We start from the raw sequence: 72089 nt of genomic DNA, 5'->3' as shown, positions 1-72089 counted from the left end.
CTTTCCTGCATGCTTCTCTCAATTCCTACCAAATGATATTGCATCCGCCGATGATTCCAACCTAATCAACACAAGGGCTTCAGACTTCAGACTGTGTCCAGAGATGTCAGGCATGGAATGCCAATCCTTCACCCTCATTACTTGGGTGAGACCTTTCCTTTCATAGTATTTTCAAATTCCACTCCAGGAGGTTCACTCCCTAAAAAATCCCAAAACCTAGATATAGAGGAGGTCCCATAAGATAGAGCCTATGTTCACATGTATCCATAAATTAGGGCAAAATATATACTTGAAAGCAAAAATATACAATAGTTTGTAGTGAGTCAGTATCAAGTTCATAATGAAATAGTGTCTAAGTAGACTTAGAAACACTAGTTTCTCATCTACTTACTATTACAGTTCTCTCACTCACACCAAAGCTAACCTCATCAAAGCAAGGACTACGAAAGCTGAATAAGGGCAAGAGACTGGCATACTTTAACGATGACTCCTTAGTCACTATCAGGTCACCCCATCAGCTGGGGCCTGTTCGGGGAGTCCTGTGATTCCCAAACAGACATGATGGGCCTAGACTTCGAATAAATCCCTCTCTCCATGGTTACTGACATTCCTATCAGTCACAACACAATAATAGACCCCTTTGTGGGCCCCCATAGGACCTTGCCCTCAACTTGGATCAATAATGGTAGAGAATGTTCCATCCTCCAAAGGGAGGATGGACAACATACTCTATGTTACACCTGAGGAGGACGGGTTCTGATATTGGGGAAGTTTGGAACGTTCCTACTCATGACCACAGAATGTGAGCTCAGATCTACAGGGATGCAGAGGTCACACAGGCTACCCTGATCACATCAAATCGATGGGGTTTACACTCAACAATATTTATACACCTTTCCCATATTTGGGAGCTATTCTCTTCCCTGATCCAGCTTTCTGGTCCTTCTGCCAGCCATGACACCACCTCTCCAGAGAATAATTAGGATCCACCTGCATATCAGACTGCAAGCTCAGTCAAAAAGAAAAAAAACACTAGTATAGCCACAGGCCCTTTGGAATATAACTAAAATATGCCTACTAGCTATCTACAAAATCGAGGGGCCCCCAACTCTTTATCTGCTCTATACCAGACTTTAGGTCCATGACTGGTCAACTATTTGTTTGGCTTTGTATGTTAACTCTCTTTTTAACCACTAGGTTCCAGATGCTAGCATGATGCCAACCAGACTTCCCTGGACAGACAACCCCACCATGTGCCTTGGAGCTCTGTTTCCCCAGAGACCTTCCCCACTAGGGAAAGAGAAAGACAGGCTGGGAGTATGGATTGACCTATCAACACCCATGTTCAGTGGGGAAACAATTACAGAAGCCAGACCTTCCACCTTCTGTATCCCACAATGACCTTGTGTCCATACTCCCAGAGCTTTAAAGAATAGGAAAGCTATCAAGGGAGGGGATGGGATACAGAATTCTTGTGGTGGGAATTTTGTGAAGTTGTTCCCCCCTTTTTCTATGGTTTAGTCAATGTTTCTGTTTTTAAATAAAGAAATAAAAAAACAAACAAAATAAAAAATTATCTTCATTTATTTACTGGGTAGAGAGAGATAGCCAGATATCGAGAGATAAGGGCGTGACAGATAGGGACCTGCAAAATAAAATAATAACACTAGTATAGCCACAAGCCCATTTTAATATAACTAAAAGAAGCCTACTTGCAAAGGACTCCCCCTGCAGGCAGGGGCTGGGGGCTCAAACCTGGATCCTTGAGAATTATAACATGTGTGCTCAACCAGGTACACCACTACCCGGCCCCTCTAGCATCCTAATTAGAACTGAAATAAAATATTTTTCCCCAAGACTTTAGAGAGTAATGGTTCTCAGTTTATAGAGTATATTGAGGAAATGATACAAGATATAGGGTAAGATTTGTACATAAGCAAATCAATCTAAAACAAAAAAAAGAAAGAAAAACTGCATCCAGGGAGGTGGCAACACACAGTAGTAAATTAATTTCAGGACTTAACAAACATAAGGTCCCAAGTTAGATCTTTGGCACCATATTGTCAGTCATGCTTTGATGTTTCTCTCTCTCTCTCTCTCTCTCTCCCTCTCTCCCTCTCTCTCTCATTAATAAATAAATAAATATTTTTATTTTTTATATTTATTTATTTTCTCTTTTTTGCTTTTATTGTTTTCTTTTTATTGTAGTAGTAGTTATTATTGTTGTTATTGATGTTGTCATTGTTGGATAGGACAGAGAGAAATGGAGAGAAGAGGGGAAGACAAAGAGAGGAAGAGAAAGAGAGACACCTGCAGACCTGCTTCACCACCCAACTCCCAATAAATAAATCTTTATAAGAAACATCATTTGGGATATTCTATTAAGCTGGTAAAATTAAATGTATTTATACGAGCAGGAAATGTAACCATTATTTGAAGTTCTGTGTCTGAGTTTGTGTAATCAGAGTGCATCAGTATAAAGGGCAACTCTGATCTACACAGAATCCAAGATGAAGTAGAGGTCTGCAGTGGAGCTGTCTAGTTTCTAATGATGACATGTTGTAGATTACAACGTCCCTAACCCGAGAATAGAACCTATCAGTAATTTCCCAGATGTGCGTGAATGCAGAGTTCTTTAATTGAGGAAAATATGAAAAATCTTGCTTGTAGTTGCAAGGTGCTCAGTGAGTAGAGTGCTAGACTAGCTTGTAAGGATTCTGGTTGGATACTCAACATTGTATATGCAAAGTGATGTTCTAGTTCTCTCTTACTTCTCACTAAAAAATTAGAAACATTACTAAAAAAATATCTCATTTCTTTTTTAAAACTATTTTTATTGGGCGGAACTAATGGTGTACAGTATATTAAATTGATGGTACATGTGTAAAATTTCTCAGTTTTCTGCAAAACACTTTCACCCTAAGCCTAGGTCTTCCTCCACAATCATGCACCAAATCTGAAGCCCCCACAGCCCCCCAACACACACACACACACACACACACATGACCTTTTCTTTGGTGCAAAATGTCTCATTTCTAAGCTAAATGCTGAAGACTCAAGCGCTGGATTTGACTTATGAAAGTAATGTAGGAATTCTACAACAAATTTATAACTCATATGAAATAAGTTACACAAAAGAAAACTGGGTAAAAAGAAGTTTAGTAATATCGAATATAAAGATAGCACTAAGATTGGTGGAAGAAACAGAGATAATTATCTTGCCAAGTGGAAAAAAAATCATGCCAGGTGTGGGGATTTAAATGTTTCCAAAAACGTAAAGTTTTTTTCTTGGGAAATCAGGCACACTTAACCCTCCCACTGGCTCAGCAGAAGCAAATGGCTGCAGACCCAGGATTGAGGTCCAATAGAAATTATACCCAAGAGAATTAAGATTATAGGGAACAAAGGTCCTGTCCAGATAAACTAAAGCAAAGACTAATTGTAAAATGTCCAGGAAATCCAAATAGACAAACAAAAATGTTTATGGCCAGAAGACATATAAAAAAGTCATAGTAGGGAAATGTAAATCAAAAACAAAACAAGATACAACCTTACATTTTATAGAGTGGCTGATATACATAATATTCTTTTTAAAAAGTGTCAAGAGGAATTATACCAAAGGAAATGCTTGAGTGTTGTTTTGAGAATGTACATTTGTGCTGCTACTATAGAAAGAAGTATGGAGAATTCTCAAACATAATTAAGAAGAGGTATACCACATAATCCAGTCACTATACTAGAGAGACAACATCAGAGAGGTACCCTCTGTACATAACTGTAAGGACTCTGAATGAAAGGGAAAGCAATGTGTCAGTAGTAATTTAACACCAAGAGCACTAGACATTTACATAAGCATATATTTTACTTATATTTAATATTTATGAAATATTAATTTATGCATTAAATATGCAAATTATTAAGTTGCACTATATACTCAGTGACTAAAATTAAATATGAGGGATTAAAATAAGATAAATGCTTTTTCTCCCTCTTGCATTGAAGTCTAGCATAACCAAATGTGGGATAGCAAGATAGTATCACTATACCAGGGAACCAAGCTCCTTCTAATTTCTCTATGTTGATGATTTTGCCATTCTGGATATGGTGCAAAACGCATCATAAAAAAATCACTAATTTTTTAGTATAAAAAGAAAATGTATGATTATTATGATTCTCCTATGAGGATATGACCAGGCAGTTGTATGCAACTTCTTCCCCAGTCCTCACAGAGGGTATATAATCTAAGAATTTACCTGTAACTGAAAAGGTAGTTGAGGCATAAAGTCATTATTTGGAATTGTGTGTGCCAAGTTAAAACTAGGATTTATATTGTTATATGAAAAGAAGGTAATAAACATTAAGAAATAATCAACTGTATCTGGTTTAATCATATTCAAGACATTTTATTTTACTATGCTTTAGTCACTATTATTTCCACCAAGATTATTCCAATAGATTCAGAGTAAACATTTGACAAATTTCAGCACAACTTGAAGATCAAAACATTTAAAACATAAGGATTGATGAAAAAGTCCTCAAACTGGTTGAGTCTATCTACAGCAGATCCTTAGCCAGCATCATACTCAACGGCAAAAAGCTACAAGCATTTTCTCTTCAATTGGTACAAGATAGGACTATGCACGATTGACATTACTATTCAGCATTCAAGTGAGAATCTTAGCCATAGAAATTAGACTAGAAGAAGAAATGAATATTGAAAGAGAAGTACAGCAGTGATTATTTGTAAATGATATGACACACATGAAAGAATCCAGTAGAACACTCCTGGATATTGTTAGGAATATAGTAAAGTGGCAGGATACAAAATTGATACACAAAGGTAGTATTCTATGGGAATAGCAAATTAGGAGGATAAGAAATACAGAATTCAATCCCTTTTAAAATAACAGCAAAAATAACTAGTATTCACCAATACATTTAACAAATGAAGTGAAAGATCTGTAAACTAAAAATTATGAGGCACTACTACATGAAACTGAAAAAAAACAACCCTGAGAAATAGAAAGATATTGGGCCAGGTTGTAGTACACCTGGTTAAGGACAGGTTACAATGCACAAAGACCCAGCTTCAAACCCCTTGTCCCCACCCACAAGGAGGAAGCTTGACAACTGGCAAAACAATGATCTTTCCTTGTTTATTCCCCTTTCCCTCTCAATTTCTCTTTGAAAAATAAAAATAAATAAATAAATAAAGATATCCCATGTTCATGAATTTGAACAGTTAATATGTTTAGAATGACTAACCTCCCAAAGTCACATAACACATTTAATACAATACCTATCAAGGTTTCACCAAATTTCTTCAAGGTAATAGAACAAAAGCTACAAAAGTTAACCTAGAACCAGAATATACCGGGGGTCGTGCGGTAGCACAGTGAGTTAAGTGCACAAGGAGCAAAGCACAAGGACTGGTGACTGGCATTAAGGATCCCAGTTCAAGCTCCCAGCTCCCCACCTGCAGGGGGTTGCTTCGCAAGTTGTGAAGCAGGTCTGTAGGTGTCTGTCTTTCTTTCCCCCACTTTGTCTTCCTCTCCTCTCTTGATTTCTCTGTCCTATCCAATAACAATAATAATAATAATAACAATGATAAACAACAAGGACAACAAAAGGGAAAAAATAGCCTCCAGGAGCAGTGGATTCATACTGCAGGCACCAAGCCTCATCAATAACCCTGGAGGCAAAAGAAAAACACCAGATATGGAGACATCATACTTCAAATTATATTGCAAGGTTATTATAATCAAAACTACCTGGTGTTGGGACAAGAACAGACACACTGAGCAGTGGAATAGAATTGAGAGCCCAGAAGGAAGTGCCCCCCCCCCAACACACACACCAACTGGCAATTAATTTTTAACAAGGGAACCCAAAGCAGTTAAGTGGAAAAAGAAGAATCTTTTCAATAAATGGTGTTGGAAAAATTGGGCTTAAATGTGCAGAAGTATTAAACTGTACTACTACCACATACAATCATAAACAAAAGTCAGTCCAAATAGATCAAAGACTTGGATGTTAGACCAGAAACAATCAAATAAATAGAAAACTATCATTGGCAAAACACTCCACAATGCTTGCTCCAGAAACTTTTTTTTTTGCCTCCAGGGCTATTGCTGGAGCTCAGTGCCTGCACCACAAGTCCTGCTCCCAGAAACTATTTTTTCCCTTTTTTGTTGCCCTTGTTATTTTATCTTTGTTGTGGTTATTATTGTTGTTGTTGTTGTTGATGCCATTGTTGTTGGATAGGACAGAGAGAAATGGAGAAAGGAGAGGAAGACAGAGAGGGAAAGAGAAAGACAGATACCTGCAGACCACTTGTGAAGCAACCCCTTGCAGATGGGGAGCCAGTGGCTCAAACCGGGATCCTTTGGTCCTTGTGCTTCGTGACATATGCACTTAACCCACTGCAATTCCACCAGACCCCCTCCAGAAACATTTTTGAAGAATCAGGTCAGGGGCCAGGCAGTCACACACCTGGTTAAGCACACAGCAGTGTACACGAACCCAGGTTCAATCCCCTGATGCCCATCTACAGAGAAAAAGCTTTATGGGTCATGAAGTAGGGCTGCACGTGTCTTTCTGTCTCTTTCCCTCTCTGTCTTCCCCTGCCCTCTTAATTTTTCTGTCTCTATCTAATAAATAAACATTTAAAAAGGGTCGAATAGTAAGAAAAATAAAAATGTAAAAATAAACCAGTGGATCTACATCAAAATGAAAAGCTTCTCCACAGAAAAGGAGACCATCACTGAAATAGAAAGACCCCCTACAGAATGAGAGATCTTTTTAAAATCAATTTATTTATTGTATAGAGACAGAGATAAATTGAGAAGAAATGGAGAAGATGGAGAGGGACAGAGACAGAGAGACACCTGCAGCCCTGCTTTACCCCCTGTGAAGCTTCCTCCTGAAGGTGAGGACCAGGGACTTGAACCTGGGTCCCCGGACACTGTAATGTGTGTGCTTAACCAGTGTGCCACCATACAGCCCTGAATGGGAGATCTTTACACAGCCATATATCCAAGGGCTAATATCTAACTTACCAATTTACCAAGAAGTTATCAATCTTAGCAAAAAAATAAATAAATAAATAAATACGAAGAATTCCATTAAAAATGGGGAGAGAACGAGAGAACATGAACAGAATCCTCACCAAAGAAAACATTCAAATGGCTGATAGCATGGAGAAAAAAAGCCCAAAGTCACTAATTATCAAAGAAATGCAAATAAAGACATTAATGAGACACGACCTTATATTTATGTAAATTCATACATACATCAGAAAGGACAGAAAAGACTAGTGCTGACAAGGATGTGGGGAGAAGTGAACAGTTTTACCTTGCTGGTTGGACTGTAAATTGGTTCAACCCCTGTGAAACACAATCTGGAGGTTCTTCAGAACAGAAATGGAGTTAACCTATGAGCTAGCAATACCTTTTATACGGAATCCATTTCTCTGTATTCATTTAAGGATGGCTATCAGATGAATATATGCCAAAAATCTTAAAGAAGTAATTTATTTGGATTTATTAGTCACAGCAGAAGCTATGATGATCTGTAACATGCTGGACATTTAAAATCAATGTATCTCCCCCACACCTATGGACATTTAATCTTTGATAAGGGGGCCCAAAGCATTAAATGGAAGAAGGAGGCTCTCTTCAATAAACGGTGCTGGGAAAACTGAGTTGAAACATGCAGAAGAAAAAAATTGAACCACCTTATCTCACCAGAAACAAAAATCAACTCCAAATGGATCAAGGACCTGGATGTTAGACCGGAAACTATCAAATACCTAGAGGAAAACATTGGTGGAACACTTTCCCACCTAAACCTCAAGGACATCTTTGGTGATACAAACCCAATTGCAAGCAGGACTAAAACAGAAACAAACCAATGGGACTACATCAAATTGAAAAGCTTATGCATATCCAAGGAAACTACCACACAAACAAAGAGACTCCTCACAGAATGGGAGAAGATCTTCACATGCCAGACATCAGATAAGAGACTAATAACCAAAATATACAAAGAGCTCAACAAACTTAGCAACAAAAAAGCAAATGACCCCATTCAAAAATGGGCAGAGGATATGAATAAAACATTCACTTCAGAGGAGATCCAAAAGGCTAACAAACATATGAAAAACTGCTCCAGGTTGCTAATTGTCAGAGAAATGCAAATTAAGACAACATTTAGATACCACCTCACTCCTGTTAGAATGGCATACATCAAAAATGACAGCAGCAACAAATGCTGGAGAGGTTGTGGGGACAGAGGAACCCTTCTGCACTGCTTGTGGGAATGTAAATTGGTCCAGCCTCTGTGGAGAGCAGTCTGGAGAATTCTCAAAAGGCTAGACATGGACCTTCCATATGACCCAACAATTCCTCTCCTGGGGATATACCCCAAGGCCTCCATAACACCCAATCAAAAAGATATATGCACACCTATGTTCATAGCAGCACAGTTCATAACAGCTAAAACCTGGAAGCAACCCAGTGCCCAACAACAGATGAGTGACTGAGAAAGCTGTGGTATATATACACAATGGAATACTATGCAGCTATCAAGAACAATGAACCCACCTTCTCTGACCCATCTTGGATGCAGCTAGAAGAAATTATATTAAGTGAGTGAGCTAAGTCAGAAAGATAAAGATGAGTATGGGATGATCCTACTCATCAACAGAATTTGAGAAAGAATAACAGAAAGGGAAACTAAAAGCAAGATCTGACTAAATTGAGAGTAGGACACCAAAGTAAAAACCCTTGTGGTGAGGGAGAGGGTGGACATTCGGCTTCCAGGAGTGACAAGGGGGCGGGGATGGGTGGGTGGGATGGGACACAGTCTTTTGGTGGTTATAATAATGTTTATGTACACTCCTATTAAACTGTAGTCATATAAGTCACTATTTAGTTAATATGAGAGGGGGAAAATTGATTGTATGTCTCAAACTTTTTAAAACAAAGACTGAGTCTTTTTAATACATAGGCTGAGTCTTTGATATGTTGACTCTCTCAAAAGCCTAGACCAGGTAGAACAGAAGCAACCAGTGGCACAGCTATATACAAGATGATGGGTATTATACAGCAAACCCTAACAAAGGGACCTTTCAAAGTTAACCCAATTACCAAATAATGTGATGATAACAATAACTATCCATTGTCTTCTTGAACCCTAAGACAGTAGGAACCTCACATTTCCACTGTAGAGCCTATATTTCCCCCAGTCCTGGAACCTGAGGGTGGGGCCCACTTTCCTGCATGCTTCTCTCAATTCATATAAAATAATATTGCAACCACTGATCACAACCTAATGAAGGCAAGGAGTGCCACCCCAACATTCTTCATTCACTTCACACTGTGTCCAGAGACATCAGGTATGGAATGACAACCCTTCAGCTTAATCACTCAGGTGAGACCTTTCCTGTCATAGTATTATCTAATTCCATTCTAGGTAGTTCACTTCCTAACAAAGTCCCAAAACCTAGATATAGACCAGGTCCCCTGAGATAGAGCATATGTTCACACGTGCCCATAAACTAGGGCAAAATATATACCTGAAAGCAGAAGTACACAATAGTCTTGAGTATTGAGTACCCCCCAACACTTCATCTGCACTATTCCAACCTTTAGGGCCATGACTGGTCAACAATTTATTTGGCTTTGTATGCTAACTCTATTTTCAGCCACCAGGTTCCAGATGCTAGCATGATGACGACTTCCCTGGACAGAGGACCCCACCAATGTGTCCTGAAGCTCTGCTACCCCAGAGACCCACCCTACTAGGGAAAGAGAGAGGCAGACTGGGAGTATGGATCAACCAGTTAATGCCCATGTTCAGCAGGGAAGCAATTACAGAAGCCAAACCTTCCACCTTCTGCAACCCACAATGACCTTGGGTCCACACTCCCAGAGAGATAGAGAATGGGAAAGTTATCAGGGGAGGGGATGGGATATAGAGATCTGGTGGTGGGAATTGTGTGGAGTTGTACCCCTCCTATCGTACAGTTTTGTTAATGTCTCCTTTTTTAAATAAATAAATAAATTGAAAAAATAAAATTAATGTATCTCTACTTTGGTGGAATATACCAAACCCAATCCAAGTTCTGCTTTGACATCAAAACTATAAAAGCATTGGTATTAAGTGAAAAGGCCATTTAATTTAGAATAATAAAAAATGGGATTTGAATCATGGTTCCACTAATTTCTCAAAGTTTACAGTGGAATTAAATGGCTTAGTGGATATAGAAAGATATTGTGGACCAAAAAAGGAAATTCTACGTTTTTTCACACTGTTGAAAATGTCTACTTTCACTCTAACTGGACTCCAACTGAATTCATAAGTCAACAATGGTTTTTTTGTTTGTTTTGTGTTAGTCTGAAGAAAATCAGGTTGATAAACAAGATGTCTGGGGAACTCCACAGTCCCAGCGCACACCTATCAAGCTTGAGTTTCTAGGAGTGGCAGAAGATAAACTGTGTCCTCCTGTCTGTAGGAATACTTTTAGGATAAGAGATTCAAATAACCTATGGTCCTTACAGTTTTGGAAGCACAGATAATGCTGACTAAAACAGCTCTGAAAAATTAAGATGTTACTATAAATATGAGCATTTCTCCTTTATCTAAGTCTGTTAGAATCCAACTTCTCCTTTTGATACATTTTAAATAATGTTTATCTAGTTATTAATAAGAGAGAGGAGGAGGAGGAGAGAGAGAGAGAGAGAGAGAGAGAGAGAGAGAGAGAGAGAGAGAGAGAGAGAGAGGACCACAGTATCACCCTGGCATATGGCAATTCTGGGAAGAAAACTTGGGAATCACGTTTGAGAATCCAGTGCTCCACTCACTGTACCGCCTATCATGCCAACTTCTCTTAGTTAACTAAAAATTGTTAAAAAGTAACTAGATGTCTTCTCTTAAAAAGCAATTATGTGTTTTTTTATGTGATTGCAATTTACCTATGTAACCTCAGGCCAAAATTCCAGCTAGTCACTATAAAATGCAGTTTGTTCAAAGGAACAAACACACTCATGAAAGCACCAGAAGGGGGCAGCCAGAAGGAAAGGCAAAATCTCTCAAGAATCTTAGCTGAAGATAACGTTCCTTGCACTGGGGTCTGCTTAAGTAATTACCCACACATTCAGGGCACTTAACATAGTAACACAGTTGTGATAACAAACAGAATGAAAACAGTGTATATACAGGCTGTCAGAAGGAGGCAGATGCCTTTTCATCTACTTCCTTCCACTGCAATACAATGGGCATAATACTAGGAAAAAAACTTGTAAATAAATTATCTCCACCCTTGAGTAGCTCACAACCAGTTGGCTATGCAAATATACAAACAAAGAAATATTGTCCAATTAACTTGTAGAACATAACAATAAAATATTGTGTTAGGTCCTTGAAGAATGCTTATGAATTCCCCAAGCAGATAAGGAAGATAATGGAAGACACAGGTAATATTAGATGGCAATATCATGAGGAAATTCTCAGAGGCATGAAAGTGCATGATACATCCCAAGAAGACTAATTAATTAGAATTAGGAGCAGCAAGGGAAGAATGGATAGAAGAAGTAGGAAATGGGTGAGCAAAAGGAAAGCTCCAGAAGAAGTGGCTGGGAAAAGTTTCACATTAAATATTGAATCAAGGGCCATCATTCTACACTAAAAGAAAATAGGTATATTTTGTGTGAAATTAAGAACCAGCAAAAGTTTGAAGACAGCGTAGTGTGGTGAAGTTAGATTTACATGTCAATCTAAGCCACCAAAGGTAATATGAAAAATACACTGGGAAGAAATTAGTGTATAATAGCAAGAATTCTAGTCAATACTTCATCATCAAAATCATGTCCAGAGAAGTTAACAAATACTGAAAGATAAATGGCAACAACAAATATGGGGTCTTCTGAGTCCCAAATATCATAAATTATTTTCCTTCTTAATTTTTACAAAGCATATAAAACAACTGACATGATTAATTTTAAGAAGAATATCTAATATTAAAATTTTAAGAAAAGAAATAAAGACAATTATAGGGTTATAAGACAATAAGTATTTTAACATCAGAAATTTCCTCAGGAATTAATAAACCATCACCAGCTATTAAGTATGGTTTGTTTATTGGTTTAAAACCTATGACTAATTTACTATACACACACACACACACACACACACAGCTACAGCCACATGCGGAATTAGCAACATCTCTAAAAACAACCAACTCTGATAAGCAAATAGAGTCATTTACTATAGGTTCAACTCCAAATTGACCCCACCTTAGCTCTCTATATGACTCTTTCTTCTCTTCCAATTGGGAGAAGGGAAAAACAGTAAATGAGCCATAATTTTTGGCAATGCATATTTAAAATAAGGTCTGCCAAGTTCAAAACTAAAAATGCAGCAGCTGTTTGCACGAAGCATGGGCCAACAAATTTCTGTGTGACTGACAGTATGCTTTTGCTTCTGTCCTCATAATCCCTGACCAAGATATTCATTTCAGCAGCTGTCAGCTAAATCTTGAGAGAGGGAGGTTTCTTTTGTTTGTTTTCTCTAACTATAGAGAATGAGGTGCAGAAAAGAGGAGTGAGTCTGCATATTTAATAATGAGTGTGCCTCTAAAGAGGATATCTGTATTTCCCACCAGGAGAAAGTATACATGGGGATGAAAAAGTAACCATTCTCCCAGTGCAGGTGAGACAATTAGATGTAGCATATAACCAAAATATTTAGATTACTGTTTATTTTGCTGAAGAGAACTTACAAGGTTTGACCACAGCTGTGGCCCGGGTCAAAACAATTCTGTTTCTTAAGCAAGTACCTCCATGTCATGAGGGCAACAGCAGTAAGAGTAATAACAATGAGGACTGAACATTGAAGGCAGCATCTTTTCCCATATCAGTCTGCAGCTGTGACGGGACCAACGCCAAAGGCATCTGTGGAAGCAGTCCAACAGGGGCATTGGCATTGCCTGGCAAGGGGGCAGTCAACAGATGGAAAAACAATGCCGAAGGCTGAAAAAATAAAGAAATTCCACAGTGGTGACTGCAGTTAACAGCATGTAGGGATACAGCAATAATTAAAAAAACTAAAGCTTGGGGAAGTTCAAGGGCAAATAAATAATCTTTTTTATCTTCCACATTCAACCACAAATCAAATAGAGAAAGGAATGCTAGACAGAGGAAGATAAAATTAAAAAGCACTTATTACTGATAAAGATCACTGCAGAATGTGGCACAAGATCTGCAGAGAAGATCTCATTTGAGCTTGTTTGGATGCTAACCTAAATTAAACACTGGCATAGGTGGACAAGGGCAAGAAAATGGCAGATTTGATGGAAAGAATACTTGCATTTTATACACTGTATGCAAACTGGATATAATTAGCTGGACACATTTAGTATTTAGGATGTCCTTAATATAACATTATCCAGTTTTACATTAGAGAGTGGTGAAAAACAGGTTCTCCCACAGAGGCCCACAAGAGGGCTTACGATGATGTTCTCAATGCAAGTGACCAGTGATAGTGGAGAGAGGGATCTCTAAGAGGTCTAGGTCCATCTTATCTATGTGGGAATCCCAGAATTTCTTGAGTAGAGCCCCAAATGATGGGGTCACCTGGTAGTGACCAAAAGAGCCATCGTTAAAGTGTGCTAGTTCTTGCCCTTATCCAGCTTTTGTAGTTCTTACTTTATCTGACAAGGTTAGACTTAAGAGTGATTGAGGGATGTGAAATAGGGGGTAGGAGAGGAAGGTATCCAGGCCTAAGTAGAAAATATGTGATTAAGTACTTTATAGTGTTTTTTTTTTTTTTTAGTCACTGTAGACTACTATACAATTTTACTTTAAGGTATGTATTTTCCCCTAACTTATGAATACATGTGCACATGTGCCCTATCTCATGGGCCCTGGTCTATATCTAGGCTCTGTTAACATTGTTAGGAAGTGTAACACCTAAAATGGAGCTAGGGAGTTCTGTGAGCTAGGAAAGGTCTTACCATAGCACTGGAGCTGAAGGGTTGACTACGTCTCTGGACACAGTTTAAAGTGAAACATGTTGAGGTGGCACTGGTTGCATTGATTTGGTTGAGGTCAGCAGATGCAGTATCAAATGGTATAGATCAAGAAAAGCATGAAGGAAAATGAGCAAAACCCCAGATGTCGCAATCTTGGAGAAATATGGATTTTAAAGAATAAGGAAGAGTCCTTGCTGTCTTAGAGTTTAAGAAGGCAAAAAATATATTATAACCAAGTTATTTGAAAACTTGGTTTACTCTGAAAATACCATGGTTAGGATTTACTGTACCATACAAGACCTTATCATGATTTATGCCATTTAATGTTATTTGTAAATAACTATATCTTAGATACTGACAGGACCAGTTGCTTCTGATCTAAGATTATAGGTGATTTTATATTTAAAAAATAAGTTATTATTAGAAATGCTTTAAGAATTTAAGCCCAGTGTCCAAATTCAATGTTTAAAAATTTGAAACATAAAGTGCTTAAAGGAATATATATTCAGTGCTGAAATCTATACATTTAAAGATCTTGAGATGATCTATTTTTCTTCTCTCATATTGATTAGTGATTTATAAAATTGCAATGGTAGGGAGTGCCCCACCCTTTGAAGGGTGGTTGGGTCAATATACTCTGCCACTGGAGGAAGACTGGTCCTTAAATGAGTGCAGCCTAGAATGTTCCATGGACTGCGAGTTCAGACTGACAGGGATGCAGAGTTTATATAGGCTCCTGTACTAAATCTGAATAGCTATGGCACTAGGTCACACCAACAGGATTTACATTTAAGGACATTTATATATATTCCTGACATATAGAAGCTATTCTATGCCCCAAATGAGCTTTCTAGTCCTATTCCCAACTCTGACACCATCTTCCCAGACAATACTCTTAGTCCACCTGCATATTAGCTGTCAGGCTTAGGCAAATATTATTAAAGTTATAGGCCCCTTGGAATACACCTTAAATAGACTTCCTAGCTTCTTCCCATACGAAGACCCCTGATTCCATCTGCTCTATTTTTACTTTTAGGCGCCTGTGCATTAAACAATTTGCCTAAAAATATATTTATCCTACGTTATATCTTACTACTTTCAGCCACCAGGTTGCAGATGCTACCATGATGCCATCCTGGGCAGACTACCTCACCTATGTGTCCTGGAACCTCAATTCTCCAGAGCTCTATCCCATTAGGGAAAGATAGAAACAGGCTGGGAGTATGGATCAACTTGCCAACATCCATGTCCAGCAAATAAGCAATTATAGAAGCCAGACCTTCTACCTTCAGCCCCTCATAAAGAATATTGGTCCATATTCCCAGAAATATAAAGAATAGGGAACCTTCCCATGGAGGAGATGGGATACAAAATTCTGGTGGCAGGAACTGTACCCCTCTTACCCTACAATCTTGTCAATCATTATTAAATCACCATTGAAAAAAAAAATGTTCTCTCACAAGCCACTATAAGCTTTTCTAGAAGAATGCAGTATCAATTCTACCTCATTTACAAGATGTGAATGGAGAGAAATTAACCTTTTATTTCAGTTTGCAAGCATTCTGATTTCCTGTGCACTATCTAAATTAATGATCACTCCACCTTTATAGGTAGGGATTGTTTTTAAATCTCACTTCAAGTAAAAGTACAAACACTCTCAGTATTGGATATTTTCCCCATGATTACCTTGATCCACACAGCTAAAATAGCCCCACACAATCCATGGTTACAAAGAACCAAAGTGTGGAGTTCGTGCTTCAAATATCTATGCTTTTTGAACTCCCACAAGACAAAACTGAGTTCCTTAGTACTCCATGAGGAAAGCAAAGAAAATGGCAGGGACTTTGGTGCTCTGATGCACTTTTTCAAATACAAAGAGGGTAACAGAAAAAGAGAGGTAAAGAAACCACAGAACTGAAGCTTTATCCAACGTAGTAGGAGCTGAGCTATTCTTTTTTCATAGCCTTAATGGGATAGAATTGACACACATGCACACACACACACACACACACACACACACACACACTAATTTCACCATATATGACCTGATGAGTTATAACACCTGCAATACCATCACTGCTATCATCAGTGTCATAACCATACCCATCACCTCCAAGGTTCCTTCTGTCCCTTTGCTTGCTTATTTGTCTATTTTATTTATTTAGTTAGTTAGTTAGTTATCACTACTCCAGGTGAATTTTTCAGACAGTTAAGGGAGGGATAGAGGGAGGGAGGGAGGAATGGAGGAAGAGAGGGACAGAGGGAGAGAGACAGAGAGAAAGCGGGAGGGAGACAGAGAGAGAGAGAGAGAGAAGACACTAGCAGGAAAGCTTCCTCTAATGCAGTGGGCACCAGACTTAAAGCTGGATCACACACATTACAAATTAACTATTTTGAGCTACCCAATGAGGTATTTTGTGACCCCTTTCTTTACTTTTTTATGTGTATAGCAAGAATATTTAATATGTGATGAACCCACTTAAAATTTTAAATGAACAACACACTTTCTATTGCTTCAAATCTTAGCTTTTATCAACAATGCTTCAATAAGCAGGAGAATGTAAAAACATGGTCAAGACCAGTTCCTGTGGACACCTGACCAGAAAATGCACTGTTGACTAATAATGGCAGTTTATTTATATTTTTTAAAGAAACTACCAAGTGTTTAAAAGTTTTCAAATTTCTCCAAAACTACATAAGTTTTTTATACTTAGTTTTTTGTCTCTTTTAACTATGCAGCCATACTGATAGGTATTAAATGACAGTACATAAGCTCTTCTATGTAAAATACATATACCCCCCCAAATGTGTTTCAGTTCATATTATGCACTTGAAACTATTTATAGAAAAAGTTTGTGGGTATTAATTTTGGTTGTGGCCAATTCAAATAAGCCTATCACTGCCATACTTTAGTGTATATCCAAAGATTGCTGGTAAGATGCCTAGTGGTCTGTTTCAGGCAAAAGCGTAATCTTTTTTTTTTTTTTTCCTCCAGGGTTATTGCTGGGCTCGGTGCCTGCACCATGAATCCACCGCTCCTGGAGGCCATTTTTCCCCCTTTTGTGGCCCTTGTTGTTGTAGCCTCGTTGTGGTTATTATTATTGCCATTGTTGATGTTGTTCGTTATTGGATAGGACAGAGAGAAATGGAGAGAGGAGGGGAAGACAGAGGGGGGGAGAGAAAGATAGACACCTGCAGACCTGCTTCACCGCCTATGAAGCGACTCCCCTGCAGGTGGGGAGCGGGGGGCTCGAACCGGGATCCTTACGCCAGTACTTGGCTTTGCGCCACATGCGCTTAACCCGCTACTCCACATGCGCTTAACCCGCTACGCCACCGCCCGACCCCCCCCCCCAGAAGCGTAATCTTTTGTAATAACAGATCAACAAGAAGTTAAAGGAAAATTCAAATATTTATACTACCATCAACCTATGATAAGTAAATCAAAATACAGAGATAAATATCATGATTCTTATTAACCATTATAATTCTTACCATTTTGTGTTAAAAGGAGGAAAAAATAGGATGAAATACCTATATTCATATATGAATTCATTTAACATATATTCATGTAACATATGAGTAGTCAAATAAGAAAATATCCAATAAAGATAGTAATGTCTTTAAATTGGAAAGGAAGAGAAGATACTGGAACATTTTCACCTATCTGTAAGTTTATTTTTAGTCTAACTGACCTTCATCTGCTTTTCAAAGCCTCAATTTTCAACATCTGAACTACAATAAAATATTTCACAAAGTAGTATCTTCAACAAATGATGTTAGAAAAATTGGGTTGTGATGTGCAGAAGAATGAAATTTAACCACTACATTTCACCACACACAAAAATAAACTCTAAAATAGACCAAGGACTCAGATGTTAGACCAGAAACTATCAAAGGCTTAGAGAAATATATTGGCGGAACTCTCTCCCATACAAGTTTTATAGGCATTTTTAATAACACAAGTCCAACTGCAAGGAAGACAAAAAGAAAAATAAACCAATGGGACTACATCAAATCGAAAAGCTTCTATAAAACAAAAGAAACCACCACTCAGACCCCTTACAGAATGGAGAAATCTTTACATTCCATACATCAGACAAAAGACTAATAACCAAAATATACAAAGAGCCCACCAAACTCAACAACAACAAAAATGACCCAATCCAAAAGTGTGGAAAAGATATGAACAGAATATTCACTAAAGAAATTCAAAAGGCCAACCGATATATGAAAAAATGCTGCAAGTTGAGATTGTCAGAGAAATGTAAATAAAGACAATGAAATGCCACTTCACTCCTATGAGGATGTCATATATCAGAAAGGATAATAACATAATATTTATGCATCTCTTCATAATTAAGATAAAGATATACACAGGTTAAATCCATGTGCAAAAATATGAAATCTTTGTACTGATAAAATAAAAGGGAGATATAGAGTAGGCATCCAGATATGAATGCCTACAAAAATTCTGATTTTTTGGGAGTCAGGCGGTAGCGCAGCGGGTTAAGCGCAGGTGGCGCAAAGCGCAAGGACCGGTGTAAGGATCCCGGTTGGAGCCCCCGGCTCCCCACCTGCAGGAGAATTGCTTCACAGGCTGTGAAGCTGGTCTGCAGGTGTCTGTCTTTCTCTCATCCTCTCTGTCTTCCCCTCTTCTCTCCATTTCTCTTTGTCCTATCCAACAACAACGACATCAGTAACAACAACAATAATAACTACAACAATACAACAACAAGGACAAAAAAAGGGACTAACTAAACATTGGGAAAAAAAAAGAAAAAAAATTTTTTAATTCTGATTTTTTAAATCATTTTTTATATTTTTATTTACTTATTATTGTATAGAGACAGCCAGAAATTGAGATGGGAAAAGAAGGCAGAGAGAGAGAGAGAGAGAGAGACAGAGAGATACCTACAGCCTTGCTTCACCACTTGTGAAGCTTTCCCTCTGCTGGTGAGTACCAGGGCTTTGGAACTTGTGCACGGTTATGTGTGCACTTAACCAGGTGTGCCACCGCCTGGCCCCAAAAATTCTGATTTTTTTTATCCTAAAATAAGTCAGTTGTTGGGGGACAGGTGGTGGCACACCTGGTTAAACACACATTAGAGTGACCCAGGTACAAAGTCCAGGTCCTCACCCCCAGGGGGCAAGTTTCACAAGTGGTGAAGGAGGACTGCAGGTGTCTCCCTGTCTCTCTATCTCTAGTCCCTCTCCCCTCTTAATTTCTCTCTGATTCTATCCAATTTAAAATAAATAAAAAGATTTGTAAAAGAAAAGAAATAATTCAGTTTATTAATTTCATATTATTGACTGCTACCAACTGTCTTATGGATTGCAAGGCAACTAGGGATTAACTGGAGAATAATCTGAATTAACTTGAACTCACAGAATTTACATTCATACAGTCATGGAAAAGAAGGTAGGGGCCAGGTAGTGGTACACCTGTTTGAACACACATGTTACACTGCACAAGGACCCAATTTCAAGCCCCTATTCCCCACCAGCAGGGGAAAGCTTTGCAAGTGGTGAAGCAGTGCTGCAGGTGTTTCTCCCTCTCTAACACCTCCTTTCTGCTCAATTTCTGGCTGTTTCTATCTAATAAATAAATAAATATAATACAAAACATTTAAAAAAATGAAAAGGTAGAAAATAAACAAATATCTGATATGTGATATAAGGGTGGTTATATTAAAGCATCTTACAAGTAGCTACAGTGAAGTGACTTGCATAAATCAATACAACCCTGAAGAAAAAGGAAACAAATAAAAGACATAAAAGAAGTTTTTTATTTAAGGAATTAAGAATTTCTTAAAGTTACTAGATATTAAGAAGCCACGATCACAGAGGTCCTAGAGGCAGAGAAAAGTGAACAGAAATCCCCTCAGAAGTACTTAGAGTGAGGCTAAATGCTAAAGATTAAGCCAGAGGATTACACACTTCTCTGCTTGTGCAAGTGTCAAGTGACTCTCTTTATGTTCAATCCCGGGGTGGTAAAATCTGGGGAACTAAAATCCACAAAGCACAGAAAATTAAGCTATAATACTCTATCTACTACTAATCCTATAAGAAACTACCATTTGCCTTCAATCCAGGAATGCTATGGCATCTGTTACAAAATAGAGAAGACAAAAGAACTTTGGGTAAATTTATAGTACAAAATACAAACAGCAAAATATCAAAAACAAGACAAAAAAATAAGAACTATCATGAGGGATGTTATTACCCAGGATCAAATGACCCCATATCCTGGAAAATAGTGAGTTCCAGAAAAGTATACCAGAATCTATAGGATTTCACTTTGAGCTTCATAAGGTAAGGAATTAAAAGTTTTATTTTTAAGTTGAAAAATAAAGTGAAGTTTTCTGCAAACTTCAACTGTTAAGTAGATAAGGACTACTGCTCATATGGTTTAACAAATAGATAACTAAACAAATATTCAGGCCCACAGTTTCTCACATAAAATTTCTGGAGATTTATACCTAGGTATAAATAGAAGACATGTGCAAACTTTTTTGCAAAAATTTGAATAATCTCATTTCTATTGGAAGACAATTCTCTGAGGCCCACTTGTACATCTTATAATACAGTGAAGGGGAATGTTTTTCCTGTCACAGACCATTTGGATATTTATAACTTCATCTTTGGGACATACAAAAGTAACAACATAAAAATTAGTGCTTAATGATGCTATGAAAAAGGTTCCTTCCCTCCACTGCTAATGGGAATGTAAATTGGTCCAGCCTCCGTTGAGAACAGTCTGGAGAACTCTTAATAGGCTAGAAATGGACCTACCCTGTGATCCTGCAATTCCTCTCCTGGGGATATATTAAGGAACCCAATATACCCACCCCAAAACATTTGTGTATACCTATGTTCATAGCAGTACAATTTGTAATAGCCAAAACTGGAAACAACCCAAGTGTCCAACAACAGATGAGTGGCTGAGCAAGTTGTGGTCTATATACACAATGGAATAGTACTCAGCTATTAAAAATGGTGACATCACCTTTTTTAGCTGATCTTGGATGGAACTTGAAGAAATCATGTTAAGTGAAATAAGTCAGAAACAGAAGGATGAATATGGGATGATCTCACTCTCGGGCAGAAGTTGAAAAACAAGACCAGAAAAGCAAACACAAGTAGAAACTGAACTGGAATTGGCGTATTGCACCAAAGTAAAAGACTCTGGGGTGGGGGTGGGGGGGAATACAGGTCCAAAAGGAATGACAGAGGACCTAGTGGGGGTTGTACTGTTATGTGGAAAACTGAGAAATGTTATGCATGTACAAACTATTGTATTTACTGTCAAATGTAAAACATTAACCCCCCAATAAAGAAATTACAAGAAAGAAAGAAAGAAAGAAAGAAAGAAAGAAAGAAAGAAAGAAAGAAAGAAAGAGGTTCCTAGATTTATTGAATGTAGAGTCCTACAAGTGGTTATCTTGGCCAGAACAGAACCAAATGACCTTTCAAGCTGTATATATGAACTACAGGCAGGATGTTCCTCGTACCTCTGATAAGCAGTAGAAGCTACTTCTTAGTCTCTTACAATTATTCAGGATTTTGGTTCTCAAGTGAACATACATGGAAGAGGGAGACAATGTCATTTTATATAGAAAAGGGTAGGTTGTTTAAATAATACAGATCTATGATGAGAGATGTATACAGGCAAACTTATTTCTTCTTGAGCTGGCACACTCAAAAATATGTATCTTGTTCTAAGATTTTAGAATTCATGAGCAGTGAGTTCTTTACTGTTGCCTCTATTTATCCTCTCTAATGGCATCAGTGGAGCAACTGTTGCCCTTTGCTTACAAAATCTTGATTATGCTACTCAAAGTTCTTGAGCTAATTATTGAATCTGGTCCTGTTAACGGTTTTGTCTCTTGACAGTTTATAGGTGTTTATTTTCACCCTTACTACGTTGAACTGAAAGGTGAATATTTTGTGTAAATTAGTAAAGGAATGTGTAAGTAGTATGTGTGACTAGGAATAGCTTACTCTTTCAATTGTAGAGCTTGTGCCAGTCAAGTCAGCAATTGAAGTGAACTTCTCTCTGGTGTTTTTGGTTGTCATGGTGACCTTCAGTCACTACAATCTTTAAATTCCTCTGTTTAAAACAAGTACTTGGTATGGGGAATACATTTTTTAAATGTCTACTCATGCCTCAGTTTCAGGTCTTTGCTTCCTCTCTGAGAAATGATCTATCTCTTCACGTTGCTCTTCCTTGTGTATTGTATCACTGAAAAGTGCTATAGGTCTCTTGAGTAGAATGAAATGTAGGTGGAAGTTATTCACTACTGCTCTGCTTCAATCTTAGTCTAAACAGATACTGTATATCCAAGTCTTGAAATTGAGGTTTTTTTCATGTGGTCATATTCCTTCCCTAAAGATAGGAAATCTCTAAGTGACCTGAGCTCATGGTGTTCACCTGTCTCTCCTACAAAGACAGTGTTTTCTTGATTCTTTCACTTACCTTCAGTAGAGAATAGCATCTGGCCAGAGGGTGACAATATCTGACAATATCCCTTTTCTAGTAATTCGAGTATCTTCTCCATAAAGACAATAAAGGAGGAGATTCTAAGTTACACGTTATGCCTTTTCCATAACAATTATTCCCATTCTCCAAATTCCTATATCAAAATAAATATTTTCTTAAGTCTCCCAGTCTGCTCCTAATCTGTTTTAAATACCTGCTACAAACTGTGAAGAAGATCATAATAAGCATATGTGCAGTTCCTACTTGTGACTTACCTCCCAGGGATTCTGTTATACACTAATGTTAAAGTCAACCTTTAGAAAAAATTTAAAGTTTTAGTTTAATTCTATTGAATAGCTTTTACAATTCAAATATTTATCTCTTCTTGGAGAGGGGATATCTGCTCTTGCTTTTTCTTTCAAAAGAATGTCTTTTTGTTCGGGGGATGGGGGGTAGTTGACTGTCCAAAAACCTCAGCTTTCTAATCACTGCAAGGACAACTGTAAGTTTACAAACTACCTCTCTTATTTCATTTATTCATTTACTGGAGAGAACTAGACATAAACTAAGATGAAAAGGAGAGAAGGAGAAAGAAAGATACCTGCAGCATCCCACACTTGTGAAGCTTTCCCTCCTCAGGTGGGCATCAGGAGTTGAACGTGGGTTCTTATGCATGGTAACATATGCACTCAACCAAGTGTGCCACCATCAAATCCCATTACATTTTTTTTTATTGTAAAGGTAGTATTACTGCTTATTGTAAATTTTACCGCATAGCATAAATAGAAGCTAGATCACACACTCTTTTTATCATGAAAACACAGTTTCATTACATATTGATAAATAAATATGGGTGTGGGTGGTGGCACCCCCAGTTAAGCACACACATTACCATACTCAAGGTCCCAGATTCAAGCTCCCACCCACCCCCACCTGCAGGGGGGACACTTCACAAGTGGTGAAACAGGTCATCAGGCATCTATCTTTCTCTCTCCCTCTCTAGCTTCCTCTCCTCTCTCAATTTCTCTCTATCTTATCCAATAAAACAGAAAATATTTTTTACAAAAGGAAAAATGGCCATCAGAGAAGTGGACCTGTAGTGCTGGCACCAAGATGCAGCAATAACTCTGATGGTAATAAGGAAAAAAAATGAAAGAGAGAAGCAAGAGAAAGAGAAAAGGAAAGAAGGGAAGGAAGAAGAAAAGAGAAAGAATAATTCATTCTTACCCATTTTATTGCATTGGTCTTTCTTAAAAAAAAATTAATGCTATTTTCTTGCAGTATCTAGGTGACTATACATATTTTTTCCCTTTTGTTGCCTTTGTTGTTTATTATTTTTGTTGTTATTGATGTAGTTGTTGGATATGACAGAGAGAAATCGAGAGAGGCAGAGAAGATAGAGGGGGAGAGAAAGATAGACACCTGAAGACCTGCTTTACCGCTTGTGAATCAACCTGCAGATGGAGATCCAGGGGCTCGAACCATGATCCTTGAACTGGTCCTTGCTCTTCGCACCATGTGCACTTAGCCCACTGCACTACTGCTCAGCCCCCTCTTGAAGTTTTTATATTACATCCAGAACTAGTCTATTGATGACTCAATCATTTGTGAGAAACAGCCCAATCTGTACTGAAATGCTGAGCATACAATTTTGGATTTACTAAGTCAAAATATTTCGGTCCATTGGTATTTATTTTATTTTATTTTATTTTATTTTATTTTATTTTATTACCAGAGCACTACTCAGTTCTGGCTTATGGTGGTACAGGGGATTGAACCTGGGACTTCAGAGCCTCAGGCATGAGAGTCTCTTTGCATAACCATTATGCTATCTACCCCTGCCCATCCACTGGTATTTTTATCTCCTGTCATATTCAAATAAAAGTGATAGAAGCATCAGCCCTCTCCACATAAATGTTTGGACAGGCAAATTATAGAAACAAATGGACTTTTATATTAATTGTACTACCATATGACAGAATACTTGATAATTATGCTTTAAAAGATATTGTTCGCTATGGCAATTATTGGGAGAAAAAATTGTCCTTAAATAAGTTCCATCAAATTAACTAGAATTATTCAAGTTAAATTCAACAAGTAATCTTAATAGCAGTCCATGCCCTAAATAAGTGACTTACGGTTGACTTGAATAGTAGCTCATGAGATGTAAAATATAAATATAGGTCTACTTGGTGTAAATGAACATTATTCTTCAAAATAGAGGTTTTGCCATAATGCTTGGTAAACATAGGTCAGGTATTTTTTAACACATAAGGAGAGTTGTTTATAATTAATCTGATGGTGATAAAAAAGGACTTCTTTAAAAATATTTTATTCCTTTTTGTTGTCCTTGTTTTACTGTTGTAGTTATTATTATTGTTGTTGATGTCATCATTGTTGGATAGGACAGAGAGAAATGGAGAGAGGGGAGGAAGACAGAGGGGGAGAGAAAGACAGACATCGGCAGACCTGCTTCTCTGCCTATGAAGCGACTTCCCTGCAGGTGGGGAGCCAGGGGCTTGAACCAGGCTCCCTACTCTGGTCCTTGTTCTTTGTGCCACGCGCGCTTAACCTGCTGCACTACTGCCTGACTCCCATGAGAGGATTTTAATTAGATTTCCAGCATAAAATGTAAAGCATACGCTTGGGGTCTGAAACAGAGAAGAGTTCAACCATCTGCTGCCAACTAACTCGTGCCAACATTGATTTGCAAGTTAAATTATGACTATCATGACATATGGCACTTGTTTCTTCTTTAAATATCTTACTCAAAATGACATTGCTGCTCTGACACTTGGCCACCTACTAAATGCTCTCAAACATTGAAGATGAACTGTCAGGAGTCATAGTAGTTGCCATAATTTCACTAAGTAAACAAATTTGAGTAAAGAAACATAGATCAATGTTGCCGATTCATGAATTAGATATTGTGGTTGTAAGAGCAATTTGACCTCTGAGATGTTCATATATCAGTTTTAGGGGAATAAAGAAACAAGTTACCTCTCTATATTTTTTATTATTTTTAAAAAAATTATCATTTATTTCTTTGTTGGACAGACACAGCCAGAACTTTAGAAAGAAGGGAGATAAGAGAAGGAGACTGAGAGACATCTGTAGCTCTGCTATGAGAGGGCTAAAACCTCTCTCTATTTCAATCCATATCTGAGGAGAGGAGGAAGATAGTCAAACAAAAAGAAGTTTTAAGAAAAACTATGTGAGTTTGCTATCTTATCTCTAACACATCATATCTATCACTTGGCTATATAGTTTACTGATACAACTTATCCTACAGACGCTCTTGAAAATTTCAACCATCAATCCTCTTCAAAAACAATGTCTTCTTGCTTTTGGTGTATAATTGTGAAGTTATGTTTAGATGTTAACAACTACAATTTGTCTTCAGAATTATTCATTTCTTCTGTCTTGAATTAAGGACATACTTTTTCCCAGATACTCAGCCTCCTCTTAAAATAAATTAATAAGCCACTTTATCATTACCTAATGCAGGGGTGGGGAATCTTTTTTGTGCCAAGGGCTACTAGAATATTTATAACATCATCCTCAGGTCAGACAAAATTATCAACTTATAAATTAGCACTTAGTGTTAATATGCCTCCTAGATTTATTGAATTTCCAGTCCTGCCTTGCCAGGACCAAACCAAATGATTAAGAGAGCCATATACAGCCTACAGGCCTATTATTCCCCAACACTGAGTCTAACTAAACAAACCTATACATCCCAATAAACATAATAGTGTGTATATATTTTGGCAAGATAGTGTTCTTTGCATCACTCAAATATTAAGGTGGATAATATTCACTTCCTGAAGGAAAGTCAAAACCATGGATGTACTGAGTTCTAAACAAAGAATGTATGAGTGTCCTCAGTCAATCGCAGAACAAATTTCTCTCCTTCTAATTCCCATGTTCATGAATGAGAAAAGGACTTAGTGGGAAATGATGAAAGTAAACTGTTGATAATTCTTATCTGTTTGTATCACATATTCTCCATTAATGTTCATACTGATAAAATTTTGTAAGTTCTCACTGTGTGCTAGAGCACTACAAACGCACGTTAATTCTTTATTTCTTCTAACTTCATCTGACATAAAGCAAGGATTTTATGGCTCTTGTAAACAAAGCCACTTATCATAAATAGTCCATAGTCTGCCTCTATGATCACAAGAATATTTAAAATTTATGTAGTCAGTAACAATTCAGATGTATGACTGTGCACAAGCAAAATAAAATGCTAACAGAGGATAAAGTGATTATCTTGAGTTTCTTTGTGGAGGCAAAGATGATGCTTATTAACCATCTTTGAACATTAGATAAATTATTGGCATTGATAAAAAAAAATGAACAAAACCAAGCTTGAAGAATATCTCAGTATTGGGGCTGGCTGGTGAGGTGGTGCACCTGGTTGAGCATACATGTTACAGTGCACAAGGACCCAGGTTCAAGGCCCAGCCCCCACCTGCAGGGGGAAAGCTTTGCAAGTGGTGAAGCAGTATTCCAGGTGTCTCTCTGTCTCTCTCCTTCTTTGTTTCCCTAGCCTCTTAATTTCTGACTATCTCCATCCAATAAATAAAGATAAAAAATTTAAAAAATAGTATCTCAGTGTTAGAGAATTCCTGCCTACACTGGGAATTAACCCTTAAATTAGATTGTCACAAGAGGCATACTTGGCTAACACAATAGGAGTAAGAGAGAAAGTGAGATACTTAGGGCAATTGTTACGTAAAACAGATGCAAAGTCACTTTCATATTTTAACAGTTGAGAGGGCTATATAATGGTTGACTGTTAGTCTGAGTATACAGATTGATTCTAACTTCCCCAACAGAGGGTTCCTCTAGTACTTAGGTATGGCTGATATGGGTGTGGATAGAGAAACTTAGCCAATGGCTAGGGCCCTGAAAACCAACATGTCTCAGGGTTGAGAGAAAATAACTTCAGTCATTATGCAGTTTTATCTGAAGAAGTCTGGAAGGACACACACAGGACATGCCAGGCTGGGATAGTGCCCAGTATCCTGATTTTCCCCTGAGTATTTATTCATAAAATTATGAATTATATCAAAAGGAATGAGGAAGATTAATGATATATTTTTAATTTTTTTTAAATTTTTTTTCAATATTTATTTATTTCCCCTTTTGTTGCCCTTGTTGTTTTATTGTTGTAGTTATTATTGTTGTTGTTGTATTTGGGTAGGACTGAGAGAAATGGAAAGGGGGGGTAGACAGAGGGGGAGAGAAAGATAGACACCTGCAGACCTGCTTCACCACCTGTGAAGCAACTCCCCTGCAGGTGGGGAGCCAGGGGCTCGAACCAGGATCCTTATGCAGGTCCTTGAGCTTTGCGCCACATGCGCTTAACCCGCTGCGCTACCGCCTGACTCCCAAGGAAGATTAATGATATTTTTAAGAGGAACATACATCAGGAGTAAAATGTCAAGACACAAATAACAGGTGGTTATACATCACATAGATAAAGATCAGCATACAATTTTCAAGGGGAAAACATCAGAGTAAAGGTGCTTAAAACTGACATTATCCAAATGTCATTATGTCAGGTACATTCTTTTGATGCCACAAAATATTGAGGTTTTTTTTTTTAATATTTATTTATTCCCTTTTGTTGCCCTTGTTTTATTGTTGTAGTTATTATTATTGTTGTTATTGATGTCATTGTTGTTGGATAGGACAGAGAGAAATAGAGAGAGGAAGGGAAGACAGAGACGGGGAGAGAAAGAGAGACACATGCAGACCTGCTTCACTGCCTGTGAAGCGACTCCCTTGCAGATGGGGAGCTAGGGGCTTGAACCGGGATCCTTAAGCCGGTCCATGTGCAAAATATTGAGTTTATTTCAGTTATCCCATGCATGATTTCCAGACCCTCAGGGCAGCAGCTAGACATCAGAGTTATGAGTAATTGCATGTATACAATAACCTATCAGCCTGTGGGCCACAAAAATCTTTGACATATCCAAACCTCAGCCTAGAGCAGGATTCTTGTAAGAGGCCCATCCTGAAAAACGGGCCTCATGGTATTATTAGTCAAAGGAATGTACCTGGCAGACAAACAACATATATTTTACAAACATAGATGCAAAGGTAACAATCAGTAGGATTTATACCAAGTATCAGGAAGTCAGGGATCAGATACTTCTTCAACACTTAGGTTTGAACCTTCCAAGTTCTAAAGTTAACTCCTGAAGCAATCTCAAATATGTCTCTTGAAGAGGAAATTTATATGAATGGTGTGTGTGTGTGTGTGTGTGTGTGTGTGTGTGTGTGTGTGTGTGTGTGTTGGTAATGGTAAGTAAATTTGAACACTTAGTTCCTAGTATTTAAATGTGTAATCCAAATGTCTCAGCTGTACCAGACTCTGAACATGGCTATTATCACATTAATAGTAAAGTTTTATCTGCTATAAAAACTTCTACCTCAACTCACAAATATTCCAGTTCCCTAGCAAATCACCATGGTATTCTGAGATACCTTGAAGAGTATTTTCCAAGTATTCATAAAGCAGACTACCAATCACAGAGCCGTTGGCAGCACTATGTTCTTACTATGCTTTGCTCTTACTCTTTTGATTGCTCTTTGCACATGAGATTTATTTATTTATTTTCTTTTTTTTTTTGCCTCCAGGGTTATCACTGGGGCTTGGTGCCTGCACTCCTGGAGACCATTTTTTCCCATTTTTCTTGCCCCTGTTGTTGTATTTATTGTTGAGAGAAAGACAGACACCTGCAGACCTGCTACACCGCTTGTGCTTGTGACTGCTATACCTGCAGAACTGCTACACCTGCAGGTGAGGAGCCATGGGCTCAAACAGGGATTCTTACTCTGGTTCTTGTGCTTTGTTCCACGTGCGCATAACCCGCTGCACTACTGCCTGGCTCCCAAGATTTCTTGAATGTATGTTGGACCCTGCTGCTATTATAATTATAGAAGAAGACACTATACTTCTATACTATTGTATATATCGTATTGTCTTTGCTACTGCCTGCAGTCTTTATGTAGCAAATGCTATTATGTAATGTTAAGAAAAAGTTTCAACTCTTAACCCTGTGCAACATTTTGGAGGTAAACAAACTGATTTTGTCCTTTATTATAAAGGGTCAATTCTCCTAAATGTTCTGCTTTTAACTCCTTTAACCACAATGATAATATTTCCTTATATTCAGAGTACTTCTATAGAGGTGTGGAATTTAATTGGTAAGAACAGTATGGGTCTCAGGAGCTTAGACAACATGACTCACCTAAGCAAGGCCAATTGGAATCTTTCTCAGGAATTGGCAAAGCTGCAAAGACAAGATGATTTCTTCTTCCTATGAGATCGTGACCATTAAGGACTAAGTCCAGAAGTTATCATGACCCACATGCAGACAGAATAAAACTGTAAGAAAATAAGCACAGTATGATGGATGCAAAGAGAATAGTCAGAAGCCCGTTGCAACTTTTTACACTTGAATAAATTAAAACTGAATTAAACCATTCATTTTTTTTCAGTTGCCATTAGCCACAATTCAAATGTTCAATAGCTACACAAGTTGTTGTATTAGAGAAATATTTTACTGGATAACATGACCTAGAGAGAAATAAAGTGCTGATTTAATTCTTTACTTCTATTTTAATGTTTTTATTTTTTAATTACCTTTATTTATTTATTGGACAGAGACAGCCAAAAATCAAGAGGAAAGGAGGAGACAGGGAAAGAGACAGAGAGACACCTTTAATACTGCCTCACCACTTGCAAAGCTTTCCCCCTGCAGATGGAGACCAGGGGCTCAAACTTGGGTGTACATTATAACATGTGTGCTCAATCAGGTACACCACCACCCAACCCCTAACTCCTTAATTCTCCACATAAATTCTTACCTTCAGCTGCATCTACATTAAATTCCTTTTTGGCTGAAGGTAAAATAATGAAATCTGTTTAAGTTCTGTTTTTGATCTTTGAAGTTTTTATAAGCAGAACTAGTCCTCAGCCCTATTGCTCAGAATTTGTTAGAAAACAATTTTTCACATTTACCCAACTTCCTCCCATGACCTTTCCTAATAAGACTAAACCTCTCACTCTCCTTCAAAATACACAAACACATACACACCATAGAAAGTGATCATGGGCAATAATTTTGCATGTTACCATAACATCAGTCTGTAATGTCAAAGATTGATTAAAGAGAAGGGAGTCAGGCGGTAGTGCAGCTGGTTAAGCACAGGTGGTACAAAGTCCTGGCATAAGGATCTTGGTTTGAGACCCTGGATCCCCACCTGCAGGGGACTCGCTTCACAAGAGATGAAACAGGTCTGCAGGTGTCTATCTTTCTCTCTGCCTCTCTGTCCTCCCCTCCTCTCTCCATTTCTTTCTGTCCTATCCAACAACAACAACAACAATAATAGCTACAATAATAAAACAAGGGCAAAAAAGGGCATAAATAAATAAAGAAATAAATAAATACTGATTAAAGAGGAGAAAACAGAATAAAAAAATCTTTAAGTAAAAGAAAGAGCTGAGTCCCATATTGATTTGCATGGAGGTATCCTGGAGTTTTAAAGGGAGAACTGAGGTAACAGCAAATGGGAATGCACATGAAAAATTGCAAAGAGCTGGTCAGTGAGAATATGATGAGGTCAGTCAGCTGGTTGTCTGCTGGTTAGTGACTGATGTAAGTTAGGATTCTCTTCTTCTTCACAGACTGGGAAACAGATGTCTTCTCCTTCCTGATCATTATATTTCAAAGAAATGACTCCTAGGTACTTGAAAAAGACTTTAAAACTGCCAATGTTCTAGGAGATATACACATATCACCAAGGATCAGAGAAAAGATTCAGTTGTAAGCTGCTATTAGTAAATGCTCTAAGAGAGGGATGGTTCATGTATTGGCTAAAGAAAATAAATTCCTTTGACAGCCAGGAGTTTTCCCAGACAGAAGCTCAAAAGAGGGCTGTGTGGTCTCAGAGAGTTTGGACAAGTTTCTTAGTGACAAAGTTGGAACAGAGTATGTGTGCCTGAGTTCTTTGCAGTTTTCACTACCTAAAAAATTCCACAAGGTATAGTCAAGCATAAATCATCTGATTCAATCCACTAGTTTGCTTCCTGATATAGATGATTCCTGTTTTATAAGTAAGGGATCCAACGCTCAGAGATTACAAATGGGCTTCTCCAAAATGTTTGGTCAGGGCTCACCAAGATTTTTAGCACAGGTCTTCTAAGACATGTAATATAAGGTCAATGAAGGGCCTACGGGAATTAAGAGAAAATGTTATCATGCTTCAACTATCTAGAAAAATGAAGGTTATTTTCATGAAAACTATGTGACAGAAAAGATACCAATCAAAGAACAATATGTTTGTTTGTTTGCAGCTGACCCTACTCGCCTTGAATTTGCAAGTCCCTATCTCATTCTTTAACTTGGAATATTTTTTTTTTATTAGGGGGTTGAGTTATAGTATACCAGGTAGAGTGCACAGATAACCATAAACAAAGGCCTGGGTTCAAGCTCCTGGTCCTCACCTGCAGAAGGGGAACTTCATAAATAGTGAATAGTGCTATTGGTATCTCCCTTTGTATCTCTTTCACCCCCTCTCTATTTTTCTTTGTCTCTGTTATAAAAAAAAAAAAAAGAAAAAAATTACTATCAAGAAAGGTAAACTTGTCACTACAGACACAGAGCCCAAATAATAACCCTGGTAGCAAAATAAATAAATAAAATACAAGTTTTTTGTCTGTCCTATTTTATATTTACTTTAGAATTTGCAAGTTATGTAGGATCTTCATATACATGCACTGACATTTTTATATTTTTCTCCTAATCTATATACTGTTAATTTGATTGTACATTAAGTCTAAGAAGAACTCAGAGAGGAAGGGGGGCTCCTTTTTGCCCCTTTGTCACCACCTTTACATCAATCCTCTAGATAACATACTTATATATTTTAAAAAGTCATACTGGAACCCAGATTTCTCTATGAAAACTGTTTTCCCCTCATGTCACCCATAACTTAATCTCTCTACCAGTCTCCCAAATTTCTCATGCACTTTTCTGTAACTGGTTTTCACAAAAGAACTCTTGCTTTTAAATGATAAACCCCTCAAGAGGTGAACAGAAAAAAAAGGTTACAAAATGCTTGAAACCTGTAATTAACAGGCAACAGGTGTACAAATGGGCCGTGTACAGCTCAGATGCATTGTCTTCCCAGCAAATGGCTAGGTCCCAAAGTTGCCAAAGGGAGAAATTTGATTATCTTTACTTCCCCTGAAGACTGATAAATCGAATTCAGGCTGCTATTATTCCAGATACAGCTTGCATTTTTCCATAGGATTTTAATCAGCAGCAGCTTTATGTAACATATGGGAGCTATTTGGCTGAAAGGAGACTCCAACTGTCACTGGTACATCCGCCCAACATGAAAGGAAAATAATAACATGGAATAATGAGACTTTCTTATCTTTACAGCAGCTCCCCTCTGAGAAACTCTGTGGTTGACTATACTACATCTTCACAACATCCTGTTAGGCGTGTCAGGAAACTACTTGATTATTATCCTGAATGCCTTCTGGCTAATTCCACCAACATTTCAGTCTCATTCATAACACTCTCTCTATTCCCTCCTATAAGTTCTATATTCCCTTTCACCTTCCTCTTTTATTCTATTTCACTTAATAACTCATACATCCCTTCTCCACTTCCACCACCATTCATCCTCACCTAACCTTCACTCCTCTTTCTCACTAGTAGTTTTATTCCTCTCCTACATGTATTTTATAAAAGCCTACATGGGAAACCAAAATTCATACAGCAAGTCTACAAGTCAACTGTGTCACACTATTCTACTTTACTGAAGGTGAAATAGAGGTCACTTAACTCACTCACTCACCTCTTTAGCCACCAAACTTTATTAAATGTGTTTGAAGACTCAGGCTAGCACATGGTCTTTTCCTTCAGTCTGGAAAAACAAACCTATATGGCAAGTTACAATACAAAGTGGTAAGTATCATCATCTTACTGAGGCCAGGGAAGCAACTGGAAGGTGGATCAATTGGTGAAGTATATTATCTTACATGAGTGAAATCTAGTTTCTCCATCTCTCTCTCTCTCTCTTCCTTTCTTTCTTTCCTTGTCTCTCTCTCTCTCTCTCTCTCCCTCCCTCCCTCCCTCCCTCCCTTCCTTCCTTTCTATCCTTAAAGGAAAAATAAAGTATAAGAGAAAGTTTAACAGTAAATGTCAATGTCCACTTCTATTTTGCTCTCCCCTCCCTGAACATTTAATGATTTAATGATATGCCTATATCCATACACTTATGAGGGATTCTTACACAGAACTGAAAAACTTCAAGTGGGATTTGTTTTTCTCTATGCCTTTCCCATTGCCAGGGATTCACTGCTTTGAATCAACTTTTTCAAGAGAGAGAGAGGAAAAAACACCAAAGTACCAAAGCTTCCCCCAGTGCAGTAGAAGCTAGGCTGGAACCTGAGTCTCCTGCATGACAAAACGGGCAGTTTACCAAGTGAGTTATCTTGCTGATCTTTAGTGTGTGGTTTTTCACACACTAAAGATTTTTTTTTTTTAGTGTGTGGTTAACAATTTTTCAGTTATTAATGGTGGAGTTGGGATCCTATTTTAAGTGACCTAGTAGTAAAATTTGAAGCTAATGTCATATCTATTTTCTACTTACAGGAAATATAAAGAATTATCCACTAATACTTAGTCATATTCTCTCAAAATCCTGTATTTGATTCAAAGAGTGAAATTCCAAGATACAAGCTAATAAATCTCAGCTATCAGCCATAAGTCAAAAGAAAGACGTTAGCAAATGACAAAGAAAAGAATATTTGAAAAGAGAAATAGTCATGAGTGGTCATTGTTGACCTATATCAAGCCATGTTTCCCTGCCTAACTTAAAAAGCTCAACTGCCAGAACTGAGAGGGATTCTTTTCTTTTTTTTCTTTTTGTTAATTTTTTATTAGTGATTTACTAATGATCAACAAGACTGTAGTAATGGGTACAACTCCACAAAGTTCCCACCACCAGAGTTCCATGTCCCATCTCCTCCACTGGAAGCTTCCCTATTCTTCATCACGCCCTGGGAGCATGGACCACAATTCCTTACGAGGTGCAGAAAGTGGAAGGCCTGGCTTCTGTAATTGCTTGTCTGCTGGACATGGACATTGGCAGGTCAATCCATAAGGGGTTGCTTACCATCACACTGGCATCAAAGTGGTTAAATCATACACACAAAAGAATGAGAATATCTTTGCTGATTTTGTACAAGGTTGAGGAATTAATCCAAAAAAATTCTCCCTTTAAGATCAATAGTGAAAAAAGAGAGAGCAAAAAAATCCTTTTGTTAGCATCAAACCCTAGGAAGATTCAGAGAGCAGAGTAATTCTGAGTGTTTCTGGTGAGTCCGCACAGTGTGACTCTAATCACTTTGGGTCCTGAAAGAACTCTTAGTGCTACTGAGGTTTTATACTGAGTATAAAATCTTGATAATAAATGGACTGAAGATAAGATTTTAATATAATACACTGTGATTATTTAATTAAAGATACAACTTTTTTCTTTTCTCCTTTTATAAATACAGTTCCTGGGACAAAATAGATGTGTTTCTTTCTATCTACATAAGAGCTGGGACTGAGTGGACATAGCTAGGGATGGAGCTTGCTCTGAAATGTGTGAGACCCTGACACCACACAAACAAAGACATAGTGAGATTTGGAGGCAAGGAACTCTATGGCAAGAAGCTATTGTAGGAGCCTGATCTCTTCAACCTATTGAGACAGCAATCCCTGTCACCTTAGAGTTTTCCACTGGATCCCCTTTATTCCACCAACAGATGACAGGAGAGGAAAGCATGAAGTCAACAGTGCAGGAGGGTTTGTGGGCCAGTATTCTGTGGAGATGGGGGCTGACCGCTGCCACCATACCACTACTATTTGACTTTATGTTACAAAATGGCAAAGGGATTCATTTTTGCAAGTGAATGATAGGAACCATCAGTTTTTAAGCACAGAAGTGACCGAGATAAAAGTGGGGAGGTTACACTGGCCGTGTTGAATTGAAGAAACTAGAGAAAGAATAGAGAAAGGAAACCTTTTAGAAGCACTTTAGGAGGCCTGTAGGTGGCTGACCCAGTAAAGAGGATACCTTTCCATGCATGAGGGCCCAGGTTCAAGCCCCCCGTAATTGCTTAGGAGCACTTGTGCAAATGGTGTAGTGAGCTTTTAGTGTCTCTCCTTTCCCTTTCTGTCTCTACTTTTCCCCTCTATTTAAAATAAAAGATCAGAGAAATCATGCAGATATAAAACTCCATTGATAACCTTAATGACAATAAACAAACAAGCAAACTGCAAAGCCCAGTAGAGAACATGTCCTCCATCTGTGAGACCCTAAATTCAAATCTATGGCACCTTAGATGAAAACAAAACCTTATAAACAGTGGAGTAATGCTTTGGTCTCTCTCTCTCTCTCTCTCTCTCTCTCTCTCTCTCTCTCCATATACTGGGTAAGGCAGGCAGTTAAGTGGTATTGTGTACAAGTGAGGCCCTGGTTTCAGCCTGGTAGCACATTAAGAAAAAAGAAAGGAAGAAAGAAAGAAAGAAAGAAAGAAAGAAAGAAAGAAAGAAAGAAAGAAAGAAAGAAAGAAAGACATCCAGGGAATGACTTGTCCACTGGACACGTGCCTTACGATGTGTGATCTTTGTGCTTGAGCCTAGAACCATGAGAGAGAGGACTGGAGTTCCACGGATGAATGATGATGTTATGCTGTTGGTGTTTTCTCTCCATCTTCTCTCTTTCCTATCTCATTCTCTTACTCAAGAAGAAATAAAGAAGGAAAGGAAGGAAGGAAGGAAGGAAGGAAGGGAGGGAGGGAGGGGAGTAAAATTGGGCCTGCAAGGCTTATGGGCTACATTACATAAGCAAGACCCTGGGCTCATTTACTAGAACTACATAGAAAAAAAAAGCGATAGAGATATAGTTATTACTGTATATGAACAAAAAAACTATGAGGTTCAGACCAAGATAGTAGGAAAAAGAATAAAATGAAAGATACATATATTTTATTATCTTTTGGTATTTAAGGCGTGTTTCACTGAGTTGTTAAGTTTCACTGACATTACTGGGATAACAGAAAAAGAGTTAAGAACACAGAGTATGGTTAGTATTTATCAGGAGTCAGATAACACTAATGTGAACTGACAGAAAACAAAGGAAATTTGTTAGTATTCTGTATGTCATACTGAAAGTTTTGATGTTGATGTTTAATAAGAAATCAAGTGTCAAAAGAGAAAAAGAAACCACAGATAAAGCATTTCCTAGTATTTATCTTGATATTTGAAATAACTGGTAAATATTCAAGTAAAAATAGAATGCTTGAATAAATAATTCCATTAGCTATGGCAATGGACTTAAGGTATGCATTTTGGAAAATTCTATAAAGATGATACAATCAGTGATTAGAAGAGAAAAAAAGTGACAAGCTGGGAGATGGCATAGTGGCTGGGCTTTGGGGCTTAAAAGTATTGGATCTAGCATTTGATTCCTGTCATCACAAATGCAGGGATGATACTCTGAATGTCTATCTATAATTCTTATTGATAAGTAAATAGACATTATAAAATGAAGAGAAAAACTGTACCTTGGAGAACAACTGGTAACGTATTAATTAGACAATTGATCTCATGAAAATAAGCTTTAATTACATTGTTGTCGTGTATTTAAAATACACAATGTAAAAATTACTACTTAGACAAAGAAGGGTGCCACTAATCCTCTGGGGAAAAAAAAAATATATATATATATATAGCCTCTAGGGTTATCGCTGGGGCACAGTGCCTGGACCATGAATCCACTGCTGCTGGAGGCTATCTTTTTGCTATTGTTGTTGATGTTAGTATTGTTCTTGCTGCTGCTGCTGCTGCTTTTACTAAACAGAACAGAGAGAAACTAAGAGAGGAGAGGAAGATAGAGAGGGGGAGAGAAACATAAATACTTCAGAACTGAAGCAACCTCCCAGACAGTAGGATGCCATAGAGCAAACTGGGATCCCTGCGTCAGTCCTTGTGCCTAGCACTATGTGTCCCACTGCCCAGTCCCCAATTAATATTATTTATTTATTTATTTATTTATTTATTTATTTATTTATTTTGCCTCCAGGGTTATTGCTGGGACTCGTTGCCTGCACTGTAAATCCACTGCTCCTGGAAGATATTTTTTTCCCCTTTTGTTACCCTTGTTGTTAATATATTCTTTTTAAAGCTTTTCTGGAGCTTATAAGAAATATGGATGTGGGTTGGGGAGATGACATAATAGTTATTCAAAATACTTTCAAGTCTGACTCTAAAGTCCCAGGTTCAATCTCTAGCACCAATATAAGATGGAACATGAGCAGTGAAAAAAAAGAAGAAAGAAAAAAAAAAAGAAATATGAACACAGCAGCAGGCTGAGCACACAATGACCCCTTTAGTGGTAACAAGAGCCAGTGGAAGAATTGAATATGAACCAGCATGTCAATTCTTCACATATGTCATCCACTCCTCCCCATCACTTACATCTGGGGCTCATTACTATAGAATTCCACAATGTCCTCTAGATTTACACCAGTTAAAAGAAAAAATATAATTTTATATATAGTACCAAGAAATGAACCACTAACTAGCTGCATTGTTGAACAGGCTCTCTGCTCCAAATATTATTCTATAATCATGCAGAGGCAGAGAGAGGCAGAAATACAGAGAGGCGAGAAAGACCAAAACACATCTCCACTATCCATGAAATTCCTTTGGTGTTGTCCATAGTACTTCCATGTTATTCTAGAAACCAAATCTAGATAAAACTCTCACACAAGGCATCCATTCTATCCTCTGAGCTATCTCCTGGCCCCAAAGTATTTCTTTTCTTTGGACTTTCTACATATATTTTTGTATAGGAATATACAAATCCAGGGCCCAGTGTATGGAATAGGCTTACCAGGTATGAGATAAGCTTTTCCATGCACGCTACCCAGGTTCAAGTCTGGCACTATACAGTGTCATGGCAATGAGAAAAACTCTGGTGCTATAATATCTCTCTCTGTCTTTGTCTCTCCTCTCTCTCTCTAAGGTAGCAGCCCATGACTAGTAAAATTATATAGGGCAAGGTGTCCCACCTAAAAGAGAGAAGCAAATGCACAAAGATTCAAGTTGTTCAATATCAAACTTGTAGACAAACTTTTCTCCATGGTGTTTTTAGATAATGAGAATATTCTAAATAAAATTTTCAAGTCTCTCAGCCTGTTAGAGCAAAACACTTGCATGCCTAATGCCCCTAAGGACCCAGAGGTCCCAAAAGCAATCACTAGTACCATATACCACACCTAAGTGGTGTTCTGGCCTAGCTCTGTCTCTCACATGAAAATAAATAATGATAAAAATAAAATATTTATTAATTTCTCAAAAATATGCAATCATGGAATGCATACATTCTAGTGCAAAAGAACATACATTCAAGCCCTCATCCACCACCTTCAGGGAGAAGCTTCATAAGCAGTAAAGCAGGGCTGCAAGGCTCTCTCTCTCTCTCTCTCTGTCTCTCTCTCTCTCCCTTCCATCTCAGATTCTCACTATGTCTATCTATAAATGTTTAGAAAAGAAACTTAATCTTTAAAAAATATAAAAAATAAATTAAAAATAAAACTAAATTTAAAAACCAAGATATATGTGTAATTTGCATATACATGAAACATAAGTACATATTGAATTGTCAAAAAAGTCATGACACATTTTTAAGTAGTGGTTTAATGTTGGTTTAAAAATTATAAGATAACAGGTATAATTCCAGACCATTTCCACCAACAGAGTTTCCACTGGAAACTGCAGTGGGTCTCTGTAGGTAGGTCGCAGGTATGGGTTGATTGTGATTTGTAAAACTATCTCTCGATAGATAGATAGATAGATAGATAGATAGATAGATAGATAGATAGATAGATAGATAGACAGATATAGATATATACATTTTTTTTCTATTGTCCTGCCTTCTAAGTCACACATCTATTACTACTTCTGAATTACATTCATTTATTTTCTCTCTTTTCTCTCTGGGTCCTGATGGAATTGGAGTTCAGAGCCCTCTAGTCATCTCCCCTAACACCCCCCTTTTTTCATTAACATTTTGAACAGGTTTAGCTATTACTGAAATTGGAAACTTCTAAACTTAAATTGGGGCAAATGGCTAGAGTGCAGACTAATGTCATCATGAGGCATTATGTGTGAAGGACTGAAAAAGTAACAGTCACCCTCAGGCAGGGCTGACTTTTTCTGAATGTTGTCAAAAAGAGTGTGGCCATCTTCCAGCTGCTTACTATACTCCTTCTGGGAGTATGGACCAAAATTCTTTTTGGGGTGCAGAAGGTAGGTGTTCTGGCTTCTATAACTGATTTTTTTGCTGAACATGGATGTTGGCAGGTTGATTCATTCCCCAAGCCTGTTTCTATCTTTCCCTAGTTGGGTAGGGAGTGTGGAGGTCTGTCATGACTCATTTATATATAGAAAAATACATCATGACTTCTGAAAATCTCATATATGATAAAAACCATGCATGATGACTATTTCAGTATTTTATCTTAATTAGGAATTATCTATATATGTGCAAATATTATCAATTAATAACAAGAATTCATATAATATATACAGATCACAGATAATTTTTCTTGTCACCAGGGTTTCCCTGGAATTTTGTATCTGCACCCTTCTCCCACTTTCATTGGATTATATATTTTTCCTAGATAGAGGGTGAAAGGTAGAGAGAGAAAGAAAAGAGATACCATAGCACTTTTTCACTAAATCATAAAGTTTCCCAAGTGGTGGTCAAACCCAGGACCCTGTACATGTTAAAATGGGTATTCTACTAAGTGAGCCATCTCCTATCACAAATATGTTTTATTTTGAAATTAACTAATAAACACTTAAATTTATATTGTAGCTAGTCACTCAGAATATAATTATTATTGATTTAAATTATCATGACTATATTTAGATTCGTTGAATATATATTTAAACATTTTGAGAATGTTATTTACATATCCTTTATATATTATAATTTCAAATTGCTACTAACATAATTACATAACTTTTGCACTGATATACTGTTTATAAAAATTTACATGAAGTTTAATTGATAATACAGATAAAATTAAAGGTAAAGCCATAGCTCTTCTTATAAACATTCACAGCAGTAAAAATTTCTAAAATTGATTTTAGCTGTGGTAGCTAAGCTTTTTGTGTTATTTAAGTGTTCTTAGACATATACTCTATGAAAATTGTTTTAAGGATATAATATCTAAACCATTAGATGTTCAGTTTATTTTCTGGGAGTTATGTTCCTTCATGTAAGACTAATATAACATCTATTAGCATTTATAAATCAACCTAAAACCAATAAAATATTTTATAATCTATTAATTTTTTTTCCTGTGGAAAGAAAATATTTCAAGAACAAAGTAAAAGGTAAAGGCTTTTTGGAATAACAGACACATAGACAAACTGCTTTTAGTTCATGCCTTTAGTCACAGACTAAAAAAAACAAAACTTGCAAATTTAGATATTAAAGTGTTCCAGTGGAAAGTTGTCCTATTCTTGGAAAGTTAAACTGACAAAATCCCCTATCACTATCACACAAGAGTGGGTCTCTACCTGAAAAAGGTCATCAGATAGATAACAAAGATAAACTCACAAATAAGAAAAAATTAAGAGATAACCTATGAGGTATTCGAAATTCAGAATAAAAAAAGGAAATCATAGATTCTGGTAGGGAAAAAGGAAACAAAATCAGCAAAACTATGTTCTGCTAAAACTTGAGATTTGTGTCAGAAAAGCCAAGAAAAGATACTTTGAGGTTATACATTTTAATTAGTTCTAGAAGTTCATGTACTGGGACATCTTGGTGAAACTTCCAAAGCAATCAAAATACAAATTGTAAGTCATTAATCCCTCAATAAAGTGATGTTAAAAAAAAACTTAAAACCTACGTTAGAATGAATTTATAAAATTATTTAACTCACTAGTGAAGGAACTAGGAGGATTATAAAACTGGTCCATTGATTCAATTTCTAAACTTTCAAATGAGTGATTAAACCCATATATATATTCTAAGAACACATATTCCTATTTTGCCAGGTTTAAACTTAGAGCATCTTGCTATACTATCACTATCTTAGGAAAATTATACTGGTTCAGAGATCCACTTATTTCTCTGCTATTTTGGTAGTCTGAATGTTCAGATAGATGCTCTTCTGACTTAGGGAACCATTCAAATACCTTTCAATATATTTGTTGGTGTTTTGGTTCACATTTTTATTTTAATTTAGATTTATTTTTCTCAAAACACACATTTTTCTGTTTTACAGAATATATACATTTCTAGGAAAGCATATAAAGTTTTATAGTGAACATATTGATAGTTTCTCATAATTTTTTTTATAGCAAAAGTGGGGTAAAATGGCTGGACTCAACCTCTAAGAAAAATGTTTGCTTATGTTATTCAAAATTCACTCTGAAAAGAAGCAAGAATCCATGCACCTCTTTCATCCATGATTCTACTATGATGACAAGTCACCTATGGACTATAACTGACCTTTATCAGTCTTAGACAAATCAAACCACTTTGGTAACAACAAAGAAGAACAAAAACAGAGAAGTAAAGTGTATTTTCCAGCTTTTCTCCCACTAGTTGCACAGGGAAAAATACTCTAGAAAATAATAAGGTACTCTACCACTTATTATAAAAAAAAAAAAATTCTGATTTAAAGTTTCTGACACAGCATGATATGGCTGATTCTGCTAATGAATTTTCTCCCTTAAGACAAGAAAAACTGCACAACAATAATTACCTAATTAAGATTTGCATAATTATGATTATACAATTTCAAGAGAACTGTTGTAGTAACAGTGCAACAACTTATCTAAGGCCAATTAAGTTGTGTTTCCTTTCAGATTTAATTTATTTTAATCCAAAAGAGCAATAAACAGGACATGTCTAGTTGATGATTTAATTACGTACAGTATATTAAGAAGCTAGAAATTGTTATGATGCTGGAAACCTCAGTGCCCTTCACAGCTGGAATCTTTATTACTTATCCCCTAAAAACTTTATGGTGTTCACCACTGGCCCTACTATGATGAGCAAAATCCAAAAACTTTTTTTTGTCCTTTTTCTATGCTTTTAGTTAAATAATGTATTTATTCCATAGTCACTAAAAATGTAACCTCATAATAATTTATATATTGTTTTTAGCAAGAGCCATTCTGAGAAGCTGTTAGGATAGACTCTTGTTTAATGTCACAATTCTTCTTCACAATATTTCTAATAACTAGTATCATTTCCTTCTTTTTTTTTTTACCTTTCACAGTTTTTCTTAGTTTACTAGTTAATTCAGTTTTAACAGATAAATTTTTATAACCCTACATCCTATCACTTCCAAATTTGTTTACCTCTGTGATGATACATTCAGTTGAAAAACCACCACAGAAGTTTCCTTTTAAATTCAAGAGCATTGAATTTACTGTCAATGTTTAACATTTTTGAGAAGATGATGGGTTCACTGAGTTTTACAAAGCTGTCATCCATGACATTTTATAAAGCTGTCTCCTGAGTATTTCAAGCTATGAAAAAAAGAAAAACCTCTGGTATTTAACTAAAAATATCATCAAATGGCAAATGTTTTAATATTATTATTTTAAAAAATATTTTAGACTTCTCAAAGCATTGATTTTCTACTCACTATCACTCTAAATCAGTAATTCTTAACCTTTCCCTTTCAACACCTGTTCACATTTATAATAATTATAGATTTAGGTATTCCACATTTTGAAATTGGACTATAGACAGACTTGAGGTTATGCACATTTTTTAATATGGGCTGACATTAATTTCACTGCTTTCTCACAACTGCTAGAAATATATACAGATTGATGTCCCTGATTACTACAACTGGTATAAAGGAATTTTTAACTCTCTTTCAGAGAAAACTCCACCCATTCTACCTCCTCCCTGAACTTTTGATTCACAGTATGTCAGAAAAATAAAATATCCTGCTGAAATAGATATTGCCATTTCATTGATTTCCCAAAGCAGAAACTTCTTTTACTGATGAATAAATTAAAGTTTTGAAATGGAAATTAATTGCTCATGATTGGAAATATAGATTTTGATGGATGTCAATTTTTTTTCTCTCTATCCCAATAGCCTGACTTTTATTATTTCTTTCAATTTTAAGACCTCTTGGTATCCTGGTTTGCTTTCTAGAGCTTCTTCTTACTTCTACTTTATATTTACTTGGTATTATCCTTGATATTCTCAAAGTTTAACTCTAATGTGTTTTTAAATACAAATTTTAATTTAATAATCATTACAGTGGAGTAGTATCATTAAATACACCCATTTAAGATATGTAAAGCATTTTTAAGTGGCCAGATTATAAAAAAAAAAAATTCAAGTTTGTGGTCAAAAGCTCAAGTAAAGAACTCTAGAAAAGGAAACGAAGGGGTTGGTGGAGAGGTCTTGGGGACCTATGCATGCTGGTGAAGACCTATGTTGGAGGGGCGGTATTCTGCAGACACCCATCACAGGGAAATGACAAATTGTCCCTATCTGCCAACAAGTGTGCTAAACACCAGCCTCCACTGCAATAAAGCGGTTTAAAAAATATAGCCTCGGGAGTCAGGCTATGGTTAAGCACACGTGGCGCTAAGCGCAAGGACCCGAGTTTGGCTCCCCACGTGCAGGGGAGTTGCTTCACAGGCAGTGAAGCAAGTCTGCAGGTGTCTAACTTTCTCTTCCCCTCTCTGTCTTCCCCTCCTCTCTCCATTTCCCTTTGTCCTAACAACAACAACATCAATAACAACAACAATAACTACAACAATAAAAAACAACAAGGGAAACAAAAGGGAAAAATAAATAAATATATATGTTTTTAAATACAGCCTCATAAAACTTTTTTTTTTATGCTTTTGTTTGATTTTTTGCTTAATCAGTGACCCTGCACAAGCACAATTTCACTGCCTCTATCTATGGATGGAAGAATGGTACTGTGCTCTCCCTTCACCTTCTCCTCTCCTCTCTCAATAATTCTTAACTTTTCCCTTTCAACACCTGTTCACATTTATAATAATTACAGGCTTAGGTATTACACATTTTAAAATTGGACTATAGACAGACTTGAGGTTATGCACATTTTTTAATATGGGCTGACATTAATTTCACTGCTTTCTCACAACTGCTAGAAATATGTAAGGATTGATGTTCTTACATACAACTGGAATAAAGGAAATTTATTTTATGGATGGAAGAATGGTACTATGCTCTCTTTCTCCTCTCCTCTCCTCTCCTCTCCTCTCCTCTCTTCTCTTCTCTTGTCTCCTCTTCTCTTCTCTTCTCTCCTCTTCTCTTCTCTTTTCTTCTTTCCCTCCTCTTTTTATCTCTCTAGCTTAAAAATAAATAAATAAATGGCTTTCCCTAGTGCTCTACTAAAAACAAAACAGAAGAAACAAAAAATCCTTTACTTTTTAAAAGTAAAGTATTAATTCATACAGAAAGACATAGATAAAACATCTCTGTAGTCTCCACCCCACCTCCACTTAATGTTACTGATCAACTATACCACCCCAAGTAAATTAAAGGAAATAACATTTTAAATAAATCATAATCTGTTTGAAATTCATGAGCTGCAAATCATGTATATAATTAATTTTATAAACATATTCACTTGGAAAATATTTAAAGATTTACTGGTATTTTTTCTTACTTGCTTTCTGCTTGCAGGACGAGAGATCTTTGAGTGACAATAACATAAATACTCAAATTACTCTACAGACACTAGTTTCCATACTACTAAGAAAGTAATATTTATTAACACATGCTTTTAAAAATATCCATCTTACTATGTCTCTCTGTAGTCTTGCCATTTCATTCTTCATGACACAATCAATTTATTTTGTTTTTTTTCCTCCAGGGTTATTGCCAGGGCTCAGTGCCTGCACTATGAATCCACTGCTTCTGGAGGCCATTTTTCCCATTTTTTGTTGCCCTTGTTGTTATTATAGATGTAGTTGGATAAGATGGAGAGAAATCAAGAGAGGAGGGGAAGACAGAAAAGGAGAAAGACATCCACCTGAAGACCTGCTTCTCCTCCCATGAAGTGACCCTTTTGCAGGTGGGGAGCCCCAGATCCCCACCTAGAGAAGGAAAGCTTCAGAATGGTGAATTACTCTCTCCTCCCCTCTTTCTTTCCCACTTACCTGTCAGTCTGTCTGTTCTCTGTCATACATATATTTCAAAAAAAAGTAACAGTATAAGAATAACATAGTCAATACTAGTTGTCATGATAATATCAAGTACAGTTTACCTAATGATTTTTCAAATGCTGAAAACGAAATAAGATTGGTGAATTAGATCATTACAATGACCTACTAGCATACTCGTACAATCTATCCCACTTTGTCATGTTTTATACAAAAAAAAAGCAAAATTTTCATGACTTCTATTTCCAAGGAGGTTGCAATCTCCTCAAAGGCAAGACTATTTCATTTCCATTTCTGTTTCCCTAGTTGGCTTTATGTATTAGTAACTGGAATAGGGAAGCTTGAATTAAAATTAAAGTTGAACTAAGGCTTAAAATAATGGCTAAAAAAGTCCATGTCTAGTGGAGAAGCAATTACAGAAGCCAGATCTTCCACTTTCTACACTTGATAAAGATCTTTGGTCCATACTACCAGAGAGGGATAAAGAATAGAGAAACTTCCAATGAAGGGGATGGAACACGGATCCCTGGTGGTGGGAACTGTATGGAATTCTACCCCTGTTTTCTTACAATCTTGTTAATCACTATTAAATCACTGATAAAAATTTTAAAAGAAAAAGAATAAAGAAGTAAATGCATACAAATATAGCTAGATAGTTATAGGGGTAATAGCTAACCTATATCTGTGGTCTTGAGAGAACTAATGCAGTTTCCAGTGAAGGGGATGGGAACAAAGAACTCTGGTCATGGAATTATTCCCCAATTATCTTATAATTTTGTAAATCAATATTGAATCACTAATGCAATAAAAATTTTAAAAAACTTAACAGAAAACAAAACAAAATAAAAAGAGTAGTGGATAGATTGATTTTGATATGAACTCTCTTTGCTCCATCCCTTCTATAATTATTTCACATGCAAATAAGCCAAGTTCATACACTTGCAAGAAAGCCCCTTAAGATGCAAACAGTCATTCTCTTAGGATGTATAAGGTCATTAAATAAAATGTTTCTTAGGCTTTGTTTTAAATATCTAAAAATAATATATTATAAGCACATTTTTAGTGTCTGTTTTTAACATGAATACACAAAAGAATCTTATCAAATCATCTGAGTCACTGACCCTTTACAAAATGGTCAGGGAGGCATGGTTTCATATTGAACTAGCACTTTGGACTAAAGCTATTGGGGTTTTGAGTCCTGTCTGAATAAAGCTGCTTATAATTTTAGGTTTTAGTTTCTCTGTTTTATAAAAATATCTGTCCTTTTGAAAAAGATAAAGTTTTGATTCATTTGCATGTCTTGCAGCAATGCATTCATCTATCAGTGCATCTTTTTAGAGAGTTATAGTCATTTAAGACTTTAACCAGATAATTTGTTTTTAGGTAAATATCTCTAAATGTAATTTAGCAAGGATATTATCTGACCAAAAAGATAATACTTTATAATTTTACATCAAAATAGAGACACACAGATGCTAGTGCATATATTGTTCAAAAAGATACTTTTCCAGCTAGATTGAACCCGACATTACGATTTCTATAGACCTTTCTGTATCCATAGTTTTCTTTTTTTTTTTAAATAAAGCATCCATAAAAGGATGACAGTGGAAAGTTGGTTGCTTCTGAGATTACTTGGTATAAAATTCATTAGATTCTGGGTCGGCATTCTTTTCAGCATCATTAGAGTTACAAGAAAAACCAACAGCACCCCCAACAGAAAAAAAAATGAACAGGGATCTCTGTAATACTCAGCACGTTTATTTTAATAAAGACCTATATTAATTTCAAAGAATATTTTACAAGAAGCAACAGCAACATTGAGTCTGTTTCTTTAAGAAAAAAAAAATCTAATCCAAACATATTAACTGTTTATTCTGAGGGCTGGGTGCCGGCATACCCAGTAGAGTACACATGTTATAGTGACAAAGATGCAGTTTCAAGCTCTTAGTCCCCACCAGGAATGGGGGTGCTTCATGAGAAGTTAAACAGTGCTACAGGGGATATTCTCTCTCTCTCCCTCTCTCCCTTTCTCTCTCTCTCTCTCCCTCCCTCCCTCTCTCTCTCTCCCTCTCTCTCTCCCTCTCTCTCTCCCCCTCCCTCCCTCTCTCTCTCTCTCTCCCTCTCTCTCTCCCCCTCCCTCCCTCCCTCTGTCCCTCCCTCCTTCTCATCCTCCCCTTTCCCTATCAATTTCTGTCTCTACCCAAATTAAATAAATATTACATTTTAAAAAGAGTTTATCCTTTTTAAAGAAAATGAAAACATAAAATGAAATGTACACTTGGCATGCTATAATCCACCAAAACAAAGGGCTCTAAGAAAGGAGGGAAAGGGAGAAGTGGATAGGATGTTGGGGTTCTGGTGCATGATGGTGAAAATGGACCTAAGTTGGGGCTTACAGTGAGTTGCAGGCATCTATCATGTGGTGATGAGAAAATGACATCTATTTGCCAACAACTGTACTGTAACTAATACACTTCCGCAATAAAATGATTTTTAAAAAGCTTGCCCTATCAATGAAAACATGTCTGTGGCCATTCTAGGACACTTCAGCTAATAAGTAATGTTTCCAAATTTTTATACACTTATACAAAAACAGTTACTGCAAGGATTAACTTTTCTTTTGTCAATTTTTTTTTTCCCAGAGCACTACTCAACCCTAGTGTGATGTGGGGGATTGACCTGGGACCTTCAAGCCTCATGCATGAGAGTCTCTTTGCATAACCATTATGCCACCTACCCCCACATTGCTGATTTTTTTTTGTCCCTCGTTTTTTTGCAAGGATTCACTTTTATCAGTCATCGTCACTGCTACTCATAAGAGCTAGTATTAGTGCTCATACTTTGCAATCATCTTCAATATTGCATGTTAATTAACATTTATTGATGCAGAATATGACATATCATCCAATCTTAGATATTCACATATTTCAAATTCAAACAACTATGTAAGATTTAAGGTCATTGGTAGTCAGGCGGTAGCGCAATGAGTTAAGCGCACACAGGGCAAAGTGCAAAGACCAGCATAAAGAACCCGGTTCGAGGCCCCACTCCCCACCTGCAGGGGCGTCGCTTCACAAGCTGTGAAGCAGGTCTGCAGGTGTCTATCTTTACCTCTCTGTCTTCCTCTCCTCTCTCCATTTCTCTCTGTCCTATCCAACAACAATGACATCAATAATAATAACTACAACAATAAAACAACAAAAGGGAATAATAAATATTAAACAAAAAAAAATTTAAGGTCATTATACATTGTACATGTTAGTAGAAACAAGCATTTCAGCAGAACTGCCTGTTTCAATCAATAAAGAGTTGAGGAGTTTAATAATGTCATATTAACAATAACTATCCATTGATAACAATGATGATAACAATAACTATCCATTGTCTTCCTGAACCCTAAGACAGCAGAAACCTCAATTTCCACTATAGAGCCTATATTTCCCCCAGTCCTGAAACGTTAAGGCGGGGCCCACTTTTCTGCATGTTTCTCTCAATTCAAATCAAATAATATTGCATCCCTGGATCGCAACCCAATCAACGCAACGAGTGCCACTTCAGCATGCTTCACTTCAGACTGTGACCTGAGACTTCAGGTGTGGAATGACAACCCTTCAGCTTCATCACTGGGGTAAGACCTTTCTTTTCATAGTATTCTATAATTCCATTTCAGGTTTTTCACTCCCCAATAAAGTCCCCAAACCTAGATACACTCCAGGTCCCCTGAGACAGAGCATATGTTCACACGTGCCCATAAACTAGGGCAAAATATATACCTGAAAGCAGAAGTACACAAGAGCCTACAGGGAATACCTCCCAACACCTCACTATTCCAGTCTTTAGGTCCATGATTGTTCAACAATTTGTTTGGCTTAGTATGTTAATTCTCTTTTCAGCCACCAAGTTCCAGATGCCAGCATGATGCCGACCAGACTTCCCTGGACTGACAACCCCACCAATGTGTACTGGAGCTCCACTTCCCCAGAGACCCACCTTACTAGGGAAAGAGAGAGGCAGGCTGGGAGTATGGATCAACCAGTCAACACCCATGTTCAGCAGGGAAGCAATTACAGAAGCCAGACCTTCCACCTTCTGCAACCCACAATGACCCTGGGTCCATGCTCCCAGAGAGATAGAGAATGGGAAAGCTATCAGGGGAGGGGATGGGATATGGAGATCGGGTGGTGGGAACTGTGTGGAACTGTACCCCTCTTATCCTATGGTTTTGTTAATGTCTCCTTTCTTAAATAATAAATAAATAAATAAATAAATAAATAAATAAAATGGAAATGCACTGAAAAAAAAGTGAAGAACAAAAAAAAATGTCATATTTACTAGTGAGTCTAAAAAAGAATGTAAATGAGAAGATATTTTGATCATAAAAATAAAATTCAATTTGAATATTGAACCAGCCAATTTGATATAAGTTGTCCATAAGAAGAAATTCAGTGAACACCAAAAACTATTTCCACTGAGTGAAAGCACTATGATATAAAATTAGAAATTTCTGAACTACTGAATATAAAATTCTAGTGTTCTCAATACATCAATCATTGCAAGAAAATGCCTCAAGTTAGTTTTGACAATAATAATAGTAAATGTAAGCCATTTTTCTACTATAATATATGCTATAGTCTACAAAGATATGAAGCCACAATTATGGGTAATTATTTAGACTACTTTTTTTTCAGTTTACAACAGGATTCATAGCAGGGTTATTTTAAATATAGCAATCCCCATGGGACATTTAGAATATATTTAAAGATTACTTTTTATTTGTCAGAGATCAGATAGAAATATGATAAAAATGACTGACAATTTATCAGAAGTAAGAATCTAGCAATTTGGAAAACAAAGAGTATGACTCAATTTCCAATTTTACTTTTAAACTCTTTAGCTCCAAAGACTTATCATTGTGAAATATCTCAGAGTCCAGAATGCAATTTAATGTTTAGTTATGCTCTATACTTAATATCATAGACAAATTTAAGTGAATTTACCACATTTTCATCTAACAAATGTATTCCTAAAGTAACCCTTATGTATTAATATCTTAAAAGAGTGTTAAAATGAAGAGGTAAATAGATAGGGTGATAGTGTTGTGGTGTTTACAGTTACATTAAGAAATATACAATTTAGCAATAACTAATATATGGTATAAAAGCAGTTCTTTATGTTGTATTGTAAAAGCATAGAAGGGGGGCCAGGTAGTAGCATACCTGGTTAAGTGCACGTATTATCATGCACAAGGACCCAGGTTCAAGTCCTCAGTCCCCACCTGAAGGTGGGCGGGGCACTTCATAAATGGTGTCTTCCCCTTCCTCTCAATTGCTTTCTATTCTATCAAATAAAATAGTGGGGGTTTTGTTTGTTTGTTTGTTTGTTTTTAAAGCACAGATGAAAGGTTAGGGGAAAAGTCAATGAAGAGGTTTTTAGGTTTTTGCCTTTTTTTTTTTAAAGCAGGAACTCAAAGGATAAACAAGTATCCATCAAACTGAAAAAAGGAGTGGGGGGTATATTTTCATCAAAGAAAACAGCAAGTGTAAAGGGACACTAACTTTCTAAAGCAATAAAAATATGAAGAAGAGTGAGAACTTACAGTAAGAGATGATAAATAATATGGAAGTGCTGAGAAATCAGCTGTGAAGAGGCTTGGAATTATATTATAAAAGGCCTTCTATACCAGAAAACAAACAATAAAACCAAAAACAACCTTTTTGTCATGTTTTTCTTTTTTAAATATTTATTTATTTATTCCATTTTATTGCCTTTGTTGTTTTATTGATGTAGTTATTACTGATGTTATTGTTGTATAGGACAGAGAGAAATGGAGAGAGGAGAGGAAGACAGAGAAAGATAGACACCTGCAGACCTGCTTCACCATTTGTGAAGTGACTTTCCTGCAGGTGGGGAGCCAGGGGCTCAAACTGGGATGCTTAAGATTTGTGCCACGTGTGCTTAGCCTGCTGCTCTACTGCCAAACTCCCCCAAAACACTGTTATATAGTAAGAGATTATTCCTTTGTCCTTTTAGCAGATATACATCCAGAATAGGTCCATAGCTGGTACATAGAATACATTACTACAGATTTTTCCTTGATAAAAAATATAAATGTCTTCACTTTATGGAGGAATTAATGATTTAAAGTTGTTGACATATAGGCATAATCTCTCATGTCCCTATAACAGTGGTCTGCAAGAGAATCTCCCCCAACACACACATACCACCACCACCACCACCACCATCACCACCACAACTATGTCCTTTCCCACTAAGAACTGAATAAAAAGGGAAATGTTTTGAGGGTAAAGAACTCGTGTGCTTTGATAAAAGTTCAGGTGAAAGATAATAAAGGTGTTTGATAATGAAACTAAAATTTGGGGACCAGGGAGAAAACATAGTGGTCATGCCTGAGGTTCCAAGGTCCAGTTTCAGTTCCCAGCACTACCAAAAGCCAGAGTTGAGCAATGCTCTGATAAAAAAATAAATAACAGGCAGATGGAATTTTGTTGAAAATTATAATGCATTACCAACAGATGTTGATTTATAATGTTTTAAAACTGAAAATTACACAACAGTCATATTGTGTATATGTGTGTGTGTGTATACAATAGTTATAAACCAATAATGATACTCTAATGAAAAGAATTTTAAAGAAACAAAAATAAAATGGTTGATTTTTTTTTAAAAAAGCACAACAGTTAAAAATGAAAAATATAAGCACATAAGTAAAAACTCAGTGGATGTATTTTTAAAAGCCTGATAAAACACAGCTAAGGAAAGAATTAGTTTAATGGTAGGTAAATATGAAAAAAAATTTTCTGGAATACAGCCCAGAGATTAAAGATAGAAAAACCAACCAACGAAGAAGAAGAAGAAGAAGAAGAAGAAGAAGAAGAAGAACTAAAAAACAATGAAAACAAAATCCAAAAGTCAATACACATATAAATGGAGCTGCAAGAAGAAAAAATAGAAATCAGTTGCACAGCAACATCTGGAGAAATATGACTGGAAAAGTGAGTATATAGCATAATGGTGATGCAAAGAGGTTCTCTGGTGCCTGAGGCTCCAAAGTCCCAGGTTCAATCCCCCATACTACCATGAGCCAGAGATAAGCAATTCTCTGGTCAAAAAAAAAAAAAAAAATATATATATATATATATATATATATATATTTATATATATATATATCCAGGTGGTGGCGCACCTGGTTAAGTGCACATATTACAGTATTACAGTACACAAGGACCCAGGTTCAAGACCCTGGTCCTCACCTGAAGGGGAAAGCTTAACAAGTGGTGAAGCAGGGCTGCAGGTGTCTCTCTGTCTCTTTCCCTAGATCTCTCTCCCCTCTCAATTTTTCTCTGTCTCTATGCAATAATGAAAATAAATAAATTTAAAAAAATTTTTTAAAAGAAAGAAAAGTGACCTGTCATGGTGTCTACTGTCTTGTGAGCACTGACATGGGAAAGAACAGTGAGTGTGACCCTAGCAACTAAAGGTGGCCCCTGCTTCCAATCAGTGAGCTAAGGAACTAAATTCTATCACATGCATTTGAAAGGAAACCCCAAACAATTCCAGAAAGAAATATAATCTGACCAATATCTTCTTTCTTGTCTTGTGAAATCCTATACAAAGGGCTCTAAGATATGTTCCTGACACCCAGAACCTAGGCTATTATAAATAAGGGATGAATTTCACTGCAAGAGAGAGGCACTAAGCTCTGTAGTGTTTTATCTCCATACAAGTAATGATGAGATTCCTGCTGTGGAGACAGATGTTCCTGTATAGAGTGACTGATCCCTTGGTGGAGTTGTTAAAAAAGGTGAACTTTCTGTATGAAGAGTGCTAGTGCTCATGTGAAGTGGCTTCGACCAGGGGGTAAGCCAACGACCCTCCCTCACTGGCTCTAGGGACCCAGTGATTCAGAAAGGAGGCCTTGGGGAGTATTCTGGTATAAACATTCATTTATTTGAGGGTGGGCTTGGGTTTATGTAGAAAGTTAAACAAAGAACATTTTTCAAATACGTCAGAAATTACAGGTTTCTTAAAGGTCAGTTTGCCCCTATAGTAGGGGGCTGGTAGGACAAGAATGGATATAATACATAAAGGTCAAGACAATTATTCTCCCTGATGCAGACAAGTTAATTATCCAAAGGCATTTGAGAGAAGCATAGGGGTTAAACCAGTAAGGTGAGGTAGAGAAGAAGTAAAACAAAACTTGATGTAAATCACAGATATCAAAGGACACAAGGAAATAGAAGTTGGGATTTTCACTGTCTGGTGTTGGGGAGGTATATGATAGAGTGTATTCTCCTTTGTGATCAAAAGGTGAAGTGGATGTGTGAACTTCGAGTGAACCCTAAAGCAGGCAACCATTTGGCCTGCTGCTAGCAGGGGAAACTAAGTGTGAGAGGCTTGTAAGCTTTCTGTGAGCTTGAGAGACTAACAAGGAGAAACTGAGTCTGGGAGATTTTTCCCTCTTGGCTCATCTCTATAAGGAGAGAGGCTAAAAAGTGGGGTGTTGTCGGGGTCTCTGGCGGGGTGATCTCCAGGGGAAAGGTAATGGACTGGTTCTTTCTCGCTCACGACAGGGGTGACATGAAGTAAAAGACACCAGGGAGCTCTCCAGCGTGCTCAGACTCAGAACTCAGAACTCCTTGCTAATAAACGAGTTCTGAGTCTGGAGAGCTCCCTGGTGTCTTTTACTCACAAACGAAGGGAATTATTACTGAAATATGTCAGAAATTACAGGTTTCTTAACGGTCGGCATGCCCCTAAGGTAGGGGGCTGGTATGACAGGAATTGTTGAGATACAAGACAGTTATTCTCCATGACGCAAGCAACTTAATTATCCAAAGGTATCTGAGAGAAGCATAGGGGTTAAACCAGAAGGGTGAGACAGAGAGAAGATGGATATCAAAAAGCCATATAGTTTGGAATTTCTCTTGTCTGGGGTCTGAGGTGTGTGATCAAGTGTGTGATAAGGTGTATTCTTCTGTGATCAGAAGGTGACTTTGAATAAGTGAATCTGCGGCCATGTGGCCTGCAGTTAATGGAGGGAAGTACTGGGGTTTCTGTGGGCCTGAGAGTCAAAAAGGAAAGAACTAAGTCTGAGTTTCACCCCTTTTGCTCACCTCGGTTGAGAGAGACTTACCAAGAGGTCATCTTCTCAGACCTCCATCCAAGGACGGGGATGGTTCTCCCTAAGCTCTATCAGGCTTACACATAGTCCCAACAGGGTGTCTTTCCAGACTCCATCCAAGGATGGGAGAGCTTCCCTAAGCTCTACCAAGCTTTCACAGAAGAGCAGAATGAATTGATGCCTCTAGTAACATTTTAATATGTCTCACCAAAATCTGCAGCTTGGACTGGCAAGATAACTCACCTGGGAACATGCTTGCTTTCCTATGAGTATAACCCAGGTTCAAACCCCAAAACCCCATCCTCACCTTACTGGGGGAAGTTTCAGTGATGTGTGGTTTTCCCTCTCTACCTCTCTCTTTTCTGTTTGGGGGTGGAAAAGAGAAAGAAAACAAAAGAAAGGAAGGGAGGGCGGGAGGAAAGGAAAAAGGAAGGGAGGGAGAAAAGAAGGGATTGAGGGAGGGAAGAAGGGAGAAAGGAAGGAGGAAGGAAGGAAGGAAGGAAGGAAGGAAGGAAGGAAGGAAGGAAGGAAGGAAGGAAGGAAGGGAAAGATGTCCTGGAACAGTGAAACCATGGCAAATAAAAAAATAAAATATACACCACAATCTAGAAGTTTCTCCATAAAAAAGCATAGAGAACACATATGGATTCAGACTAAGTCTTCTAGGTCACGCCTTAGAGAAAATGTCAGAGCATTTTAATAGGCCATACCAAAATTCATATGCTTTAGTAACCTTCTGAGCCCTGAACAAATATTTTCACCAATGCTGTTAAAATAATCTGTCATTGCAGTGAACACTATCATGTGCCACCTTGCATGTTAGCTTTCATTTACATTGAAGATGTGATGATGGAACTGTAATCATGTGCATTTATTCCAGAGTCTGATTGTATGTATCATGACCAAGATACTATGAGAATAGCTTTTGCAAAAGTTAGCTTGATGATATTGTTGTATAAAGTAGATAAGTTACTTTTCATGATTTGTGCATAACTCCGCATGACACTCACTTGAAGCCAATCTGGGATCCTGTCCTAATAAGTATAGAAGTGGCCAGGAACATCTTCCAAATCTGAAATTGGAGTGAAAGTGTCAGTCCACATCTGGGATCTGCAATAATGGAAGAACATTACTTTTCAATATTACTCATTTAAGCTTGCTGGCAAACACAACACAAACAGATGCTACAAATACAGTGATCGCATTAAAGGCATGGTCTATTTTTCTGAGAGGGATATTAATCATGGTGAATTTCAATTATAATAACTTGTCTATTAGAACACTTTTAAAGTATATTACTTAATCACAGGATATATATGATTATTTATGGTGATACATACTACGTATCAGGATAAAATTATACTCCTAAAGTTTTATAGTTTTGTAAAAATACTACTAAATCATTAGCAAAAATTAAAACTAAAAATTTTTAAATCAATATAACAAAAAATGTCATGCAATAACAAACACTCATATATTCATTTCCACAGTCAAAGAGAAAGCAAACAGATTTTTCTTCTCTGATCTAAGTGCAAGAACCATAAAGTACCTTGAAGAAAGTAGCCAGAAAAAAGCCCAAATCAATTAAAAATGAGCAAGACCTAACACAAGATTCAGAACAAAATATGTGTATGTTGACCTGTGTCTCATTCCTGTTTCTTTTCTTTAATTTAGGGTTTAATGTTTTATAGTACAGTTCATGACATATAGGTATAACTTCTCTCTCTGATAGGTGTCTGGGAGTCACTGGCTCCCCCAACCTCACCTCCCTCTCCCATCATATAACCAAATCCCAGTCCTTTTCCCTCCTAACCCAGAGTCTCAACCCTTCCCCTCCTTCCCCAGAATCCTTTGCTTTGGTACAATATACTACTCCTAATCCAAGTTTTACTTTGTATTTTCCCTTACAGTCGTTTGTTATCTCCCATTCTTTTCATCTGTGACACTTAGCATAATTAGTTCCAAAATAAGCCCATCTTTTAAACACAAAATATAGTGACTCAATGGAATATCCCTCTTTGTGTGTAACTGTGGATTAAAGGTGCCTCTATTTACATCAAACTAAATCCCATATAAAATACAACCAAGTCCTTGGTTGTAGGTGTGGGGAAAAGCCCACTGTCTGGGAAACCCAGGCCATCATCTGCATGAGGGTCTGAGAGAGTAAACTCCAAGTCCACTCCTCACAGGAGGGATGATAGGCAGGTCCCCACTTGACCCCATGACCTCATGATGGATGGAGTTTTCCAGGCCAGGAACCTTCCTTCACATGCTTCCTCATTCCCTTTGAACAAAGGCCATAATTATGGCCAACTGAAACCCACTGAAAATATCCTGGTCTTCCTTAACTGCCCCCTTCCCCTGTGCCCTGAGGTGCTGGTGATTCACCTTTAGAGAGAAGCCTACCTATGCATCGTGAGTTCATGACCAGACCTTGTATGGTAACTTCCCAGTAATGAACAAACACCTGATAGGTCAAGACTTAACCCTGTATTGTGTGTGTGGTTTATTGGTTATCTTAACCTTTTCCTAATCCTTGGGTATATCTGCCTCCTGTACCCTTGAATAAACAAGTTGTCTCTCTGAAGCTTCTCCCAGAGGAGGAGGTCACTGTGATTCCTCTCCAGGCACTCTCCCTCGTCAGCAGGGTATGCGCAGAGGAGAAATGGCCCCCACAGTAGGTTCCCCTCATCTAAAATTCCATCCCATTTTCTAAACTTAGAAATGCCAATCTGCATCAGTAACATCAGGAGTAATGACATAATGATGAAAGCTTGGAAAATGTCAGGAGGAACTGGAACTTGTTGGAGTATATTTAGGCTGCTATAGCAAGATTACCATACACTGGATGATGCTCTGTTACTCTCCACTCTTGTGTTAGTAAATACATCTCTCTTTTGTGTTAATAAATAAACAATTTTCTAAAAAGCCTCGACCAAACAGTAACTTCCTTCTCTTGAAATCCTTGTCATTTTAGGTATTAGTGACAGAGTAGAATATCTTTTGGGGAACCACCATCCAGCACACTGCAGAAGATGTTCATTTCAATAAATGACTTAGAAATCCTATTAACCTTTGTCAGAACACCCAAATACATATGAATGCAGAGAGCTGCTGGACTTCCTACAACTTCCCTAAAAGCTCCTAGAGGAGCTGACACTAAAACTAAATCCTCTCATGAAAATTCCAACATGCTGACTCTGGAAATGATACAACACCTTACAATATATAGCGGTTTTGTTGTTGTTTTAAGGATAATCTCATTGCCAGCAGGGTTATCTCTAGGGCTCAGTGCTGGCACTATAAATCAACCTCTCCGCACAGCCACTATTTATTTATTTAGTTATTTTTTTATTTGACAGGACAGAGAGAAATTGAGACTGGAAGGGAGATAGAGGGAGGGAGACAAAGACAGATGACTGAAGACCTATATCACCACTTGTAAAATGGACCCCCTGCAGGGGGTCCCAGGTCCTTGTGCTCTTAAGTAATATGTGCACTTAGCTGGGTGTGCCACCACCCTGCCTCCAATAACCTCATTTAACAAGTAATTTATCTGTCTAACTTGGTGTTTTACAAGAAAAGGTGTCTTTTTATTTTCTCTGGAACAATGAGTGCATTTGTTGAAATGAAACATTTGCAGACAAAAATAAAAGGAGAGGAGAGAAAGCCTACTGCAAGTGGCACGGACAAGCCGAAGTATATTTCGATTATTACTGGTATTCATTTATTACTTGGTTATAGACATGTAATTTTATGTTAATTTTGACATTGGAAAGTCACGTATCATTTGGGCTTCAGTTCTTTCAGCTAATAAAAACCATTAACCTACATGCTGTGGTATCTATATCACAGGAAAAACATGGCAAGCTAGTTTTTGGGGAGAAAAACATAATGGCTGAAAATTATTCACAATTTTTTTAAAACGATTTATGGATATATGCAAAGCATACTATCTTGAGATAATCAGACACCAGAACAAAGAAAGTATCTTAAAATCACACACATACCCAAGAGACAGGTCATCTTCAAGCAAAAAATATCTTTGAATACTAGAGTATTGATCATTAACAATAATAGAGGAAGAAAGCAACAAAGAGTCCAATGGCTGAGTTTTAAAGAAAAGAAAATGAGTGTTTAGTTAGCTAGACTACAACTCATAAGTAAGACAAAACATTTTTAAATTAAAAAAAAGTGCCACTCACATTATATATTAAAGAAGGGTTTAGAAGACATAATTCAGGAAGAAGGTTAGAAACGTATGTTAATAAACAAAGTAGTAGAATGCAAGAAGCAGTGGTAAGCAAAGGAATTAGCAAGCATGAATAAATGTAATCAATCATTACTTGAACAAAGAAATAACAATAATTGCTACTTCAATGATTAAAAAATGCTAACAAGTAACTAAAATATGAAAAAGTGGTGACCAATAAATTTCTATGTCCCAGTTATTTTTAAAGTTATACAATACATATACATGTATATTCAAAGAAATAAGTGTCCCAGAACAAAACTATAAATATTAATTTTTCATTGAAGGAGAAAGAGAATAACAATTTTTGTTTACTCAGATAATACAATGTGATGTTATAGGTAAAAAGAAACTGAACAAGCTAGTCTCATCTATGAGGTAAAATGTAGCATTTTCATATTAAATGAATAAGTTTTTGCATTTTGTTTAATTTTAAAACAAAGCTAAGTAATGTAAGCATATAATTAAAATGATTGAAAACCTTTTAAAAACAAAATTAACACTAAAGAAATAAAATAGGATGCATGCATAAATAAGTGATATTGTTAATGTCTTATTTATTCAGTTGATTGACAGATTCATTGCCATTGATTCATTCCAAATTATATTCCTCCATGAGGATAATTTCTGGAACCATCCGTTCCACCCCGGTTCCATGGCTGCCAGTTCTTAGCAACATCGCCCCGCCAGATATTCGTCGGGATGCAGCATCATCTAAGTTCATTTCCCACGTCTATGCTCGACCGGACCTGCCAATATACGCGGATATCTTCGCCCACCCTGTCCAACGCTTGACGTCTCGTCACCCAATCTGGTCCCCTACGCCTACACTGAACTTCTCTGTTCCAGTCTCTTGGAAACAGAGCTGGCAGTCAGCTGAGGTAAAGAACAAACACCTCATCACAGACCCCTGCAAGCGTCAACCCGGCTTTGACCTAGCACCTTATGATTGGGCCCTCCTCAATCGCTATCGAACAGGCCATGGCCGGCGCCGCTATGTTCCACCGCTGGGGAGCCAGAGACGACCCGAACTGCCCCTGCGGCTACAGACAGACTATGACCCACACAGTCAACGACTGCCACCTCTCCAGATTCAAAGGAGGTCTCGAAACTTGACATCAGGCTCAACCTGATGCTGTTGACTGGCTACAGAAGAAGGGCAAACGCTAGAAGAAGAAGATTGCCATTGGTAGATTTACTGATTTCTTTTCCCCCAGGGTTATCTCTGGGGCTTGGTGCAAGTGGGTCAGTGTTAACAGTGTCTCAATGATCAAGAATCATGACTTCTTGAAACTAAAAGATTGTATTTCTTTTCTCTGAAAATTCTGAAAAGGGCAAGTGTTCATGTCTGGTTAACCATGTATATGTAGAGGACCCACTTGTGGCATGAGAAAAGAAAAATGGTTAGAGCTGAGTATTTTATCTTTAATCATAAATGTCACTCTAGTAAGCATTAGTGAGATTAAAAAAATTTTCCTGGATTCAGTTTTTAATTCTGCTGCCTAATTATTCTGTGACATTACAGAAACAAAGGTATAGCTGTACTTCACGATTCTTCAGTGCCTTTAGGTGTGTGTGTGTGTGTGTGTGTGTGTGTGTGTGTGTGTGTGTGTGTATACACAGATGTATATATATTTACCATCTTCGTAATATATCTGTGAAATAGGTCTTACCATTTTCAAATAAGCACACAGCAAACTTTAGATATCATCATTTATATGATATAATTTAGTGTATTTCAATAAGAAAGCTACTATCTTTAACATATTGAGCACTGATTCTCAGATAATATTGTATTACAAGAATTTCCTGAGAGTCTTAGTAAAATGCAGAGTTACAGGGATTACCTCTGATTTTGCTAATCCCTCTCTGCTCTGGGATGAAACAGAGAAATACCTAGACAATTCTAATGCAGATGATCTTCATTCAATAATTTGAAAACATTTGGGAAGACCAGTAAATATGCTGAACAATATATCAAGAAGTTAGGTGTAAAATGGCATAATTACTGATGTATACTAAAGCCAGGTTCTAAGTATCTCAAACCTATTACATTATGATCTGGGCATATCTAAATATGAGTGGACTCAACAAAGTCTCTACAGTCAGATGACCATATATAATTCCAAAACGTTTAAGAAAGCTCCCAGCAATTCAGAGAAAGTTCTGAGAGGCCTATACTAAGACTTTTTGATACACTGAATACTACCAGTCAGGCATTTCTAAATTTTTTAAAGATTAATACAGAAGACAAACATGCAAACCAGCATTGGTCATAAATCACAAAATGTTACCATAGAGGTAAAATAAAAGACCAAATGGGACATATCTACCACTGTCTTTTGAGAGTTATGACACCACAGAGTAACTAAATATGGAACAAGATTCATAAAACAACTAGAACTTTCATAAAGTATATTAGAACAAAATGTATAAATAACGTGGGGTTAAAGAACACCCAGTTCAAAGACTTCCTTGGCACTAAAAAAAAAAAAAAAAAAAAACCCAAGTGAGAAATAACTGGATGCTATGACCATTTTAGAAACTTCAAACATTTTTGTATAAGGAAACCTGGGATAAGCTGACGTAGGATATGGCTCTCAATTCTGTAATTTTTTTTCTACCTTCAGGTTATTTCTGGGGCTTGGTACTTAAAAATTCACCACTGCTGGTGGCCATTTCCAGCCTTTTAATTTTTTTTTTAATTTTTTTATGGTAGAGGTGGGAAAAGAGAGCGGGAGACAGCAAAAGCAAAAGCAAAGGAGACACCAGTAGCACTAGTCCTTAAGCACTGGACACGAAGCTACTGGGAAGTAAGGAAACTAAAAGAACTTATCTCAAAAGGTAGCTTCCTTTGTAATGAATCTGAGTCCAAGAGGACACACAAGGTACATTCACTATTTAGTAACAACCTAAAAATTACTAGGTGACACCAGAATAGAACTGGATGTTTCTTGCTCAATAGAAATAGTGGCCTTGCATTTCTGTTTGCCAATGAATAGTCTCTGTGAATTTCTATCATTCCTATACAGCTACTAATAGAACACCCTCTCAACTCCCAAAGATGTTCTAATGTAGCTGATAAAATATATGGCTATTCTACAAATAAATAGTAATAGCTGATATGCATTGAATACCTATACAAAAACTTATTTAGAAGCTTTGATATAATAACAATGAGACACCAACCTCCTACCTGCTAGAACACTATCATCAAAAAAGACATGTTAAAAGTGTTGGTTTAGATGTGAGAAAAAGGCAGCTCCTGTGCACTGCTGTTTGAATTGGAAATTGGTAGTGTCATTATAGAGTTATCACCTTACGCTGCTGAGAATGGAAATTATCCAAGAGACAGGAAGAAAGTATTGGCAAGAATGTGAAAAGGGAGTCCCTGAACATTGCTGGTAGGAAGATCATTTGGTTCAGCCACTGTAGAAAACAGTATGAAGAGTCTCAAAAAAAGATAAAGAATAAACATAGCATAAGACAGCTATCCCACCTTTGGGTATTTATCCAAATAATGCAATATGTGTGTGTGTGTGTATATGAAGAAAAATACACATCACCATATTCATCACAGCCCTATTTACAATACTCAAGAGTTGGAAACAAGTGAGTCTATCATAAGTGGAAAGGGAGCTGGTGTATATATACAATGAGGTTCTACTTAGCTACAAAAAGATGATAGCCTGCTATTTGCAATGCATGATTGAACCTAGAGAGTACTATACTCAGTGAAATGTCAATATCATGATTTTATTCATTTGTGATAGTTTTAGAAACAAAACAAATTAATAAAAGAAAAGAAAAACAAAGACTGAAACGATAAAAGTGAAGCACCTTTACCCAGAGAGAAGAGAAATCTTGGGTGAGTAAATCAACCAGAAGGGATCAGTAGAATGCTAATAAGTGGAAATTAGATTTTAATGGTCACCAATGCAGAAAACAGTTATTGACTTTTGTTTTTCTTTTAGCCATGAGAGTCATCACTTGCTATCATCATTTCATTTTTTCGTAGATTGTTAGAGATAGAGAGGGGGAGGAAAGGGAGAGAGAGGACATCTGTAGCACTGTTCAACCCCTTGTAAAGAAGCTTCTCTTTTCCCTCCCCCACTAAACCTCCTGCAGATGGAAATCAAAGGCTTGACCTTTGCACCTGGTAATGTGTTCCCACTCCTGAGTGAGCCACCACCTGACCTCCCAGAAATTAATTTATAAAGCTGAATGCCTGAAACCTGTGTAATACTCTGTGTCAATGTCCCTTCAATTAGCAAATGTATCACACTAGAAAGCAAATTAAGCCTTGCGTTTTCCAGCTACAGTTCAATTAGTTCAGTGAAAGTTTCATGCTCACTGATAGAAAATATAGGTAACATTTGGATAGGTAAGCAAGAATTTTTTTGGTCCCTTTATCTTCTCATACGTGAAAACTGAGACAAAGCTGGAAAATCATAATCACTAGAGGGGAGTTACAAAGTTCTGTGGGCTTCACTTACCCAAGTCTTAAAGCAATGAATTAATAAATAGTATCTGAATGCAGTTACATTTTTAGGAAAATTAGCAAAGGTGTTTTTTTTTTCCAAGTCAAGATGACCGCCCTAGTTCTCACAAAGTTTTAGAAACAATTTGTTTACAACTAGGGTCTTTTTTTTTTTGCCAAGTTCATGTGTTTCAGTTCTCTAGATCCCACATATGACTGAAATCATCTGCTAGTTGTCTTTCACTTAGCAAGAGGGATGAAGATACTCTCTCAGCCATAACTGGGCTCTGCTAAGCAGGCCTTCCACAGTCACACCTGGAAGCAGCTCTGTGTAAATCATAGCAGTAGCCATCAATTATAACATGTGATCTAGTGAATTTACAAACTATAAATGCTAAATATTCACATATTACTCCGTAATCTTCTGTGCCCACCAACACCTCATCTTCTGCATGTTATGAGACAAGACATATTCTGACAATTAGGCTAAAGAAGTATAACCCAAACAGCTGATTAAAGCATTAGATTCTCAAGCATGAGGTTCAGAGTTCAATCCCCAGCAGCACATGTACCAGAGTGATGTCTGGTTCCCTCTCTCTCTTTCTCTATTTCTATCTCTATCTCCTTCTATCTTACAAATAAATAAATAAAATCTTTAAAAAAAGAAAGAAATTAAGTGAATATTTTAATTGATGTTACATGAGGCATTTACATAGAAGCTCAAATAGAATTATTTACTTGGGGGCCAGGGTGATGGCATAGTGGCTATGTGAATATTTTCATGCCTGAAACTTTAAAGTCTCAGGTTCAATCACTGGGTCCACTATAAGCCAAAGCTGAGCAGTACTAAATATACATTTAAAATTACACTTTTATTTATAGTTGATGCTGATGTTGACATACACAAAAAGTCACCAGCAGACCACTTATACATGTGGTGAGAGGATAAAGGTTTCATAGTAGGAATAACTAGCCTACCTCCAAGCCTCGCCAGAGAAACTTTGTTAGACAGATTTCTTTGTCCAAATCAGTGATTTACTCTGATTAAAAAAAAAAAAATCTCTTGTCCCTGTAGTCATTTATAGAACAGACAATTTCAAATCAGTTTTGTGACAAACAACTCACTTGTGACTAGGAAAGCAAGCAGATGAATGTAAGAGTAGTAAAGACTAGAAAACAAAGGAGAAAAAAAGGCACAGACTTTTATCTTATAATAGTCTCATAATAATGTAATTATTATTCTTATTTTTATTACATCATATATAAAAACTTCAGAATTAAAATGATTAATTAGAAAAAGCAAGGGAGGGAAACAGGTGGGAGGGAGGGAAGGGAAAGGAAACCATGATATATATGAGTTCAAAAAAGTTCAGAAATCTAAATGAATCCAACTTCCTTGTAAATGCAACCATAACATTCTTATTTCTTCCCTCTTTTGTTCATTTTTTCCATTGTTGGTTTAGCAAAGCTTGTTTCACCTCCTTTCAATCAACCGTGGGAACTAACATGCACAAATTAATAACCCAGGAGTATTTTCCCAGTAACTTCAGTGGTGTATAGACATATAAGTTTCCTAGAGTGAACTTAAGTAAGCTCCTTGTGGGGAAGGAAATGCAGATGGAAGGTCCATGTCAGATTATCTCAGAAGTGCATGTTTGAAAGGGATGTTAAGCACAAAAAAGAAACATGGTAAGTATCTTATTTCTAAAAAAAAAAATTGGAGGAAGGAAACTGTATGTCACAAAGCACTTTATAGTAAAAATTATTTAAGCATAATTGACATATGAAAGTTAAATAAAACACCACAATGATTGAGTAAGAGAAAAACTTAGAAATTTTAATTTCACTGAATTTTACCACTAGGTAAATTTCAAAAACTAGGTATAATTTTTCAGAGGCTTAGTATATAATCTGTAAAACAAGGATAACAGTACAATTTACATTATTTAGGTAGACATGATACTTTACTGTGTATGTTAATAATGTATATAATTAGATGTTACTTCAATAGCAAGGGTTAAATGAAATTATACATGAGTGTTTCTAATACTATTAATTTGTAATTTGTGGTCATTGTTATGTTGTGAAAATGAGTGGAATTTATTAAATGTGATAGTTTTGATTACAGTAATTTAAAATTACTCATTGAGACTACACCTGGGTTACTTTTTAAAACAAATTACTTAAATTATTCATGTAACTATTTTACTCTTCTCATTTTTTTTTTTAGTCACTTAACTGGATGGATGGGATAATGATTTACAAGACAGTTGTTATCACATGAGTACAACTCTATGTCTCTGTAACAAGTGTCTTCATTTCACTCTCTACACCAACTGAGGGCTTTCTCTACCACCACATATGGGGCCCCCAACACCCTCTCATACCTTTTACACCACTGATGAGAAGAAATATACTGACTTCTGTACTGTTGTTAAATTTCGGGGGCTCCAGCTGGCCAGGCTAGCGTTGCGGTGGAAGACAGAGACAGAGACTTGGGGACACACGGCTGGGCTGAGAAACTGCAGTTTAATCTTTATTCACGAACGGGAAAATCACCACACCATGTACTTCCCCCATCATTCTTCCTCCGCTGCTGCTGCTGGGACTCTGCATGTCCTTAGCATACGGGGCGGGGAGAAAAAAGGGGCACAAAACTAGCAAGGACCAAACCATTTCTCTCAGAGGTAGTGGGAAGGGGACCAAACCAACACGAAGAAAACCAACATATTCCCCCTTTTCTTTTTAACTAAATGACCACAGTATCAGGGGTGTGGGGTGAACAGAAACCTATATCATACAGGCATTTTCAAAAAAAAGAAACTGGCACAAACATGGAGAAACATGTAAGACCCAGTGTGCTGCCAAGGGAAGGCCTGAGGGGGCCATTTTCTGCCTCTGTGGGGCAAAACTTTATCAGCTTAAAAAAAAAAAATTTCCTGCCTCTGGGGGGCGTACTTGCCTCGATGGGCATTTTCTAGCATGGGGGAAGGGTGAGGCCTAGAGTCCCAAGGCATGGCTGCAGTCAGTCTTTGAAAAACCCAGCAGCATAAGGGAAGCTGCTAGTTTTGTGTAAAGTGTCCAAGGTGTACCAGTGAGTCCGATAGAAGTCCAAAGCAGATGTTCACCGAAGAATTGCCAGGGGGTGAATTGTTGTACGTCTGTCTTGATGGGGAATGTGAGCCATCGGAATTCTGCTTTTCTGTAGAGAACTTGACAGCTGTAATTTACTTACTATGAAACAAACTTATAGCAGGTTAGAAGTTTATCACAATTGATAACTCTATTACAATTAGAAGTCTTTTTTAGAATGATTTTGAGGTTGTTTAAAGTTTAAACAATAGAATGTGAAAAGGTAGACATAAGAATCAAGGAAAGAAAACCTCAGGCATGAGAATCATTAGCATAGCCATTGTGTAATCTACCTTTTCTAATAGAGAAGGTAATCGAGAGTTTTACATATCAACAAGTCTATTTAACCTTTTGTTACACCTGTTCAAGATGGAGACACACCCTAGGTGTGTGCAGGTTTTGTTTAGACCAATTTGGTTAAAATATATTGATATTTAAACTAATTTTTACCTCAGACTTTAAATGTAAGTTAATTTTATCTTTATGAGAATTACGTTGAAAACCGTTTTCCTTTAACTCTGTCTGGTAAGAATATAGCCTTAAAGTTATATTTTTAACCTTAAAGTTAATGTTACCAAACTTTAAACACACACATAAACATGGTCTTTAATACACAAGGAGAGAAACCTTTGTTGCGAAGACATGTCATTTTAAACACGGATTTAGATCTGTACTGTCTTAGTTGTTGGGGGTGGTCACCATCCAGAGGTGTCTTCCCACCAGCTCCACTTCTAGGAATTGTAGGTTGCGATCTCTGGATGAATCTCTGCGTGTTCTAGCTTGTCTGCCTTCAGACCCAAGCTGGAGATCTCGGCCAGGGGGCCCAGTTTTGGCAGGGAGCCCACAGTCTCTGGGCAGTCCGGGATCTGTCTAGACTTCATAGCACGAGGGCGGGTGGGCCAGCGGTGCAGAAGGCGCGGGCCGAGGTACCCCAGGGTGGCAGCCAGGATAGGCTACCGCGGCCCTGCCCCATGGCCCTGCTGTGTCGGCCGAGCAACGTGGAGGGAGCCTACGCCCAATGCCCCGCGCCATGCGGCAGAAAGCCAGCTCATGCAGGCTGGCGTTGGGCTTCTGCGAGCTGGCGTTGGGCAGAAACCACACAGTGGTCCAGAGACAAATGTTCCAGAAACAGCGAAACAGTCTCGTGAAGAAAGGGCAGAGGCCTTTGGAGATCTCTTCACAAGCAGAAGAGAAGGCCATAGTACATAGGTAGCCAAATTGTCTTCACTTATCTGAGAGATGCACAGGTCAGGTCCACGTGGGCGCCATTTGTTGTTAAATTTCAGGGGCTCCAGCTGGCCAGGCTAGTGTCGTGGTGGAAGACAGAGACAGAGACTCGAGGACACATGGCTGGGCTGAGAAGCTGCAGTTTAATCTTTATTCACGAACGGGAAAATCACCACACCGTGTGCTTCCCCCATCATTCTTCCTCCGCTGTTGCTGCTGGGACTCTGCATGTCCTTAGCATACGGGGCGGGAGAAAAAAGGGGCGCAAAACTAGCAAGGACCAAACCATTTCTCTCAGAGGTAGGGGGAAGGGAGCCAAACCAACACGAAGAATACCAACACAGTACTGTTAAGCCAGACTGGATATGAATTTAGTGTGTACATAGGTATCACCTAGAACTAGGCACAGTGCCTTTCTAGGTTTTGTAAATACATTGCATTATTCTAAAATTGGAAGATTTCTTTAGAAGTCATGTAAATGTGTAACTTCAGAAATTTAAAGGTTTGTTATTAAACCCTTTAAACATACACAATAGCGGTCACCCTACTAATGAATGCTCTTTACTTAGCCCATTTGCTTATTTATGAGCTTTTGTTTGTCCCCCCAGGTGACCTGTCTTTAATTTCTATAAGTCTCCTTTTGCTTTTACTTTCACTCACAACAGAAGTAGTTATTTGTGTCCTTTAGGAACCTGGCTTCCCGCCAGTGTGAGCAGAAACTCATTCTCAAGAAATCTAATTTCCATCTATGATACACTTAGGTTAATACAAGAACAGTCAGTAGACCTCTAACATTTTAAATTCAGCAGCAGGACCGCAGCAGTTCAAAAACAACCCATCTGGTTGCTCCAATCATTGAAATTGCTCCTCCATTTTGCTAAAAATCAGATCATGTGCTTCCCCCCAGGAATACATTGTGTTTTTTTATTCTCTGCCTTTAAGCCTTCTATGACCCTGTAAATCTCTCTGTATTAATGAATGAGTATATATTTAAAATGCAAAAGAGTTAACATAACTAGGACCAGTCAAATAAGAAAGAGAAAATTCTAGGAAAAAAATGCCATTTTTGTACGTCTAAATACAGGCTTTTTTGTTTTACTTTATCTTTTAACAATCCCCTCATTTTTACTGATATGTAGTAAAATTTGATTTTTATGTACAGATTCATTCATAGTAGTTTCAATACACTATAGATTTAAAACAGTTTCCTCCAAAAATCTGCATGATGCTGTCTGATGTTGTTGCACTATTTCTCTACCTCCTATCTCTGACAACTGCTGGTCTTTATTATTGTTATTATTTTTAATTATATTTATTTATCAGATAGATACAACCAGAAGTCAAGAGGGTAGGTGGGAGATAGTGAAAGAGAAAGAGAGACACCTGCAGCACTGCTTTACCACTTGGAAAGCTTTCCCCCTGCAAGTGGGGACCAGGGGCTCGAACCCTGATCCTTAAGCATTGTAACGGGCTCTTAACCGGGTGCACCACCACCTATCTGGTCCCCAAACTGCTGATCTTATTATTATCACTACAGTGCCACTTTTCCAGCATCCAATCTGAATACAATCAGACAATAACTTTCTGAAGAAAGCTTGCTTTAATATGGTCTAATGCCTTTATGATTCATCTACTCTGAAGTGTGTATCAATAGTTCATTGTTTTTCTCTAATAAAAAGTATACCACTACATATAATGGTATCCTTTCTATTCATTCATTTATTTCCAGGTTTGGGTAATTATGAAGAGTGTTTATTTATTTTATTTTATTTTTTACTATCTTTATTTATTTATTGGAGAAAGACAGTCAGAAATCAAGAGTGAAGGTGGTGATAGAGAGGGACACAGAGAGACACCTGCAGCCCTACTTTATGAATGCTTAGATATTTGTTCACAGTTTATTTTGTGAACACAAGTTTTCATTTTTCTTGGGTAAAGACCTAAGGGTGTAATTTCTAGATCATATAATATGTGCAAATGAAACTTACTGGAAACTGCCATTTTATTTTCTCACAGAACTCCTGCTGTTCCCACTAGTAAAGTGTGAAATTTGCAGTTATTCCACATCTTTGCCAGCACAGCATATTGTCAGATTTATTGTACATATTTTTTTTCTATTTTGTTCATTTTATTATGGACTTAGTGGGATGTCACTGTAGTTTACTTTTTTTTTTTACTGGGCAGAGACTATATATGTAGATATAAGTTAATTACTTATCAAATGAAACCATTAATACAGTGTTGTAATCATAAGATATGGTCTCAAGAGAAAAAATAGCAATGATTGCTCACCAGACACTCAGTGAGCTATTTTGTTTACTCAAACTCCTATATTTGCATATTAAAATCAAATCCATATGCATTTATATTAATATATATTTTATATTATATACAGTTATCAGTGTATGCAAGAAAAATCATAAAGAAATAAGAGGAATTGGGGCCATATATACAGACAAATTTGCAGAAACAGTGACAGTTAGAAGAAAAGAGACAGGGAAAGAAAATTAGACTGACAGAATTACAGGGACAGAGGAAACATCAATGGAAAAAAATGACATTCATAGGATGGCATTGTCAACTTGTGACTTTTAAGGAAATTACAACTGGAAATTTTTTAACATTTTGAAACACTAAAAATCTTTTACAACGTATGTTTGAAGAGCAAAGTTCCAATTTTGTTCTGAAGATGTCACTAACTGCCATTTAAAATTTTCAGTTAAATGAAAGAAAAAAAAACAGAATTATATTTTTAAAACACAACCTTTAATAATGAAGTACTGTCCAGGTTACTTCTTCAAACAGAGAAATTAAGTTATTCATAAAAAAACATATAATTAATGATAAAATTCCTATAAATCTTGAAGATAATTAAGTAGATTTTTTTCTGTTTATTTACTGTCCAAACTGGAACCTTTCTAAAAAAAGGTCTGTGTTTGTTCATCCCCATTCATCAATTCCATAGATTTATTTCTAAGTTCATGAAACTTTTCATCCTTCTAACAAATACCTGTCTTCTTCTATTTCATCTAATTATTTGGGTCTTTTTTCTCAGCTTGAGTGAGAGCCTAATGCATGTGTTCCAGGTGACTTGTTCCTTCAAAGAGAACAGATAGAGAGGGAGAGAAGAGATAGAGAGGGAGGGAAAGGGAGAAAAAAAGCACTGGTGTTCTCTGATGCCAAAGCACACTGCCTGTGGTGGTAGAGCTTAAGCAGGTGCCATATGTTTAGCAAGACACATGCCCAACCCAGTAAGCTAATTCTCACATCCATGGGAAACTTATTTTGAACCTGAATTAGAGGTTGAACATAAGACATGAATTTGTCTTATTTTCACCCTTATTTTGAGACCTAAATTTGAGGTTGAATTTGATCCATGAATAGGAGAAGTGGTGGGGTGTGTAGAGAAGAGGCTGGTAGGTTGGGGAGAGGAGGAAATATTGTACAAGAGCATGTGACACTAAGGCTATAATGCTATAAAATTAAACGATGGATTTGTGTTTGTGTAAACTTTTTAGAACTATTGTGAAACTTATGGTGGCCATGCGGATGGCGGCACCACCTAAATCCCAGGGCCCCGTGCTGCTCTTGTCTTCTTGGGGCAGTGGTAGCCACTGTCTGTTCCACAAAAGGATGGCCAGTCCAAGTCCCCTGTCCAGTTCCTCGGAGGAAAGGGCCAGCCTGACTCCCACTTCACCATCTGGCCCATTGGCCACTTAGCCACAGGAGACAGACAGAGAAAGGGGAATCACAGGCCAACAGCGACAGGTGAGCTCGCTTAGTGGTCTTCCAGCTTACAGTGGCAGAAGGTACAACAAACTACTTCAGGGCACCTTACAGGTGGATGGAACACTTCATTGTTTCAGTTCCAATTTATAAAGGGGTAGCTGTGCAGGGGAAATAGCCAAGCTGGCCAATGAGACCAATATCTCCTTATAAGGAAAAAGAGAGCAAGGTAATGAGAAGGTATGGATGGTGATGCAGGAACAGAAATAGAAATTTAAAGAAGACGAAGCCCCCCAGAGGGAGGAGGGGTGAGGTGATGCATCCAGAC

This window comes from Erinaceus europaeus, chromosome 9 (genome assembly GCF_950295315.1).
Source record: "Erinaceus europaeus chromosome 9, mEriEur2.1, whole genome shotgun sequence".
NCBI classification, from domain to species: domain Eukaryota; kingdom Metazoa; phylum Chordata; class Mammalia; order Eulipotyphla; family Erinaceidae; genus Erinaceus; species Erinaceus europaeus.
The sequence above is the reverse complement of the archived record's forward strand: the minus strand, read 5'-3'. Positions refer to the sequence as shown.